Source organism: Pelobates fuscus, chromosome 5, assembly GCF_036172605.1.
Source record: "Pelobates fuscus isolate aPelFus1 chromosome 5, aPelFus1.pri, whole genome shotgun sequence".
Classification (NCBI taxonomy): Eukaryota; Metazoa; Chordata; class Amphibia; order Anura; family Pelobatidae; genus Pelobates; species Pelobates fuscus.
The window spans coordinates 181286409-181338217 of NC_086321.1; the positions used below are offsets into that span (position 1 = coordinate 181286409).

The 51809-nt window shown below is 39.5% G+C and overlaps 2 protein-coding genes across 2 annotated transcripts; one reads left to right on the plus strand and one right to left on the minus strand.

Annotated features, from left to right (window-relative positions):
• Positions 1–8341: 8341 nt before the first annotated feature.
• Positions 8342–38794, plus strand: LOC134612081 (olfactory receptor 6M1-like). Its single transcript, XM_063456460.1, has 2 exons — positions 8342–8560; positions 37649–38794. Exons 1-2 carry the CDS (start codon positions 8342–8344, stop codon positions 38585–38587), a joined length of 1158 nt encoding a protein of 385 aa, XP_063312530.1. The 3' UTR covers positions 38588–38794.
• A 3990-nt stretch (positions 38795–42784) lies between these two features.
• Positions 42785–44601, minus strand: LOC134612082 (olfactory receptor 6N1-like). Its single transcript, XM_063456461.1, has 2 exons — positions 44583–44601; positions 42785–43750 (listed from the first exon to the last, which is right to left on the minus strand). The coding sequence occupies exon 2, from the start codon at positions 43748–43750 to the stop codon at positions 42785–42787; it is 966 nt and encodes a 321-aa protein (XP_063312531.1). The 5' UTR covers positions 44583–44601.
• Positions 44602–51809: the final 7208 nt, after the last annotated feature.

Below are 51809 nucleotides of genomic sequence, written 5' to 3' on the forward strand. Positions count from 1 at the left end.
CCACTGGACCAATTTGTATGATTTTGACGTATGTTTGTATTTGGAGTATGCTGATTCTGAAAATGTAAGTTTGTATACTTTTAAAGTTATGAATAAGGTGGAAAAACTGTATTTCTCTGCTTGTGATAATTACATTACCCATTGTGTAAGGTAATTGTATCACAGGCAAATGGGCGGATTTTGTGTAGGAGTGTCTGAGTGTATTGTACGTGTTTATTGGTTGTTTTCCAAAACCCTGTGGGTGGTACAATTGTGTATATAAGAACAATAATCCCACAGCTCTGTCTGTTCCTGCTTGACCCTCAAAATGGAGCCTTGTCTCGTTCTTGGGGGGATGTATTGTATGCTGTTCCAGTTTGACTGCTAGGAGTGTAAACCTATTTGTATGGTTTTTCCTATTCTGCTGTTTATAGCATTTGTATGGTTCCAGTTAAGCTGTTTATGGCATTCAAATGCTTCTCTGGTTTGGTGGATTGGTGTCTACAGTAGCTGTGCCTGTGTCTTTGGAAGGGAAGATCTACTAAACGGCTGTTAACCCCTTTTATGCCTGGTGGTGGAGTTACATATGTATTTGCACCTTTCTGTAAATATGAAACAAACATTGGAAAAGTATCGAAACAGTATGAAAACCCAATAAAAACTAAATTGAAAAAATACATATTATTTTATTTATCTTGCTATTGAATTGTATTGAAAAAAATATAGTAAATAATGTTATGAATAAAAAAGAATCAGTGTTTTTACCTACATTGGACCTTCCTGATTTTATGCTGAAGATTGCTTCACCATTTTCTTTGGTGTGTAACATTCCATCAATGCCATGCAGATTAACACCTTAAGAGCCGATTGTACACATTTTGATTACAACAAAATCAAAACAAAACTTGGAATTTGCGCTTTACAGGTGATACTCGAAAAATTTGAATATCGTGCAAAAGTTAATTTATTTCAGTAATGTAACGTAAAAGGGGAAACTAATATATGAGATAGATGCATTACATGCAAAGCAAGATAGTTCAAGCCGTGATTTGTCATAAGTGCGATAAATATGGCTTACAGCTCATGAAAACCCCAAATCCACAATCTCAGTAAATTAGAATATTGTGAAAAGGTGCAATATTCTAGGCTCACAGTGTCCCACTCTAATCAGCTATGTAAGCCATAACACCTGCAAAGGATTTCTGAGCCTTTAAATGTGCAGAAAACCATCATTAACACCCTCCATATGGAGGCAAAGCCTCAAAATATAATTGCGAAGGAAGTTGGATGTTCTCAAAGAGCTGAATCAAAGCACATTAGTAGAAAGTTATGTGGAAGGGAAAAGTGTGTAAGAAAAAGGTGCACAAGCAGCAGGGATGACCGCAGCCTGGAGAGAATTGTCAGGAAAAGGCCATTCAAAAGTGTTGGGGAGTGGACTGAGGTTGGAGTCAGTGCATCAAGAGCCACCACACACAGATGGATCCTGGAAATAGGCTTCAGATGTCGTATTCCTCTTGTCAAGCCACTCCTGAACAACAAACAACATCAGAAGCGTCTTACCTGGGCTAAAGAAAAATAGACCTGGTCTGTTGCTCAGTGGTCCAAATTCCTCTTTTCTGATGAGAGCAACTTTTTTTTGCTACCAGGAGATTTTGGAGCACTTTTTGCTTCTTTCCGCAGACGAGCTTTAAGGAAATGCTGACTTCATTTTCCAGCAGGACCTGCCCACACTGCCAAAAGCACCAAAGCCTGGTTCAATGACCGTGGGATTACTGTGCTTGATTGGCCAGACAACTCACCTGACCTGAACCCCATAGAAAATCTATGGGGCATTGCCAAGAGAAAGATGAGAGACATGAGACCGAACAATGCAGAAGAGCTGAAGGTCACTATTGAAGCATCCTGGTCTTCCATAACACCTCAGCAGTGCCACAGGCTGATAGCTTCCATGCCACGCCACATTGAGGCAGTAATTGCTGCAAAAGGGGCCCAAACCAAGTACTGAGTCCATATGCATGCTTATACTTTTCAGAGGTCCGATATTGTTCTATGTACACTCCTTGTTTTATTGATTGCATGTAATATTCTAATTTACTGAGATTATGGATTTGGGGTTTTCATGAGCTTTAAGCCATAATCATAGCACTTATGACAAATCACAGCTCAAACTATTTTGCTTTGCATGTAACCCGTCTATCTCATATATTAGTTTTCCCCTTTATGTTGCATTACTGAAATAAATGAACTTTTGCACAATATTCTAATTTTTCGAGTATCACCTGTATGTCTGTTCAACCACAATTGGGTGCATTATTAAGTGCACTCACACTTATTGTATATAATGTTGTTTAGAAGAAACACGGCTTTCATTTCATATAAAATATTACACATAACATTTTTTATATAAATAGAATGTAAACAAAATTGAGAAATTAATAAATGTTATTTTCTTAGTTCTGAGTGGCATTTTAACTGTGAATGTCATTGAAACGGATCACTTTGCACCCCGACTGGGTACCTCCGTTGACAGACACTCCCTAGCTGACGCCGAGGACTATAAGCACCGCAACGGACACCACAACCACTGCATACTCCACAACCACCCTAGCTTAACTGGAGTCTCACTGTCTTCCTTCCACCCTGGATCAACCTCTGACATCCAGGACCGTGTGGGGGGAGACCTCTCCTCCAGGAGAGCGTAACAGGGACAGCTCTTAAAAGAGCTAAGTGATTAAAACCCAGGGGAGTATACAAAGTATAGCAATCCCCAGTGTGATTATAGCAGTTCCCTACAATAACGAGACAAGGCTGCGTATTGAGGGTTAAGCAGATCTCCAGGTTTAATGGTACAGCTGCTTTTTTTATACAGTATTTCCCCACAAGGTTACCGCCCTTGTGGACCTTGCTTTTACATTTGAACACTCCCAGTTACTGTACAATTAACGAAAACAATGCCTGTGATACAATTAACGAAAACAATGCCTGTGATACAATTAACGAAAACAATAGACTAACTCAATGAACTCTAAGCAGAAAAAAACATAAATTTTTACAAACCCCAAAAAGTACCCCAAAATACAACATATCCCCCAAAAAAGTCACATCCCTTGATAGCCCAGATCTGGGTGAACCAAAAATCACCCAGATCGGTTCAGGGGTTAAGGAATTTCCTGGAAGTCTTATTTTTGCCTCCCCGTGCACATGGTCCCATGCCCAAAACAGTTCCATACATTTGACAACAAAACACTGCTGGACAATTTAGGATGGCCGCCGCCACATATTTGAATCTGTTCCAGTTAAAAGTCCAAGGGGAAGAAACAGGGCTCCAAAATCCAATAGGCACAAATAGAGTTTTTAAACGGCAATACACCACAGGGGCCATAGTCACAGGGCAAGCAGGCCTCTCGAAAAGCCAGTGGTGAAGTTGCTTTAATTAGTCAGAGCAGCCTTAGGCATTTAGACGCCCTGTGCAAAAAATCTTCACAGCGCGCTCTCCCCCGTCATTCATGTATGGTCTAATGTTTGTGTTGTCTGTGTATGTGATAGTTGTGATGACTGTGTGTGATATGTATGCTATGTGTTGGATGTGTGTGATACTTGTAATGGGTGTATTAACAGTGTGTGATATGCGTGTATTAGTTGTATATGATATATGTGCTGGGTTTATTGCCAGTGTGTGATGGTTATTTAATTGAGATAAAAAATGCATTTAGGCCTATGTGTGAATGCAGGTGTATATTTTTGCAGAGTTATGTGCCCACAGTCCCACAGTCAGATGCACACAGCTATACATATTCGCTGTCAAATCCACCACATGCACATAGTCGAAGGCAGATAGTCACATACACAGGATTAGCAGAAACACACAGGTACGGGCAGTAACACACATACACAGTTACAGGTAGATAAACACACACAATTACAGGCAAACAGCCACACACACACACAGACACACACACACACAGGCAGACAGCCACACACAGCAACACATACAGTTTTACACACACACACAACCACACATACTTACATGCAGACAGTCATGCACACACACACACACACACACACACACAGGCAGAGAGTCACACACACACAAACACAGGCAGACAGTCACACACACACACACACACACGCACACACAGACAGAGACAGACACACACACACACACAGACAGTCATACACACAGACACACACACACACACACACACACATACAGGCAGACAGTCATACACACACAGGCAGACAGTCATATACACACACAGACACACAGGCAGACAGACATATACACACACAGACACACACACACACAGGCAGACAGTCATACACACACAGACACACACACAGGCAGACAGTCACACACACAGTCATACACACACAGGCAGACAGTCACGCACACAGTCATACACACACAGGCAGACAGTCATACATACAGGCAGACAATCACACACAGGCAGACAGACATATACACACACACACACAGTCACACTCATACTGACAATCACACATAGATACCTCTGTTCATTGTGGAGGCAGTCAGGCAATGCAGCTCCTGGAGACTGTTTGTTGGGGGTGCAGGGACTCCTTCCTGCTTCCCCTGCAGCAGTCATCCGGCACCTTTAGCTCCGCCCGACACATGGAAGCCCCGCCTCTACTGCAAGGGAAGCTCCACCCCCGCTGCAACAGGACACTCTGCCCCCTGCTGCACATTTTATTTTCTATTTTTAAATTCCTGCCGGCCATGTGTGAGCTGTGTCGGCCACACGGCCATGGATGTATTTACCACAAGGCAAACAAGGCATTTGCCTAGGGCGGCACTTTCAGGGGGGGTACCAAAAATGCCATACCAAGCTCCCAGACAAATGCCTTGTTTGCCTCATGTTCTGGGGCTGTCCATCTTACTGTGAGTGAGTGAGTGTAGCTGTCAGTGTGTGTCTGTGAGTGAGTGAAAGTGTGTGTTTTTAGTGAGAATGGGTGTGCCTGTGAGTGTGTGTCAGTGTGTGTATGTCATTTTATGTGTATCTCAGAGTGTGTGCCTGTCAGTGAAAGTGTGTGTTGGTTAAACAGTGTGTGCCAATGACTGTGTATCTGTCAATGAGTGTATATCAGTGCATGTATCAATGAGGGCATGTTTCTGTCAGTCAAAAAAGTGGCTTTGACACGAATTGGGGGGGGGGGGCAAATTTAGATTTTAGGGGTGCCCGAATTTAGTCATGCCTAGGGCAGCACAAATCCAAAATACATCACTGCACACGGCGCTCCCTGCTCCATGGCGCCCTGTGTGGCCGCACAGCTCGCACACCCCTAAGGCCAGCCCTGGTCACAGTCATCATACTGGTAGCTTTTTCTGCAATAAGACACACATATTTGTGTTCAGCAATATCTCCCGCTCTGTACTATTTTGAAAGGTCCCTACTCTGCCTACTAGGAAATTTGTTCCTGCCCTGATTTATTCAAGGAACGTGCACCTTTATAATACTAGTCCTGTTTTAATGAACTTCTAGTAGGGGTGTAAAAACTAAAACTATATGAGGGCTTTTATGTATTATATAGAGACAGAGAATGAGAATAAGGCAGACAGATATAGAGCATTTTGAATCATGTTAATTGCCAAGTATAATGATTGTAAATAAGCATGTTTTGTCTGAAAACAAATCTCATTACAGAGTATAACTTGAATTTTCCTGTAGTTTGCAAAGTAAAAGTTTGTAGAATGTAAACAAACATAGCTATAAAAATATATCTTACATCAGTTTTGGTAATGCTTGGATCCCAAGAGTGTGCCTTGCAAGTTCTATATAGACCATCAATTATAGTGTACATTGTTATTTACTGGCTAGCTTCTTTTAAAGCCAGTCTTGTGACATCAACATCCACTTTAAAATTACATCTTGTGAAGTCAAAAGATTGAATACTCGTGCTTGGACAAACCTTAGCCATGTAACTTTTATAGATTTGTTTTTTATTTGGTGATTCTTACTTTAAATAAATCAGAGCTACACACAGAACATGTAAGTATCCATATTACATCATAATTGTAAATGTTTAGATAGGTTTCAATGTTCTATAACAGTCATTATTTAAACAAACTCTGCTGCTAATTAATTTAATGGTTTCAGTTTAACTAAAATGTCTCAGTTTTGAATATTGATATACCTACAGTTGTGAGTCGATGCGTTTATAGATAGAAACAATAGAACAGAGGCAACAACATTAAAAGTAACTTTAAAATACCAATATAACAGGAAATGTGGACTCCACTGGTATTTAAGGGACTTGTATATTAAATTAAACTCCTAACAGGCATCTTGTTTTAGTTAACCCCTTAAGGACCAAACTTCTGGAATAAAAGGGAATCATGACGTGTCAGACATGTCATGTGTCCTTAAGGGGTTAAAGAAGTTCAGTCAATTGTTAATATGCTGTTATTTAACATAAAGGATGTATGTTCAAAGACTGTCTCTTTACACTTACTAAACATGCTGAATATCAGGACTTTATGTGAGGTACAATAAAGGCACCTCCGAATAAAAAGCTAAAAAAAAGTCCAGCGTTTACAATAATTGAGATATAGGAGGCTGCATTACAACCAGTAGCAAAGTATATTTTAATAAATTGTGACTAATGAAATATATATATAAAATATAATAAATGTTTGTTTTAGTATGATTAGTGTAACTGTGAAATGTTTAAGGTGTTGCTTTTGCCACATGTTGTCTCTTGGAAAAAATGAATGTATATTTTGTTTAACCACTTAAGGACAGAGGCAATTATCCAAGTTTTGAACCAAAACCTAGAACTTGAGCTATATGTCAGTTCAACCGCAATTTACCTCTTTCACATGAAATGTACCCACTCGAGTTATATATTTTGTTCAGAAGAAATAGGACGCTCATTTTACATCAAATATTTATATATAAAACATAATTTTAATGTGACTAAAGTCTAAAAATTTCTGAGCGAAATTAAGAATTGCTGTTATTTTTAGATTCTGCATAACATTATAACTGTGAATTTCATTTTCAATACTGTTAACTTTTACTGCAATAAAACACACATATTTGTGCAGGTTTCATGGTCTTTTGGAAAGCTATATGGTTGAATGTATATGTCTTGCCCATTTCATTTTTTACAAATTGAAATTTGCCAGATTGGTTTGATGGGCCTATGTTACCTTTGAGACCAGTTGGCACACCGGAAATTAATATGACCCCTATCATTTGCAAACCTAGACAACTTAAGGTACTCAGAATGGGGCATAACTGGCCTTTTATAGTAGCCACTTAGTTACAAATCCTGGACCAATTTAGTGTTCATATTTATTTATTGCATTTTTCACAATGAATTTTCACTGATGCATCGTTATATGTTTTACTGCTATAAAACACCCATATTTGTGTTTAGCGATGGGTAAAACAGTATCCCAACACATACAGGTTTTATTGGGTTTTGGAAAATAACAGGGTCAATTATAGGGCTTGCAAATTTAAGCAGTTCCCCCACTGTTTAATTAATTAATACATTAATAAAATAATATCATTGGATATTTATAGATAATATAGAAATACATTTAGAATTACATTATATATATATATATATATATATATATATATATATTATTTAAAACAAGGAAAATATAATATAGCAAGGATATTAGAACTGATAACAGCTTAACAGTACTAGTTAGCTGGTCCATTTAAAACTCAGATAAAGGTTCCATAACATAACTTCTAACTTTTATTTTTCCCATGACTATATATATATATATATGTATATATATATATATATATATATATATATATATATATATATATATATATATATATAGTCATGGGAAAAATAAAAGTTTATCATCATCATTATAACAAAAAGTTAGAAGTTATGTTATGGAACCTTTATCTGAGTTTTAAATGGACCAGCTAACTAGTACTGTTTTTATCTGTTAAGCTGTTATCAGTTCTAATATCCTTGCTATATTATATTTTCCTTGTTTTAAATAGCTGCCTAAAGGTGACTGGACTTGAGGGGTGAAGGAGAGGTTGGTGAGAACACCTAGACAGTGAGCATGCATGGTAGTGCTGGTGGCAGTGCCATTGACTTGAAGGGAGACAGATATGGGAGTAGCAACACTTGAGGGAGAAAAGATAAGAATATCTGTTTTGGACAGGTTATGTTTAAGAAAATGAGCAGTCATCCAGTTAAAAATAGTGGAGAGGCAGTCAGAGACATGAGTCAAGCATGCACATAGAAATAATATTGGAAGCCAAAGAGCTGATGAGTTTAACAAGAGAGGCAGTGGTCGAGGGCCTCCAACTACTGTATAACAGTTCTCCAAAACAGGACATGGACCAAAGGAATAGACTTAGCGATGGTGCAAGAGACACATTGGAAACGTGAAGATAGGACTAGATGGAATTATGAAGGATATGAGATAATCTCACAAGCAGCCTTGAATAAGAAAAAGAAAAGAGGAGTGGCCATAATCCTTTCAAAAAGAATAAATAGAGAAATCATATATGAAGATATAGACATAGAAGGACGGTACCAGATATTAATATGCAAGTTGGAGGAGAAAGTTTACACTTTGGTAAATGTATACCTCCCAAATGTACTACCCACTAAATGTTTCAAAGAGATTATGGAAAAGGTAGAAAGGGTTAAGACAGGATTATTAGTTATTGCAGGAGACTTTAACTGTGTGGTGGATACAGTCTTGGATAAAAAAACAAAAAATAATAAACCCATAACTAAACATTTGATAAATCAAGCTAGGATTCTGAGAAACTCACTTCTAGAAAATAACTTATTGGATATATGGAGAGTATATAACACAGAGGGAAGAGAATATACGCATTTTTCAAGGGTTCACTCTTCACTTTCCAGAATTGATCTTGTGTTGGGGGAAGCTAATTTAGTGGAACAAATAAAAAGCATATATATAGAAGAGAATGTCTGGTCAGACCATAGTTATACTATTTTCTTTATAACCGATGATAAAAAGTACAGATCTAAAACGACCTGGCGGTTAGACGACAGCATTTTGAAGAATAGTAAAGATCAGTTACAAATTAGAGAACTGATTCAACTGTACTTTAGAGAGAATATCTCAGAAGAACTCCCGATAACCACCATTTGGTGCGCATTCAAAGCAGTGGTACGGGGGTATCTGATTAAACTTAAGAAAAGGATCCAAAGAGATAGAGGTCTGACCAGAGAAAAACTATACATAGAGTACTATACGTTGGCCAGAAGAAATAAAAGATCTTTAAGTAATGAATCTTTTAAGCAACTCTCTGAGATTAAAATGAAAATAGAAAAAATGGAGAAAGAACGAATAGAGAAAAATCTGGAGAGGATGAAATCCAATTTTTATTATGATAATAATAAGATTAATAAGTGGTTAACAAAAAAACTTAAAAATACAAAAAATGGTAAAAATAGGATTAGTAGTATTAGAACCGAATCAGGAATCTGTAGAAAACCAGAAACAATAGCAAAGGCGTTTCAAAAATACTATGAAAAGTTGTATAATTTACCAAATCAATCAAAAGAAGCGGCTATAAATGATTATCTGAGGGAGATTAAGTTCCCTAGGATTTCGGAAGAACAGAAAATAATGCTCAATGCCCCTCTACAAATTGTGGAATTTACAGGTGCAATTAAAAAACTTGTGAACTATAAGACTCCCGGCCCAGATGGTCTGACTAATAGATTTTATAAGGTCTATGGAGATATATTGTCAGAGTATTTGACTAGAACATATAATGAAATCTCTCTGAAAGGTACAGGCCCTAGAGAACTATTACAAGCAAATATAATCCCTATCCATAAAAAAGATAAGGATCCGCAAGATCTAAAGAATTATCACCCGATATCACTTATCAACGTCGATTCAAAGTTATTTTCATCTATATTGGCAGATAGGTTGAAAAGGATAATTATGGAATTGGTAGATAGAGATCAGATAGGGTTTGTCCCAACCAGACAGGCTAGCACAAATATAAGAAGAATGATTAATGTTCTGGATTGGAGTGAAAGAATGCGAATTCCCCTCCTGACCCTGTCACTGGATGCAGAAAAGGCCTTTGACAGGGTCGGGTGGGGATATATGATGGGAGTATTGAGGGCAATGGGCATAGATGGATGGATGCTGTCGGCAATAGGCTCTATTTATCAAAACCCTATGGCGAGGGTAGTGGGCATAGATTTATGCTCAGACTGGTTTCCATTGAAAAATGGCACACGGCAAGGGTGCCCACTTTCACCTATTTTATACAGTCTCTCAATGGAACCCTTTGCAATCAGAATAAGAGATAACCCGGATATCCGGGGAGTACCAACTACGGATAGAGAATTAAAAATAAGTATGTATGCTGACGATACCATTTTGACTCTAATAGACCCTATTAAATCAATTGATAATTTGATAAAAGAAATAGAAATGTTTAGTATTATCTCAAATTATAAAATAAACTCAGATAAAACGATTGTTTTATTTACAAACTGTAGCAAAGAGTGGAAAAGTGAATTTTTAAAGACTTATAGCTTTGTGGATGCGAAGGGGAGTTTTGAATATCTTGGGGTAATAATAACGGAGAATTTGGACAAAATGGTGGAGATTAACTTTACTAGGCTTTTGAAATCCACTGGGATATCGTTAAAAAAATGGAACCCCTTGTTTCTGAGTTGGTTAGGAAGGATAAAAGTAATCAATGCGTACATAGTGCCTAGATGGACATACTTTTTTAGAATGGTTCCGCTAAAAATCCCTTTGCCATGGTTGGAGATAACACAGAGGCTTATTAAAAACTTTATCTGGAAGGGGAAAAAAACACGGATAGGATTAGATCAATTAACAAATAATACAGAGCAGGGAGGGGTAAACTTCCCGAACATAACAAGCCACTATGAGGCCTCTATTATATTCCACACTCAGTTATTAATTAAAAAAGATTCTGAAAAAACTGGCTGGTTTGGCTTAGAGACCCGAGCCCTAAATGGTAAAGAACTGACTAGGTACATCTGGCAACCCAAGAAAATTGAAAAAGAAGTCAGTAGTGTAATTCTAGAATATCTGTTGAATGAATGGAATAAGATTAGAAAAAAACTAAAAATCATGGGAAACATTTTTGGGTTTATGAGGATAGAAATATTAGAAGCCTTATTGCCAGATTTAAAAATAGACTCTTGGAAGGATAGGAAAATTGAAACTTTGGATGATATAATAATAGGAGATAGAATCAAAGATTTTGTAACTCTGTCTAGGGAATTTGGTCTCCTTCAGGATGAGGCTTTTCGATATTTAAGAATAAAATCCTTTATGGATAAATCACTTGCTAAGAGTAACATAAGTAGCAGTATCCTTATAAAACAGATCTTTGGAAAAAATAGTACTCGAAAAAATATGGCAAATTGCTATGCCCTTATAAGAGCGACCCCCAAAAATATAAGGTCTAAACAAATAAAAAGTTGGGAAAAAGAATGTAATTTAAAAATAGACCCAACAAAGTGGGGGAATATGTTGATACAGTTAAAAAGAAATGTTCACAACGATATATTGTTTGAGACTCAGTATAAAGTTTGCTATCGTTGGTATTTAGTGCCAATGAGACTAAACAGAATTGATCACAATGAATCTAAAATATGTTGGAGATGTGGAAGTAATTTGGGAAGTTTTGTCCATATTTGGTGGAGTTGTGGATTAATTAAGAGATTATGGGATGAGGTTTTTAGAAAATTGTATGTTTGGGACAAAATTCTTATAGAACAATCTTCAGTAAGGGCCCTCTTACATCTTCAATGGCCTGAGTTATTAAAATACCAACAATTTCTGGTCTGTCATTCTTTTATGGCAGTAAAGATTTTGATAGCACGGGGGTGGAAGAGCTCCGTGACAATTGAGTTCAAACATTGGGAGAAACAATTAAAACTTCAGATTAAAAACGAGATAGGGCTTTTTAAGAGGAAGGATAGTGTACAGAAATATGAAATGGGGAAAAAATGCTTAAAACTCTTAGAAACTAATGAGCAATAACAGTAATTTTTTTTTTTGTGATGTATACACAGAAATGTTAATAGATAAAATTGACTTTGTATGTTTAAATCCTATTGCAACTTGCTGCCTACTCCCACAAATGTAAAAATGTATGAGGTATGATGTATGAATGAACTGCGAAAGATGTTTTATGATTTAGTTTGGAGGGCTGGATGTCTACTAATACTGTGGAAATTGTCTATGTGTTTATATTTTATAGGATATAAATGTTTTGATATGATGGAAAATTTTTTTAAAACCAAATAAAGATATATTGTAAAAAAAAAAAACAGGACATGGACCCAGGTCAGTACTATTGATGTGTGCATACTTCTAAAGTGGGTGCTGTTTAGAGGAAACATTACCCTGCATACTATGGTAGATGTGACCAGCATTATTACTTCTTGGGTAGTATGGATATATGAGGCGTTTTTCACTGTCTTGCTATCAGTACTGTTGCTGAAGTGAGAATTAGCTATATAATTGTTAGCATTGGTTTGGGGATCTCTACTGACATTATATTCAGTAGATACATCTCTATCCAAGGATGATTAAAAAACCCTGTGGTGTCTTATATCGGCTGAGTCTTCTCCTCCCAGAATTTCGCTATATATTGTCATGTCCACCAAATGTGGAGCATTGTCCTGACCTCAGATTGGAATCTCCAGCACGTGTTGCTAGTAGTAGCAAAGATGCTTGCTGAGAACTGTTGGGTACTAAGTGCCACCTATACAGCATTTTACAAATGATTTCCAGATAGGATGCATAAGAGGAAATGCATCTTTAAGCAGTTTGTTTCCATTTCTCCAAAGTCAGTCATGAACCTCTAGGGTGGCTCCAGTGATTAATGTCTGTGTAACATGCTGAGTGTAGTTTTCGTGTTGGAACTAAGTGCAGGCACATTTTTTTCAAAGGTCTTTAAAGTGATGTTGGTATTCAAGGGTTAAGATGTGGGATTGTTTACTGCTAACATGACTTCCATTGTAGATAAGAGAATATAATATTTGGAGACAGCAGGTGCATGTTTTTTACGTCTGGAAGGGAGCGTAAGCCTTGTTATTTAGTGCATAATTGGTAGAGATGTGTAATTCCACATTGTCTCCATTTGTGGTCATTAAACACCTTTTTTTTTGTGGAAAGAGTGTAATGGTGTGGTCAGTGACCAGGGTCTGTGATTGTTTAGTTTGTGTCTCTGTGAGTCCAAAATGTTTAACAATAATTGAGTGGTGATGAGGATTGTCTGCAATTTGTTTAATCTCATTTGGGTATCCATTACATTGCGGGTAAGTTAGGGGAATTTGACCAGTACACCTATATTTCAACCTTTGTGTAGCATAGTCTGATGAATGTGCTGTGATAATGTTGGTAAGGTGAGCTGCTTGATAATTGCCCCCTTCTCTGACCAGTCATGTCAATAATTTGCTTGGAACTCTAGGTTTTTTACCGCTTCATTTGAATTTTAAGAGGACAGATTGGAGTTGGTTAAGATTACATGAAAACAATGGGATTTGCAGGAATTGGAATAGGTACAATATTTTGGCAAACTTATCATTTTTATTGCTTCTATATGTCCCAGTCACGATAAGTATTTACATTTACATTTTTCTAAAGTGTGTTCGGTGTCTATCTTTATATGTATGAGAGAGGCTACATTTACTTGAACATGCATACATTACAGGGGGGTGCTGCTGGGGCCAATTCATACAACTTGGTTTTATATATATATATATATATATATATATATATATATATATATATATATATATTTGGGAGTCAAAGTCAACTCCCTGGCTCTGCACCCCTCCCTGTCAGAGGTGCCTCATTCTAGGGCCATATTTAACCTTGACCTACAGTGAGTCCAAGGAAGACGTATTTCCCAAGTAAGTGGATTAATCTCATAAGAGCAGGCATTAGGTACTATAGTAGGACCTGCCAAGAATGGGGTATATTGACGTTGTGGCAGGGCAGGCTTATGCAATGTATTATCATATACTGTAACTGTCTGTATATACCCCTTGCACATCTACTGCCCCAATCCCCAGGCAACCCCTAGAGCCCCTAGAGACCCTATACCCCCTCATCCCGTACCCCCTGCACTCACTACAGTCCCTGCAACCACTACAGCCCCTATCCCAATGCAACCACTACAGCCCCTACCTCCAGGAACCCACTAGAGCCCCGATACCTCCTGCACCAACTATGCCTCTACCCCCAGACACCCTATAGAGCCCCTAGAGCCCCTGCACACACTACAGCTCCTACTCCCATGCACAAAGTACAGCCCGTACCCCCTGCACCCAACACAGGCCCTGCCCCACTGCAGCCCCTCCAACCTCTTGCCACCTTTACCCTAACCCTCTCCTACACTATCCCCCTGCGATTACGGTGATTTGGTGGTGGCAATGATTAGTGCATTCATTCACACCTATTCCCCTGCATTCAAGCATATTTATTCTCTGTACATATACACTCCTGCATTTACACATTGTGCACACCCACACATCACCCTGCATTCAGACACTTAAGGCCCAGTGTTCATGCACTCTGACCCTGCACACATGGAAACCTGTACTCATACACACATATTACGTGCAAATATGGCCACACATACAGACCCTCAATACAAATATATCCCTGTATACACACTCTGATGTCATGGACATACTTGAATGAATTTAAAAAAACACGCACAAGCATTTAAAGGGTCATTATAGTCACCAGAAAACAACAGCTTAATGTAGGTGTTCTGGTATCTACTGCCTGTCCCTGCAGGTTTTTTAATGTAAACACAGAGCAGTAATTACATTCCTGCCTAGGAACACCTCCAGTGGCAGTCACTCAGACAGCCAATAAAGGTGCTTCCTGGTTCCAGCACTAATGTTCAGCATCTCCATGCTCTGCATGGAGACACTGAACTATCCTCATAGAGATGCAGTAATTCAGTGTATCTCTGTGAGGAGATGCTGAATGGCGCAGTACAGCGTTTTGCCGTGCATGTGCAATAGCCTTCCAATGCTTTCCAATGGAAAAGCTTTGGATTGGCTGAGATCATCTAGTTTGATAATCTTATCAAAGAGGTGGAGTGAGGGACGCGGGCACAAGGAGTCCCAGGTGGCGCTGGAAAAAGGTGAGTAAATTACCTTTGTAACAGGGTGGGGCCTATTGTTAACAAATAGTGTCAGGAATACACATTTGTATTTCTGACACTATAATGTTCCTTTAGAGTGGCTTGTAACATTTAACACGTTGTTTGTAATCCAAGAAGCAAAATTTAGAGGCCTGCATACCTCATACAAACACACTGCCATAATTCACAAATACCCTCTTGCACAAACACACATAAAAATACTACCCGAAAAAAAAAAAGGAATTTAAATATACTCTGAATCCACATATCTAGACACTACACACAAAGAAATACATATTCATTTTTATTTTTTATAAACTATGTTACCAGGAAGGATACATTGAGATTTCTCTCATTTTCAAGTATGTCCTAGGTCCACAAAACATTGCATTGATATAATAGGGTACAATAAAATACAAAAAGAATATTAATATACAATACATACAACATTTAACATAGAACAGGTAAGAAATATATAATCAACCATGACAGGTGCATTCTGTTTTGAGATATGTAGAGAGGGATCTCTTAAAGGAATTTAGGCCTGGGGAAGATTTGAAAGTATGCAGGAGGTCGTTCCATAATTGTGGTGCTCTGTGGGAAAAGGAGGATTGAGCCGCTTTCTTTTTATATTGAGGTAGACTAAATAAAGTTCTGGTACTGGATTGGAGGTTATAGGAGGTGGGAACAGCCTAGGAGAGCATTCTGCTCATGTAGGGTGGAAGCTTCCCAGAAAAGCTCTTAAACACAAGGCTGGAAAGATGAAGGGTGCATCTGGATTCCAGCGACAACCAGTTTAGTTCTTTTAGCATGTCACAATGGTGGGTCATGTAATTACATTGTAGCACAAAGCAGCAGAACGAGTTATATCATGTATTAAGTTAATTGAGGTGGGTTTGCAGTGCAGGTGCATATACTACATTCCCATAATCAATGATTGTCATCAGCATTTGCTGTACAATCTTTTGATTTACTGTAGAGCTCAGGCAGGATTTGTTTCTGTACAGGACACGTAGTTTTGGATAAAGTTTAGATGCAAGTTTTTCTATGTGTAGGCCAAAAGATAGATTGGGATCTAACAACATACCCATGTATTTGAAAGAGTGGACTGAGGTGAGTGTGCTATTTGATTTTGTTTTGATGCATAGATGGGAATTTTGTAATTTGTGTAATTTAGGTACTGTTCCAAAGATCATTGTGACAGTTTTGTCAGTGTTTAGGAAGAATTTGTTTTTTTGCGATCCACTTTTCTACCTCTGCGAACTAGTCTTGGAGCACAGCCTCAAGCTGCGGTAGATCGGATTTGCTTGAATAAATTACTGTTTCGTCTGCTTACATGTGTACATTTGAGCATTTGGCGGAAAATGTATAAATAATGTGAATAGGTGGGGGCCGAGAATGGAACCTTGGGGAACACCACACGTGACTTGGAGAGGTAGGGAGTCACTGTCAGAAATGGACACATATTGCGATCGATTCGATACATATGATCGAAACCAGGTTAGCGGACGATCACCAATACCTGAGTTTTTGAGTTTGTGCAGTAGAATGTCGTGGTTTACTGTGTAAAAGGCTTTTGCAAAATCAAGGAAAATAGCTCCAGTTAGGTCTCCTTGTTCCATGCCAGTTTGAAATGTCATTGCAAACTTTTAAGAGGGCAGTTGTAGTGGAGTGATTCAGGCAAAAAACTTATCTATCAGGGGTCAGATATTTATATTGTTGGTAATACTCACATAGATGCATATGGACGCATTTTTCTAAGATTTTTTACAATACTGGGAGCAATGATATTGAGGAATAGTTAGAAACCAAAGTAGTGTGATGACTTTTATGGATAGGAACTACTCTCACAGTCTTCCAAAGTTTTGGTATATATCCAGACACTAGGGATTTGTTAATAAGGGTTGTGACAGGTTTAGCATTGCCAGTGCACTGAACTTCAACAACATTGCTGGGATTTGATCAGGTCCAGACTGGTTTTTCATTTTTAAATTATTAAGGTGTTTCTTAATGACACTAATAGGTACATGTCTAAAATTGAACTTGTCTATATTGGGTCTTTGCAAATTTAGTGGGGCCTGATCCACATTTGTAGTTTCAGGATGAGTGTCATTTATTAGCTTGGCAATCAGGGTGGTGGAGCATCCGACAAAATTATTGCTAAATGCATGTGCTACATCTAAGTGAAGTTGCAAGGTTTGGTTGTCCACTATGACAGTGGAGGGTTGGGAGTGGATTGGGGGAGCTTGTAAGTTAGTTATGAGCTTCCAAAAGTTTCTAGGGTTTGAAATGTTATTCAGATTTTCACAGAAATATTGGGCCTTGGCCAATTTTGTTTGTTTTGTGCATATATTTCGCCATTATGCACAGTGAGCCAGTATGTTTGAACTTTGACCACAATGATTCCCGAAACTGGTAAATTTCAAGGAGGTCAGCTGTGATCCAATTCATATGTGCCCCTTTTACTCTCACCTTATGCAGCGGGGCATGCAAATTACAAACTTGCAGGAGTTCGGACTGAAATAATTAAACTGCACAGTCTAGATCTAGAATTATGTTTAATCTGTGCCATGGGAGGTTCTTAATGTAATTTAGAAAGGATTCAAGATTACATTTTTTGAAGGACCTGGTGATTTTAACATTGGTGAAATTGGTGGCCACCCATATTTAGGATCTTCTCAACCATAATCACATATCTATAGTCACCAAGGATACCAATAAATGGGAAGTATAGATACATCTGTAATATACATATACATATAAGGGATAGATTCCAAAGCACGAGTAACTAAATAAGCAAAAGATTAACTAAAGTAAGCAGGTATTTAAAAGAGATTACCTGCACCCCTGCTCGTTGTATCAGTCAAAACTCGATTTCCGGGGGCGGAGCTTACCTGCCGAGCGAGCCAGACGTCTTTGGCGAGAGCTCCCGCATCTGAAGCCCTGATTCGGGGCATTGCGCCCGACCACCGGATCGTACCGGCTGCGGACAACTATCCTCAAGCTCAGGAGGGGATGCGGAACCTGGGGATACCCGACTCGAGGCACCCCGCCGCTCAAATACCCAAATCGCAATCCGCGGCCTGCACGGGTGGGAGCCGTGGAGAGACGGCCGCTCTCCCGGTTCTCAGGCTGAAGAGGGGACAATCGCTTATCGCTTCCCCCCCCCCCCGTGGACCGGAGGGGGTTATCCCGGTGCCCGCCAGCAAGGGAGATCATGAGCTCAGACGACACAGCTACTGGGGAACCCTCCCGCGGCATAGACACGACGAGGTCCAAAATGGCGGATGTGCCTGGTATCACTACACGTGGCCTAAATCGACCGCAACCCAGCATTGAGGACACCCCCGCAAAGCTACAAAACCGAGAGACAAAAACTACGGTGAGACAAAAATGCCAGGGCTCAGGCAAGATGGCGCCAACGACGCAACACATCCGTTTAAGGCCCCCCAAACATACCTTGGACTTCTTCGACCACCTCTGTGCAAGCCTCTGGACGAAGCTCAGTGCCAAATGTCATGCCTTCAGGCTAGCGAGAAGACTGGCGGCGGCATGGATTCGCCCAGCAACCCGGCGACTCCTGTGTGGACTCCGGCCAAGCACCGCTAGGGCGGCCTCCAGACGGCGCCGAAAAACAAGATGGCGGGAAAAGGCGACATGTCCAGCGGCGACAGCGCTCACTCCCACTCACACCAGGGTGAGACCAGCCAGTACACCTAAGATGTCTACCACACTAACCTCACCAGCCACCCGAACCCCGACTAGCGACACCAAGACTCGCCAGAACGGTGAGCGCCACACAGGTACCTCGGGAAGAGCCCGGCGAGAGGAACAGATGAAAGCCTTAACCCCTGGTGCGCTGGTGATCGAGGGAGACAGACACCTGTTCACCTGCAGCTTCACAATCCAGGGCATTGGTTGAACAGACCATATGGATGCACACAGCACGCACAGGACACAGGTCCTTTTGTGTCTGAACTGCTCGATACTAACAAACATATCCCTTGTAAGCAGCATGCTCCTTATTAATAAGTCTGTTTTACATGAGTACACCAGCTGACTTAACCTTCTCATTACTGTTATATGCATCTCATAACTTGCCTAGCCTGTACTTAACGATCTGTTTAAGTTTGAATATGCAAACATGATTCAATTAAGTCTAGAGTAGAATGTCTCACCTGTTCGCTATTGCACAAAAGCCTGTAATTTTGTAATTTTATAATCTTACAATTAACCATTCAGCCTGTTTAACCCTTAACGAGCACCCGTCTGATATTTGTTCATACCTAAGCATGTACTTACCTAAACCAAGCATGCAACCGTATGCTTCTACCACTAAGCTACCGTCCTATATGTTTCCTTGTTGTCTCGTAGAATCTCATTCAAACCAACACCTACTCAGCATGATCTAAGCATGACCATACATATGTATTGCTAACTCAGTATATAGCTAGTTTAACCTATCTCATCACACGTATGTTTTATTCTGAACACGCATAGTTACCCTAGCATACTACGTAGATAATCTATACTATGCCTAACTATCTTGATTTAAACCTGTTCATATATATAAAAAATAGTGCATTGTCCTAACATACCCTAATGCTTCCCATGTTACCACTTATTGTTTTGCACAAAGTACGCGGATTGCCCTTGGGGTACTGTGTGCCTGAATGTTATCACCATATGCACTGCAAAAATAAAGAATTAAAAAAAAAAAAACTCGATTTACGTATGGAATGCATATTCATCCCAACAATACTCGGAACTGGATGTCCCCAGCCAATGTCCCCACCCCAGTTTCCAGTAGCGGAGACAGTGCCAAAACTAGGGCTAGCCGCGCAGGTGCATTCATTGTGCCGCGCAAGCGCAACCAACGTGGGGAACGCATGATGCTTTTAACAATCGATGACTATAATGAAGGTGCGTACAACATATCTCGCATGCGCGAGCAACACTTGAAATGCATGATGCATTCCACAATAAATAGCTATAATCGAGCATAATAATGGCTCCACACAGCGGCTGGAGGATCTAACAACTCCCCTAAGTCTGGAATAAAGAAAAAAAATTAGAAACGAAAAAGCTAATGTTGAATAAACACAAAATAAAATAAATGCAAAAGAGATTGCATAAGAGGAACCCAATGAAGAGAAAAAAAAGAACAAACAACACAATAAGTAAATACAATGAAACATATTTAACTCATATTGAAATAATTTTATTGCATATACCATATAGTCACAAGGCAAGATCCTTCAACAAATAGCAAAACATCTATCTTGTAGCGGGCCACAGCCACTACGTATCATGTCCACTGAGTAGTTGTATATTTTGTGTTCCCACTGCTTATTCTTCAGGTTTCCCCTTTGCATTCTGTGTTTTCCCATGTATTTGTATGCATTTAATGTATTTTTCCCTATTGACCGTTCGGGAGCACTCTTGCGAATGGAGCCCGTTTGCCTCCCGAATGCACCTACAATATAAGTGTGAAACCACAAGGGAAGCAATTACTGAGTGCTCCCCTTGGTTACTACCATTTCGTATAGGTGAACACCACTCTGGGGGAGCATTGGTATTCTGAAAGGATATGCTTCCCTTGCGGGGTCTTCACACCGGGACTCCACAAATCCCTGAGGTTGGTGGGGACACTGTTGGGGAACTGGTGGTTCTGATTATCCTACCTGCTCCAAACAGAGCTATAATTACTGCTTTCCACTCCCGGGAGCTACGAGGCTAGGCTCGTAGCTGCCAAAGAGAACGCTCTCTCCGTTGGTACCTGCGTGGAGGTATCCACTGGAGAGAGACACGTTAGCCAGCAGGGAATTCCTGGAGCTGTGAGTCCCCACTGGCCGCCTGGAAATCCATGACGACCATGGGAGAAGGCTCTCCCATTCATACTGGGTTTGCACCATTCTCCGGGGCGCAGGTGACAAATCAGAGAAAAAGCACCATTTAAAACGAGGTTTCGCACCTTTTCGTTTGATTGGGCAGCGAAACCCCTCTCATTCTCGAGCACCTATTGGTGCAACCGAGTTTCACGCCCTTTCTTTAGATTGGGTGGTGAAACTCCTCTCCTCCTCGAGCGCTGATTGGCGGACTAAACTAAGCAACTCCATGAAACTAATTTCCAAATAAAGATTGTTAGAGTTTCTACCTCCAGAACTGTGTCTCGTCTAGTTACTGGAGAGAAGGAAGATTTAACCTCTGTGTCTGCTGTTCTAGTGTGCAGGGGATGCAGCGGGGGGAAGTCCTTGTAAGGACTAAGAGCTCCCAGGACTGAGTGCCCTCCAGCCCCTGGGAGCGCATAGAGCTAAGTCCCCTAACCATGTAAGAGTTCCTGATTGACTGAAGGAAGGGAACTAGCGGAGATAACCAGTCAGGTTACCAGGTGGTCCGCTACATATACCATGTCCAGACGAAATTCTACTAAACCACAAGACCATGCAAATCATGTCAATAGTCACAGTTGTGCAAGAATATAGAAAACATTACATGTATAGAGTGCCAAAAAAGGCTTAAAGGATCACTATAGTGTCAGGAAAACAAAGCGGTTTTCCTGAAACTATAGTGCACTGAGGGTGTCCCACCCTCAGGGTCCCCCTCCCGCTGGGCTGAATGGGTTTTCTTTCGTCTAAATTAACTGCCGACCACACATACTTACTTACGTTCGCCTGTTCTTTTGTACGTTCGTACAGCCGAACACGGCTTTAGTGCAGTCTTTTGTATGTTCCACTTATGCCATTTACTGTAACAAAAGCACTCCCCTTTTTCATTTATTTATCTTATCAATTTATGTGTAGTAAATGGTTTCCAATACCTAAATAACTAAGTCTGTGTGGCACTATTGCCCCGTCCATGGTCTCATTAAATTATGGACACAATTTATTCAGGGGAATCTTTTTAAAGACAAAGTTCGGCCTCAAATCACTTTCATATCGGTAGGCTAATACACTATCAAGCACCTATATTTTTTTATTCTTTATTTTTGTTGTGCACGGAATAACAAAAGTATGCTTGCAATGCCACGACAGCAGTTACAGTCGATTTAAAAACAGGTATATGTTAAAATTTGCATGGCATTTGGAAAAAGGCACAATTTTTATAATGTGTAAATAAGCTTAATACACGCTAACTTTGTATGTCTGTTGTGGCGGTTCACGTTATGATCATCAGGCATAAGACAGTAAACATACAGAGAGTATATACTAATAATAATTGTTAAACATTGCTTAGCTAGCTAGAGTACCCTGTTTAAATGGCTTAACCTACGTTTTATCAAGAGTGTCAGACAGGGTGTCAGGGGAATAGTTAAAGGCTTATCAAGCTTAAGTATCTCCTGCTGCCTTAGGTCAGGGAGTTCTGCAGTGCTAAAAATTAAAAATTAAAAACAAACAAAGATAAACATTAAAGGCATGGCTCGGTCATGTCAGGATGGCTGCCCTGTTCCACCTGGAGGATAGTCATCCAAAACCCTGGCTGGGTTCAGAGCGTCCGCTTGTATATAATGCATGAGGGTGAGTATCCCCATAGGACCGTCTGGGTTCAGAGTGTCCGCTTAGGTGAAGGACATAAGGGTGGGTGGCCTTAGAGGGCAGGCGTGAGGTGACTCTCTTGCCGCCGGCCGGAGATGGGACCAGCGGCACGCTTTTACCAGCTCGGTTTGTGCAGGAGATTGCGGTCCGTCCCACTGGTTTGTTGCTTAAGGTTCTGCTTCTGTGCCCAGGGATCGGCCCTCGTTTGCCCCGAGGTGTGAGAGTGGTCAGCTTAGGGGAAGCACCTAATTTTAACCCCGCTGTTACTTAGTCCATTATAGTACCTTTCCATTCTCCTTTCCCTAGTATACAAACTAGTCATCTTCGTGACTAAGGTCACCCCACCCACTACATTCAGATCATTAGCTCAAATTTCAATTCTCTGTTTCCTTAAATAAAGACCTTATACTCTGGTTCCTTATACTTAGAATGCATATGTTTTAGGCTCTACTACTCTTCTTCAAACAAATCTTGAGGAAGTTGTATCCAGTATCCCGTTTCACGGTATCAGGTAGGAAGATTTACCATTTTTTACGTTTCCCTTGAGGCCTCATTCAGCCTCCACGGCCTTATACATCCTCCCCACCTCCCAAAGTGGGTCCTAAACTTCATAACACACCAAGATTCCTCACTAAGATGTCAACAACAATCTCATAAATCTACAACACCGTGTTACTATTATATTAACATGTCATTTCTTGTTTATCATTTCTACATATCATTACTTATACCTGCGTCATTATCGCAGTTTCGCTACGCCATCAACAACCGACAGGCTACCTGGTCCCCTGCATTTCAGTATCAGGTATCGTTAATCTTAGTCACTACGATTACGTTCTCTTTAAGGCCTCACTTCGTCTTCGCATCATTCAAATAAATTTGCATCTGTGGGATCCCAGGGGCTTGTCTCTAATTTACGGACCAACGTTCAGGTCCCTCAGCTTACACAGGTTCTTATGTTACAGTATCTCTGATATACACCTATCCATACGTTCGACACTTTTACACTTGGCATACCAGTGGCATGCCTCAGGTCCACTAGCATTTATCTTACCCTTAGGTTCCCGCACTGGACCCATTCCCTGCAGAAGTATATATTTATATATTAAAGTCTTCCTGCACATTGTCCAAACAAACAGGCCAAACACTCAAGGTTAGTATCTACATACGTTCAAATACATCATTTCATGAGACAAGCCCCCCTCAGGGTAGAGAACTGGCTTTTAGGGTTAGGTGCTGGCCCTAGCTATCCCAAGTAAATACTACTGTCCCGCGAGGTCTACATCCCACCTCATAAATGGAGGTTCGGCCCCACGACCAAATCATTGCTAACCACCCCGCTCGCCCTCCTTTTGGGCTACAGCTAGGGTATCCCAAGTCACGGCCACACGTCTTGAATCTTTTTACGGTCGCAGAGAGGCCAACACCCTGCCACCATGCTCAGGTGGCCACAAATGTCCTCGGCCCAAATCATAGGTAGAGCCTCTCTCCGCCACTTTGCACTAGCAGGGCCTCACCTGTCACCTGGTTCTAGGTAAACTCTTCGCCTCAGCACTAGCTAGCAGGCCAGTTCTCCGGAGGTCCCATCCCCACCTCCTCTGCACCCTACTTATCCAAATCATTATTCCTTTTTTCAGAATGTCACAAGAACCGAGCATCGATCTGCTGTCGGACGAAATACCCAGCAGGCCAGTCAGGCTTGGGTCTCCGGAGGAATCCCTCACCCCTTCTACCCCCAGATCTCTGAGATATTGGACTATACCTAAAATATAGGCAGAGCTCAGGCTCAGGGGGATCCCCTATCCAGCCACCGCTAGGAAGGCCGAACTATACAGGCTCCTGATGGCACAGGCCAACGACCCTAGACCTGGCACTAGTTCTCAAGGGCCTCCCGCTAGCTACACAGATTCCACTCAGGAGACCCTGGCTGCGATTTTGGTCAATCTCCAAATGATAAACAGCTGGTTGCTGAAAGTGGAATCGGCCATAGCCACACCAGGTGATTTATCACACCCAGCATGCCCTAACTGGTAATCTCAGCTGCACACCACCCCCACGAGCCACCACCACTCCCACTACCCTATACGTCTCACCAGCCTACTCTGTCCCTGCTTCCATCAAGAAGGATATTCTTGATGGAAAGGACGTTAATCTGATGTCTCATCTCATAGCCTCCAAAGATATCCTAGAAAACAGAGCGTATAACTACGGGGACATTTCAGTAGTATTAAGATCCAGAGATTCACGACTTAATAAAAAAACTTACCATTCCCCAGTTTGTTATCGCATTGGGCATTTATCACGACGTTATCTGCACGGTGTACCCACACTCTGCCTATCCTACTATCATTCCTCTCTTCCCTACCGAGAATCTTTGGTGCCCAGTTACTATTCTGGATTTGCTCCTGTTGTCTCACCACACGCACGCATCAGACACTCCACTACTACTACTCCAAGGGCACCCACTCACTACAGCTAAATTCATTTCTCACGTCAGAACCCTACTATCAGGGTTGGGCTACAACCCAGCTTCCTTCTCTGGTCACTCATTCCGCATAGGCGCAGCATCATCGGCTTCAAGCACTAACACCCCGGTACACATCATTAAGAGACTGGGACGCTGGAAATCCTCAATATACAACACTTATATTCCTCGACCAGAGAGGGAGCTCAGACAAGCCTTCAGAAATCTTGCTGTTTAAACTTGCAATAAAGTGTGTTTACTTCGAATCCTTTTTGCCCTCTTTTTACAGGCCTACTCATACGTTGGTTTTGGCACACCTCAACCAACTTTGCTTCTCCTTCTACATTCTATTTACGCATTAGAAATTCTGAGCACAAGTTGGAAGGCCATTTGGCCTGAATTTGTGGGAGGAGTTATGACCCTAGTTAAACCCCTACTCCCCTACTTACCTTCGTCATTCAAGCTGTTTGTCCCCACCCACCTACACCCTTCTTTATACCTTTCACCTTTGTAGGCCCTCTTTTTACAGGCCTACTCGTACGTAGGTTTCGGCACACCTCAACCAACTTTGCTTCTCCTTCTACATTCTATTTACGTATTAGAAATTCCGAGCACAAATATATATATATATATATATATATATATATATGTGTAATTTTATTCTATCTGTATTTTGATTGTATATATATATATATATATATATATATATATATATATATATATGAAATTATGAATGAAATTATATATATTTATATATAAAAAAATAAAGACATAAAAATAATACAAACTATACATATGTCCATATACATAATTACATAAATAATTGTGGTTGTGGTGTGCCGGAACGGACGATGAGGTAGGCCTGAGAAAGAACAGCGCCCCAGTGTTTTGATAACATGAGTTGGGATGTTTACACTGGAGGCTGTGGACCCGGCTCCTATACGAAAGGAGTGCCCTGAGTAGTTGGCTGCGTTGAGGCCCAGTTGTGTGAGCAAAGACCTGATGTAGGTCATGAAGGTTGTAGTGGTGCGTACTGAACCTTGCAGCTGTAGTAATGGTTGTGAGGGTAGTAAGTTATGATGCTGTATGTAGGCATCAAGAACCCTGACTGGACACCATCTGCTGTGCGTTGGATAGTACGGAATGTTTACGGGTATGTGCTGACTGGTTTTGGAGTGAGGTAAAGTCAGGATGTAATGATCCATATGTTTTGTCAAGCGGGAATAGATGGGGAAAGGAGTAGTTTGGGTCGTGGAGGTTGTAGTGAATTCTCTCGGACTTAGAAATCCATAGAAAGCTATGTATATTGCTGTTTTGATGATGGAGTTTGTATTGGTGTTAAACGGTTTTAAGTCAAGCAGGTTAGATAATGCTTTAAAGATATGGTTATCTATGGGTAGCCTCTGGGCTGTATGTGTGGGTTCTGATTTCTGAATACCTCTGAGTATGGTCTTAATTTGGTGAGAGGCCATGAAACTGTTGTTATTTGGGTGTAAGATTAGCATGTGGTGTTGCATGCCAGTGAGATAGAGTTTGATGGTGTTATATGACATTTTAACTTTAAGGTGGCAAAAGGAAGCAAACCCCAAAAAAGATGTCATAACAAATGGTTGCATGATGTTATGTTCCACAAGGAATCTTTTGAAAAGTGTGAAAGCTCTGTTGTATGTTTTGTGTGTATTGTTTGAAAGTGCCAATTGGGACAATGTCCTGCTATGCTGCATGATGGTTTCTAGTCCAGTATGAGTTGTTGAAAAGTTGGAGTGATGGTGGCTGTGGGCGCCGCTAATGGGAATGCTTGATGAAACGCCTGAAATTTAAAGCGAGACAAATTGTCAGCAGCTGTGTTACATACACCTGGAACATGAAAACAACATAGGAAAAAATGATGATAAGCTGACAACCAAGTGAGTTTCCTCAGAAATCTCATGATCGTAAGGGATTTGGAACGACCTTTGTTGATGATGTGACAGGTTGCCTGGTTATCTGAGTAGCAACGAACTGGCATGTTTGCCCATAAATTACCCCATGCTACGGCAGCCGCCACGATGGGATAGATCTCAAAAAGAGCTGAGGTAGTGGAAAAACCTTCAAAATTCTGAACTGCTGAAGGCCAGCTGCCCCAAAGCCATTCGTTCCCAAAAATTGCTGCAAAACCAGTGGTAGATGCCGCATCTGACCAAATGGTGGGAGATGAGTCAGTCAATTGAGGGAGGAAACATACTTTTACCATTCCAAGTGGATAAAAATCTCTTCCACATGTTTAGATCTGCCGTAGCTTGGGTATCTAAGGACAACCTGTGCGTGTCATGTAGGAAAAGTGGAAAAAGATGCAATAGTCGTGATATAAAGGAGCGGCCTTGAGGTATGATGCGCATAGCAAAATTTAGTGATCCCAGCAGAGACTGTAGCTCTTTGCGGTTGCAAGTACCGAGCTGAAGGTAGCTGTTTATGTAAGTGAGAATATTCACTATCTTATCGTGTGGTAGGCTCGCTTGCATTGTGGCGGAGTCTAATTGGATACCCAGAAAAGTGATAACCGTTTCTGGCCCCTCTGTTTTCTTAGGGGAGATAGGTACACCTAGTTGCTCAAATAGCTTAGTGGTAGCTTTGAGACTAGTAGGAGGGGAAGTGTTCTCCTCGACCAGTAGGAAATCGTCCAGGTAATGTAATACCGTAGGGCATCTGGCTATGTTCAATAGTAACCAGCATAATGCTTCGGCAAATGTGTCAAAAATAGCTGGGCTACTTTTGGACCCAAAGGTTAACCTGGAGAAAAAATAGTAGTTCCCGGACCACTTGATGCCATGCAGGTGCCACAGTGTGGGGTGGATTGGTAGTAATTTAAAGGCGTTGGTAATGTCGGTCTTACTGATCCAGGCTCCAACCCCTGCTTGTATGATAGCGGTAATGGCGTGATCTATGGTGGTGTATTGCAGGGAGAATTCCTCAGAGGGGATGAGGGAATTAAGACTGGGGTTGGCCGATGAGTGGGGTGCCGATAAGTCAATGATGAGTCTCTGTTTTTGGGAAGATTTCCCTGTGACAATACCAATGGGGTTAGTGCGCCATTCTGTGAATGGGGGAGTTTTGAAAGGCCCCAATATGAAGCCTTCAGCCACTTCTTGAGCTAAGAGGGTGTCAACCGCTGTGGGGTTGTGTTGGGCGGATTGTAGATTAGGGCATTCCAGAGTTCCGACTGGTAAGTGTAGGATACCTGTATGGGAGCCTTCTGTTAAACAGAGATAAGAAAGTCTATTAGGTGTCTAGATGGGTGCTGAGACATAAATGCAGTGAATACTGGCATATTAATGGACGTTAGGTAAGGCTTGGAATACATTTTATTTGGACACATGGTCTTTGCATGTGCCCTAAAACATTTTGAACAGACATGCAATAGTCTACATCCACTGTAATTACAAGACCCAACATTAAAATTATTACATATCTGGGAATTGCCCAGAAACTTGATAGGGCGTCCCAGTTTGTCTCGTGACAACTTCTCTGGAACCCCAGAGGAACTAGCTCCTTGCGTGGAGGCATGTTCGTCCGCCGTGTTGGGACAAAAGTTTGTAGTATGGGCTGTGGAGGAGCAGTATGCACAAGCTGGTGTTCTTAGACCTGTGTCTGCAAAGTGTCTGCAAAAAATGACGGTATCAATCCTTCCCCAGTTGGATCGTGTTCCGTACTGGGAGAAGGCTGCAGACACTTTTGCAGAAAAAGACCTATGGTAGTCATAGAAGGCTGAACCACCATATTTGTTGCCCAGGTCTACCAGCTTGTGCATATAGAGATCAAACTCCTCTCTTCTGTTGGGATAGACCGCACAGATGACATCCCTGTAAATACCAAAAGCTAGTACAAATTCAGTACAAATTCAGGGCATCCCTAGACCTGACAACAACAGATACATCATCATAAGCATACGTTTTATTTTCAACAATATCCTGGCAGGCAATCAACAGGGAAGCCAGGTTGACATCTTTACCTTCCAGGATATCCCTTTTTATATGCTCAGGTATCATATGAGCCGGGCTAACTTCCTGGTCATCCAGGGTGATGGCTGGAGCAACTAATGGCAAGTCAGCTGGTGCTTGTGAAGCAGCAGCGGGTGGCCCTGCTAGAGTAAGGGCCGTGGTGACCGACTCAAGTTTCTCCAGCCTGGAGTTGACCTTGCTCATGGACGCCATGAGTGAGGATAACATGGCATGTATATCTCCTGGGTTGGACTGGCTAGGTCCTTCCCCGGCATCCATGTTATTTGTAGATGTGCGTAGCAGTTTGAAAAGTTCTGCTTTCCTTGCTGTAGCGGGGTAGGGGATTTGTCGTCTCCTCAATTCCGTGGTTGTACGTGGGATCGTCCAGGATCTGATCGATGCTGGACTGGCTAGCTCTCCTCCTTGTGTGGGAGTGAAAGCTCTAGCCGGGGTGCTAGGCAGGGATAAATCCTCTACCCCTTCCTGAGACATACTATAAACAAAACAATTAATTAGTATAGGAAACCACCAAATTGTACTGGCAGGCTAGCTAGGCCGGATGGCGAAAACATTATACTTGTTTGGTGACAGATGAGGCCCTGCTAATTGCCAAGTGGCTTGAGAGGCTCTATCTATGCGTTGGCGCAAGGGGTTATTGAGGCCACTCGTCGTAGTGGCAGGAGTTTTAGGCCTCTCGGTGACTGTAAGACAGAAAACAGGGGAAGGGAGTGACAGGTGAGGCCCTCTCTATGCAACACGCGAGGCCCGATGGGTGTTTGCCTCTGAAACGTTTGAGGCGGGGTGTTGACCTCGCGGGACCACTAACTGATGGCGATTGCCAAGAAGGGGTAAATACCTATTGGGATGCCTGTGACCCTATTGCCAGCACTCTAACCTAGGGGGATGAAATTAAATGTATGGTAGAAATACCATATGATATGACAAATTCACAGTAAAAACCTGTGTGGAGCAAATATATATAAGCTTGACAGCCTGAAATGGGTAAAAGAAAGTAGTATGATGAGTGTGGATTGTTGGAAAGAAAACAGACTTATAGCCTGTAGCAGCAATGTTTTAAGGTTTGCTTGCGTATGATTGCAAATAAAATGTTGATACTATGCAATAGATATGTGTTACTCAGAAATGTTGGCATGGCTTTAATAAGATATCTGAGGGAGGCCGTGGCCTATGTACCAACAACATATGTGTTATATAATAATGGTGTGTAAGGGGAACATAAAATGTAAGTTATATATATATGTATATTACTGTGCAGGAAACGTATGATTGGTTGGATCAGTGCGTGTGATTCAACCCGAGTATGCATGAAAAGGAATTAAATCCTTATGTGTCATGGTTAACAACAAAGAAATGAGGCCTGTAACGTAGGCTGATTTAATTGTAATGAAATGGATAATTAAAAAAAAAAAAAAAAACTCCAGTAAGCGTGGGAGTCCAATGGTCTATACAGAAATGTTAGCTGGTTTCATACCCTTGATGTTATAAGTGATACCTTAAAAATAGCATGAAAATGGTCTGTCTATTTAACCAAGCAACTTTTTGACCAAATGTAAATACATGAAATGATGAAATGTAACTCACTAAAAAAAGATCTATGTGAATACATAGCAGAATAACCGAATCTTAGTATGAAGGGAAACAGAAGTTAGCATGAATAGCTTAACCGTATGCATTTTAATGCGAACAGCAATCGTGCATAGAATATACTATGAATAAGTGGCGACCAGAAAACACAAACCGAAATGACAATCGTTTAAATGAAGCAAGGGAAAAACAGTTTGTACGAATTGATCGCTTCTCTAATACGCATAATTTAGCCGAACAATTTGTAAGAAATGAAGCCGCGAAAAAGGCTTTGAAATGCGACTGTGCAGAGAAAACCGTAAAGCGAGGACCCGTGCTTTACCATGCGCCGTGGGAACCGATCCTGGCGTGACAGGTAGGTCTGACTTACGGTTTAGGAGTCCCTGGGACGCGATCTACGACGAAGACCCGGGTAAGAAGCTGGACGGATGGAAAAGGCCTGCAAGAGGATTCCTGGACACAGCTTGCTGCAGAAAAACTTGTGGGTAAGAAAACCAAGATGGCGTCTGAGAGAACCCGGAATTGGATCCTCATTCAACTCTGACCTCGAATGGTAAGGAGCAAGGTAAGGGGAGTGCCTTAAGTAGGCTAGAGGTAGCAAACCAGCCCCTCCCACAAATCCAGGCAAATTGCCTTAATACTTATATATAATAAGGTGAAAGCTTGTCACTCTCCTTACAAAAGAAATAGAGATCTCTTGCCTGGGTGCTGAATCTCTGGCGTCAAATATATAAGGAAATTAGAAAAACGAGATGCACTCACAGGTCTTCATATAAGTGAAAAAATGGTGCTTTATTAATCCATTAGGTGTATGCAAAAATCGACCAACGTTTCGACCCTGCTGGGTCTTTTTCAACATAATTGAATACAAGTCTAACATATGCTTATATACAAAATATGAAAATAAACACTTACAAAACAGTAAAGTGGAGTGGAGTGTCTCTGCCCGTTAGAACCCAGAAGTGAATGGAAGTCGCTAGTGACGTCACGTGATCTAGACGCCCGGTGGAATGATGTGGTTACCATAGTGACGGTGTACACAAAGTATAAACAAAGTACCGAGCGGGTATAAGAAGACCGCTATGGAGGAGAGCTGGCTATATACTATACAAAAGAGAAATAGTGGCAGATAATGCCTTAGTAAAGTGCTAAGTAAGACAGAGTAGACAGAAAACCCGTGAATATAAATAAGTGCAATATAAGCAAAATAACGATGATACAACCGTGACACTCATGTATAGTAATAGAGTGAAAGAATGTGAAGTCTACTCAAGGATAAAAAATATTACAAAAGAATAATACTAAAAACAAAGCAAGGATATTAGAATAATAATGACACAAAATATTAGATAAAATAACAATCCTAAGTTAACAAAAGAAATCAATTATTAACAGACTATACTAATATTCTGAATTGCTGAAAGCGGAACACGACAATTAAATGGTAAAGAATATACTGAATATAAGGCAAAAACATTGTGTGATAACAAACCTATATGGCCACGGAAAAAAGGCATTTATTCAACTGTAGCATATGATTGCTACACACATCCGATGTATGTAAAAAAGCTAAGGTGTAAAAAAATAAATACTCCAAGAAAAAAAGGAAAATAAAGCTCAGACAAAATCAGTATGTGACAACAGACCTATATTGCCACAAAAAAGACAATTCTTCAACCATAACATATGATTTCTACATACATATTATGTGTGTTGAATGCTGTGGTGCAAAAAAAATCCTTTTATATATATATATATAAATTGTACATGCATATTTATGTAATATTTTACATAATTAAGTAATTGATTGCAATTTGGAGGAACTGCCTGACAACCCAGACCGAAAGTCCAGAGAATTAAATTTGTAGCACTATGTTTAACCCTGTAACTTTCAAAAACACTATAAAACCTGTACATGGGGGGCACTGTTTTACTCGTAAGACTTAGCTGAACACAAATATTAGTGTTTCAACATATCACAGCGATGATATTGTCAGTGAAAGTGACATTTTTTGCATTTTTCACACACAAACTGCACTTTCACTGATGATATCATTGTTGTGATACGTTTTACTGTTTTAAAACACTAACATTTGTGTTCAGCGAAGTCTCCCAAGTATAACAGTACCTCCCATGTACAGGTTTTATAGTGTTTTTGAAAGTTACAGGGCCAATCATGTATTCCTGACCCTATAGTGTTAAAACCACCATCTAGCCCCCCTAAGCCCCTCATGCCTTTTGGCAGTTGTAGATGTGTAGAAGATTTTGGGGGTCAAAGTTAGAAAAAAAATTTCTTTTCATATTTTCATTATATTTTATAATTGTTTTTAAAGTAAATTATATGATATGATGAAAATAATGGTATCTTTAGAAAGACCATTTAATGACGAGAAAAATTGTATATAATATGTGTGGGTACAGTAAATGAGTAAGAGGAAAATTACAGCTAAACACAAACACAGCAGAAATGTAAAAACAGCACTGGTCCTTAACAGTAAGAAAAGTGAAAAACGTTCTGGTCACTAAGGTGCTTACTTTCCTTTTTTTTTTTTTTTTTTTTTTTGCTTTTTTAGTTACTCATGCTTTGAAATCAATCTATCCTTGATATGTATTTGTATTTTACCAATGTATCCATACTTGTTGTTTATAGGTATCATTGGTGACCATAGCTATGTGATTATGGTTGGGAAGATCCTAATTAATATGGGTGGCCACCCATTTCACCCAGGTGTTTTTTTATTGATATTTTTTGCTTTTAGGTATATAAAGGGGTTTATTTACTTTTCAAAAGATGCTCCCTTGATAAAGGCAATTTTGCCAAAATGTTGGGGGCTATTCTGACTATCTCCCTATTTCTACTATTTTCTTTTCTTCTTTTTTTTTTGGTATGTATTTTTGTGTTGTGTAGTTTTCCTTGAATGTATCAATGTGAACTTATACCATGAATAGCATTGTTGTATTATTTTTGCTGTCTGTATAAATACATGTGATCTTTGTATACCTTGTATTTTTTTACATTGAGAGCTGTTTTGATATTAATGTTAACGTTTTTGGTATGATTTTTGGGATACCTGGCATAATGGGCCCAATCAATAAAGTGATTTTTTTATTTCTATGGTTGTGCTCCACATTCAGTATTATTTGCAAAATATGGTATCTGTCCTGGTGGTCCTCAGTTTGGGATATTTTTTTCCAATGTTAGAAGCTTACTAAGCAAAATCGACACTCATTTGCTTTTTGTAGGTGTGTGGCATGGAATTCATGTGGAAAGTAAGCAAGAGCTATGACAGGGCTAGTCCATGCATTTCCTGGAGGCAGACTACGTCTACTTGTGATTGTTTAAGATCTTTCAAAAATGTATATCTTTTGTATGGGGTGTTTAGACCCCTTACATTATGGATGTATATATTCATATGTTATGTATGTGTGTGTGTTGACGCTTTACAGTAGAGTTTATAATATCGACAAAACATGAGAGTGTTGCGTGATTCTGTAGTAGTTGAAATCTATGAAATTGTCTCTAGTATGATTAGGTTTGTGGACTTCAAGTGAAAGCATAGAAAATTATAATGGGAGCGGTCCGACATCTCTTCTGGACCAGGGTAGTGGACTTGTTTGTGAGGGATGGTTGTTAAGAGAAGATCTAATATCCTGTTAATATGTTAATATAAGAAGAATTTGGACTGTCCCTGCTGCAAAAAAATAATAATAAAACTATAATTAAAAACCCTGTATCAATATAAACAAGGTGTAGTACAAAATCATGGTAGTTTTGTAACCAAAGTATCACTTGTGACACCTCTACAGTGGGGATGAAAGTGGATAGGTCGGGATCAGGTGGAGAAAAGTGCTATTGGCTACAAAATCTCAGGATGTCAAATGGAAATGCATATTGAGTTGGCAATAAGGGAGGGCTGACAGAGCTGTTTGCTGCTCTTTAAATCAGAGACAATTATAGTTACTCTAATTACGCTTCTGCCATTATTGAGTACAGAACACTCATCACAACTTTGTCATGCACCATGAAACATATAAAGTGGTTGGCTTTATATGGGATCAGAAATGTATTAACCCTAAACCGGATTTATGATGGGTATCTCTTGTGCTATAGTGGTTGTCTACCACCCATTATAAAGTCTTACTATAGTGCTTATAGTGGCTTGCATCAACATAGATGCTTAGTTAGGGCCAGAATAATGTAGTCCTAAATGGGTAACACTGAGACCTCTCTCATATGTTGTTGGTGAGCGTAATAAATGACTAGTTCCCCAATTGCCAACAAGATTATAACATCAACAAACAGTTAGTATATAGTGCCCATCAAACTTATAAAATCACACTAAGAATATATATAAACTATATAAACTATGCATGTTGTAAAACACTATATGACTAAATAGCTATTTATGTGCCCAATATATATTAATTAATTTCTTGGCGGTGTCTTCCTGGTCTGGAGGGCTTTCCTCTCGGGCTGCAGTTTTGGGATGCTTCTCGGGCTTGCCGCAGCTGGTGTCTGAAGAAGGCCCCATCTGTATGCCCTCTGCAGCTTGTGCAATGGTGATGATCTTGCCACCTTTAGAGATAAGAAGTTTTGCTTCTGTAAGGTCATGTAAATTCCATCTCCTCTGAAGAGCTTCAGCCGACAGATCTGCAAACACTTGAATGTCCTTACATTTGTTAGGTACATTTTTCCTGTTGCAGTTTGCGTGGATAAGCTGTTATGGAATTAGTGAAGTCTTATCAGGATGTCTATAAGTGTTGAGTCTGGCAGGTTTTTGGGCCTAGTGACTCTGTGTGGCCAAACAAGCAACATTGAATCAGTGTGGATGTCAGGTATCAGTTTGAGGAAAAAGCTGAGCATTTTTGTATCATACTGCCCTTGCTGGGCTTCCAGACTTTCTACCTTATCAGCCAGGCTGTTGTGGGCATTTGCAAAGTACTCCTTCCAATTGAGAAGTGTGGGACGCTAGTTCTTGGAGGTCCTTGCAAATTTCACTCATGGCTGAGTGTATGTGTTTTGCTGTTTGGTCTTCATGTCATCTAGCAGTGGCTGTAGGATTGCTTGTGCTAGTGGTGGCAGATCTCTTGTGATCTCTCCATCCATCTCTTCTTCTGGACCATATTGGAGAGACTGAGTGCTCACTATGTTTTGTGGCATGTGGCCTGCAGAAAAACACAATTCTTTCTTTGGTGTCCATGACCTTCTTATGTTGGGGTTAGGTCAACAGTGGGTCAGTTTTTGAAGAAAATCAAGTAATGTAACTGGTTGAAAAAAACTTTTGTTAAGCCTTTCATGACTTAGCTCCTTTACCAGTTGACCATCCATGTCGAGTTCCCATTTGATCTCTTTAGACATAAAAATAAAAAGTTTTATTTTGCACATATTTCATGTTTAAAAACAAACAAATATTATTGTATGGATAGACTATGTCAATAACGCAGCAGCATTGTACAGAAAACACAATTTATAATAGATGGAAAAAAAAAAACTCCAGAATATCATGTTTATCAAGAATGGAATGCATATCTTAATATTCATAATATGAATAAAATTCAATGTTAACTACCAAGCACATTTTATTTGAAACAATATTAGCATGACATTTATTGGAAACATTACATGCACGACTTGTACATAAATATATAACTAAACAGCATTTTTCTCTAGAAAAAAAATTATATGCCAGCTATGCTCTCAGTTTGGCTACTCTGGGCAAATCTTAAATTCTCTTTGAATTCATTTTGCATTTTCACTATAGTAAATAACCCTGGTAAAGGCAATTACTTTAGTCTGACATGTACCGTATATACTCGAGTATAAGCCGAGTTTTTCAGCACATTTTTTGTGCTGAAAAACCCCAACTCGGCTTATACTCGAGTCATAGTCTGTATTATGGCAATTTGCATTGCCATAATACAGACTGGGGCTGTGGGGGCTGCAGAGATCTTACTTACCTCTCCTGCAGCTCCTGTCAGCTCTCACCTCCTCCGCGCCGTCCGTTCAGCACCTCGGTCAGCTCCCAGTGTAAGTCTCGCGAGAGCCGCGGCTCTCGCGAGACTTACACTGGAGCTGACAGAGGGAGCTGCACAGACCGCGCGGAGGAGGAGGGAGCTGACAGGAGCTGCAGGAAAGGTAAGTACAGCTCTGCCAGCACCCCTCTCCCCCCCACTGAACTACCAATGACACTGGACCACCAGGGAAGGAGCCCCCCTCCCTGCTATGTATCAATCAGGGAGGGGGGACAAAAAAAAACATAATAATAAAAAAAAATAATAATAATTAAATAATAAATAATAATACAAAAAAAATAATAATGTAAAAAAATAAAAAAAAATAATATTTAATAATATATTAAATGCCCACCCCCACCAACACATACACACACTGCACTCATACACACACTGCACTCATACACACACACACACTGCACTCATACACACACACACTGCACTCATACACACACACACACACACACACACACTGCACTCATACACACACTCACTGCACTCATACACACACTCACTGCACTCATTATATACACACACTGGAAATAAATATTCAATTAATATATACGCACACACACTGCACTCATATGCACACTGCACTCATACGCACACTGCACTCATATGCACACACTGCATTCATTATATACACACACTGTAAATAAATATTCAATTAATATAATTTTTTTAGGATCTAATTGTATTTAGAAATTTACCAGTAGCTGCTGCATTTCCCACCCTAGTCTTATACTCGAGTCAATAAGTTTTCCCAGTTTTTTGGGGTAAAATTAGGGGCCTCGGCTTATATTCGTGTCGGCTTATACTCGAGTATATACGGTAATACTGAAAAACTGTAATTTTAGCTTTAATTGCAAAATATTTCTTGATGTTTCAAAATGTTAACTTTTTATGTTGTTTTGCTTTCAGAATTACATTTTAAAGTTGAATATGTCAAATCAAACTCATGTAATTGAATTTATAATTACTGGCTTTGCAAGCACTAGGGAAATCCAACTGATTTTGTTTGCGGTCTTCTTGCTGATGTACATACTAACATTTACCCAGCATGCAGTGATCATTGTGGTTATACAATTGGACTATCATCTCCACACACCTATGTATTTTTTCATTCTCAACCTCTCATTTCTAGAGATAAGTTATATCACTGTAACTGTTCCCAGGATGTTATTCAGCTTCATATCAGGCATAAAGACCATCTCTGTAAATGGATGTTTCTCCCAGTTGTATATCTTCTTCTTCCTAGGTACCACAGAATGTTTCCTACTTACTGTGATGGCTTATGATAGATATTTGGCTATCTGTGATCCTCTCCATTACAATGGAATTATGGATAGAAGAACCTGTATTAAGTTTGCAGGAGGATGCTGGTCTTTTGGTTTACTGGCTCCATTTTTGCCAACCACATTTATATTTCGATTGTCCTTTTGTGGCTTTGTCATTAATCATTTTTTCTGTGATTCTCCACCACTATTAAAGCTCTCGTGTCAAAACATACACACTATTGAAGTAATTAATTTCATTTTGGGATCATTAATACTTCTAACTTCATTTTTGTTGACAATGATATCATATGTTCATATAATTACTACAATACTTAAGATTCCTACTGCTGATGGACGTCAGAAAGCCTTCTCCACTTGTGCATCCCATCTCACCATTGTAACTATATTTTATGGCACTACTATTTTCACATATGTTCGTCCCAGAACAATCAGTGCATTTAATTTTAACAAGACAGTATCTCTAATCTACTCTGTTATCACACCAATGATCAATCCAATGATCTACAGTTTAAGAAACAATGATATCAAACAAGCATTAAAAAAAGTAATTGTTCAAATATAGCAGTAATGATTATCGTATCATTTAATGCATTTGTATTTACATATCTATAACAAAAACATAAGAAATCGATTAGCAAGCTTTACCAGACTAGGAAATCGTTTAACCTTTTTTTAAGGACTCTTATGGACTAGATTTGATATTGAAACCATCTGGAAATTAGGTTCTGGGGAAGTGCAATTGCATGTTTCATTGTCTTGTAAAGGTGCAAAGCATAGACTTGAAACCATTGTTGTCATGATTCAAAATTATGGTCATAGTTTTGGATTAGTAACCTATTTTTTAATTAAAAAAAAATCACTTAACAGCTCTTTGTTTAGCTGTAATATTATATAATAAAACATGTTCAGCAAAATATCTTCAGTGAATTCTGTGAACTTTCTTTTGGATTTCCAATATAATGGAGACAACATTGCTGCTTTAGTACAGTTTTTTTTTTGGATGGTGGCTGGGGGCTTGATCAATATAAAATTCCTGTTTCAAATACTGATACTTTTTGAAGAATTGCTGGTATTTAAATTAAACAATAATTAACAAAGTTTAGTGTCTGGATCCTCTTAGCAAAATGAAAGTCTACTATACTAGCTGATACTCTACTTACTGATATTACTGATAGCATTTTTCCAACAGATTTCTATAGAGAAACAGCAATTCAGAGGGCTGAGTAACCCCTTCCTCTGCTAAGAGAATGTAGTCCAGTATGTTACATGTGTAATGATTTACACTGAATTGTGAATTAGAAAAGGAATAGGAAAATGTATATAAAAATTGTGAAATTGCTACAGATAGTAGTTTTTTTTTTCTCAATCAGCATAGCTGTTTTTCTCTGTTTCTAGTGGTCTTTGTCAAGTGGTCTTTGTCAGCTCACTGTTTTGTGAATATATTTCAAAATGGTCAAATAATATTGATACATGATTTGTTGTCAATGCCTCATATAAATAAAGTTTAACACATATAAGAAAGCGTATATGAGCAAATGCATAATACATGTGATAATGTAACGTAACTTGAAATGTGTAGTTCTGGCAATTATAATATGGTCAGGCCATCCATGTGGAAGCAGTGAGGCTCTGAATTAAGTAAATATGTATTTACCACTTATACTATATATTTGAGATGTGTATGCATAGGGTACTTTTGTATTTTTCCATGTATGCCTCTTCTTATCATTTTCAATTTTGGGTGGTGCCACATACTACACAATTCCATTGGTGGGTATTATAACACATAAACACATAATTTCATTCTTTCTTTCTCTATGAGCACAGAGAATGTCATATTGTTGCATTTATGAATATTGTAAGCTTGTTCGAGCAGGGCCTTCTTTACCTCTTGTCTCTGTTATATTCTGCTTTTAAATTACTTGTCAAATATCCCCATTTTAAGATTGAAAAGCACTGCTGAATATATTGGAGCTATTTAAAGGCTAATAATAATAATAATAATAATAATAGTAAGATTACTGTTTTGTGTGTTAGTTTTTTTTTTTGTTTGCTTTATTTTTATTTATTTTTTAAGTGGAAGAACATATACAATAATGCCTGCTATTTCCAACAAGAGGAGATTACACCTTAATTAGTCACAATTTCTGTGCACATGTTACCAGTTACTGCAATTAAACGTTTCATTTTCTCTGCCATCACCTCCAAATTCCCCCTCTTGTCCCATCTCAGCATTTTAACATTTAGGTTTTAAGCTCACAGGCTTTCTAGCAAAGCATTTACTTAATATTCAAGGTCTAATTAACTACTACTACTTTAGAACAGCTGTGAGCAGTTAACCCATTAATTATTCTTTGAAAAATACCTATGTTTATAACTGCATTGTAAACATTCCCTCATATTTGGCAACCTAATCGTATTTCTTTAACCTCTACTAGTTTACCATTTATCTTTTATTTTAGAGTATACCTGGACTTGAACTGCCTAAATTGAATAAAAACTGCATAAACCGAAGTGTTCTAAAACGTTTGACTTGCAATGTATATGCGTCAGGAGAGGAGAGAGTAGACATTAATAAGTATCATGTAAAATTAAGTCATATATGTCAGACTGAATAGTAAAGCAGTGATGGCCAATCTTGGTGTCATAAATATAAAACGTTATCTAAAGCAGGGGGTGGGAAAACAGTAGATCCTCAGATGTAATACTACAACTTCCATAATGTTTTACCATTCCAAGGGCTGTCTCTTATTTTCCTAGTACTGGTCCAATGTAATAAAAATTATCCAACATAGGGAGAAGAGGATGTCTTCTAATACAATCACGTTTTTAAATAGTTTAATAGAACATTCCCATATCATGAAACCAAACTTGATTATTGTTTTTTTCACCTCCTTATTCTACACATTCTATTTCACAGTTAATATATATTCAGCCTTACAAAACATTATACTGGCAATTTTTTACCCCTGACCTTAAATAATCTCATATATAACAAGTAGGCATCATGAACTAAATTCTTGAGATTTTCAATAGTAGAACATACAGTTACAAGAAAAAGTATGTGAACCCCTTCAATTTCTGCACAAATTGGTCATAAAATGTGATCTGATCATCATCTAAGTCGCAACAATAGACAATCACAGTCTGCTTAAACTAATAACACACAAAGAATGAAATGTTGCCATGTTTTTATTGAACACACCATGTAAACATTCACAGTGCAGGTGGAAAAAGTATGTGAGCCCCTAGACTAATGACATCTCCAAGAGCTAATTGGAGTGAGATGTCAGCCAACTGGAGTCCAATCAATAAGATGAGATTGGAGGTGTTGATTACAGCTGCCCTGCCCTATAAAAAACACACACCAGTTCTGGGTTTGCTTTTCACAAGAAGCATTGCCTGATGTGAATGATGCCTCACACAAAAGAGCTCTCAGAAGACCTACAATTAAGAATTGTTGACTTGCAAAAAGCTGGAAAGGGTTATAAAAGTATCTCCAAAAGCCTTGCTGTTCATCAGTCCACGGTAAGACAAATTGTCTATAAATGGAGAAAGTTCAGCACTGCTGCTACTCTCCCTAGGAGTGGCTGTCCTGTAAAGATGACTGCAAGAGCACAGTGCAGACTGCTCAAAGAGGTGAAGAAGAATCCTAGAGTGTCAGCTAAAGACTTCCAAAGTCACTGGCAAATGCTAACATCCCTGTTAGCGAATCTACAATACGTAAAACACTAAACAAGAATGGATTTCATGGGAGGATACCACAGAGGAAGCCACTGCTGTCCAAACAAAACATTGCTGCACGTTTACAGTTTGCACAAGAGCACCTGGATGTTCCACAGCAGTACTGGCAAAATATTCTGTGGACAGATGAAACCAAAGTTGAGTTATTTGGAAGAAACACACAACACTAGGTGTGTGGCAAAAAAGAGGCACAGCACACCAACTTCAAAACCTCATCCCAACTGTGAAGTATGGTGGTGGGGGCATCATGGTTTGGGGCTGCTTTGCTGCATCAGGGCCTGGACGGATTGCTATCATCGAATAAAAAATGAATTCCCAAGTTTATCAAGACATTTTGCAGGAGAACTTAAGGCCATCTGTCTACCAGCTGAAGCTCAACAGAAGATGGGTGTTGCAACAGGACAATGACCCAAAGCATAGAAGTAAATCAACAACAGAATGGCTTAAACAGAAGAAAATACGCCTTCTGAAGTGGCCCAGTCAGAGTCCTGACCTCAACCCGATTGAGATGCTGTGGCATGACCTCAAGAAAGCGATTCACACCAGACATCCCAAGAATATTGCTGAACTGAAACAGTTCGGTAAAGAGGAATGGTCAAGAATTACTCCTGACCGTTGTGCACGTCTGATCTGCAACTACAGGAAACGTTTGGTTGAAGTTATTGCTGCCAAAGGAGGTTCAACCAGTTATTAAATCCAAGGGTTCACATACTTTTTTCCACCTGCACTGTGAATGTTTACATGGTGTGTTCAATAAAAACATGGCAACATTTTATTCTTTGTGTGTTTTTAGTTTAAGCAGACTGTGATTGTCTATTGTTGTGACTTAGATGATGATCAGATCTCATTTTATGAGCAATTTGTGCAGAAATCAATATCATTCCAAAGGGTTCACATACTTTTTCTTGCAACTGTATATACACAATTCTGGTGTTTTATCAACTTTCTGGTATTGTCATTGATTGGTGAGATTGATGAGAATTACCTATCTGAATAGATATACATTACTTAAATATCAATGAACAGAATGATTAATAATTTTTTGGCACATTAAACAGTAGTGTATAGCTCTTCGAACGTCTTTGTTTCGTAAAGAATAGATCATGGGATTTAACAGTGGTGTTATCACTGAATAAAATACAGATACCAGTTTGTCATTATTTAGGTCATATTTAGCTTTGGGTCTTACATACATAAATATTACAGTTCCGTAAAACAGAGAAACAACAGTTAAGTGCGCGGCACATGTAGAAAATGCTTTTCTGGGGACTTTGGAAGGGATCCTAGGAATAGTGGTAATGATGCAGACATAGGAAGCCATAGTCAGTATGCAGCATGATAATACAACACTCCAGGACAAAGTGAAAAATATCTGTTCTGTAGTCCTGGTGTCCATACAGGACAGCTTAAGAAGTGGAGGATAATCACAGACGAAGTGATTGATTATGTTTGGTCCACAAAAAGGCAAACTAGAAATAAATGTTACAGTGAGAATGGAAGCTACAAAGCCACTCAGATAACATCCAAATATGAGATAAAGACTAACATTTGTAGTCATCAAGGAAGAATAGCGTAATGGATAACAAATAGCCAGGTAACGGTCCCCAGCCATGACAGCTAAGAGGAAACACTCCGTCGACCCAAGTGAGAAGAAAACATATAACTGTGCCATGCATCCTCTAAACGATATTGTTTTTATGTTAACAAGGAAGAGGGATAATAGATTAGGTGTGGTTACAGTTGTATAGCAGATCTCAAGAACAGAGAGACTAGAAATAAACCTATACATAGGTGTATGTAGTTGTCGGACCTCTATTACTACTATTATTATAAGGGCATTTGATATAAGTGTTAAGACATAAATTATTAAAAATATACAAAACAGAACGATCTGAAGACTAGGTGTACTGGGAAGACCCAAAAATACAAATTCTGTTACTGTAGATTGGTTGAGTTTCACCATCTGTTCGGTGTGGTTCATCTGAAATATAATATAAATTATATATCATAAAGTTATAATATAGAGTTTTTCCATATTTTGTCTGTCTGTCTAGATCAACACACGCACAGGGTTATTCACTTAAGCCCAGATGGCCCCAAATTGAATAGGGAAAAAACATCCGTCTGCATTTTGGGGTAGACTAAACATCCAGACATTGTTGGTTTAAGTAATCTGGCAGCTCAGGGGTATATCTACTAAACATCTGAAACAAGTGACTGGGCAGCCTTATAAAAATCCCCATCCCTGATGCATGAGAAGTAAGAGGAGGACATACCACCCCCCTCCACCACCCCATGCCACCAACCATAAATATTACATGGGGCTACTATAACTTTTAAAGTGGGGAAAGTGTTGGCCCCTCTACTGGCCACAATCTAGGCAGGCTAATTTGAGTCCTAATATTTATAAATAGGGTGGGACATTATGTCCCCTCCCCTGGCCCTAATATTTATAATAAAGGAAAAGATCTATTGTCTCCTCCCCTGGCCATCAATCATGGGGGTGGGGGCCCTAATATTTGAAAAGTGGAACTTTTGTTCCCCACCCAATGCAGGCAGGTGTGGATCCCAATATGTATAAAATAGGGCATGTTGTCTCCTCCACTGGCCCAACCAAGGCCAGTGGGTGGGTGCCCAAATTAATTATAAAATAGGGTGTATGGCTCAAATAATAGTAATTCTCTAGGTGGTTAGGGGTTCCTAATCTCCATCCACCTACACATATAAAGTCCCTACCTACCCCCCTCACCCTAATAAGAATAAGGAGGGTGCCAAAAAAAAACCAAAACATGTAAAAAAAAATATATAATTACCCTCAGAAGTCTTCTTTCTTCTAATTCTGTTCCTCTGCCCCTTTTATAGGATTTCCCATGCCATGACAGCTCTTGCAAAGTGTGAAAAAATGTGAGAACAAAAATATTAACATAGTTTGGCTTGAGAGAAGTGAGATTGGGCTGTCATAATGCTCTGACATGCCCCTTCCTTCTGTTTTTTTTCTGCCAAGTCACTAGTTTTTAATGATTAGTAGATATGCCCCACCTATCAGATGGGGGTACATTACTTAAATGATAGTAATATAAGGATGTATTGACCCCCCCCATAGAAATTTTATGTATTAATTTTTTCTTTTTTTTCATGTGACTGCTGGCTAGCAAACACTGGACAGCCACTGCATAATTATAACTATTTGCTGGCTGGTTGCTTTTTGTGGGAAAATATTATTTAAAATAATCAATTCACTTGCAAAAAGCAAGTGGAAGATAACTTGCAGATGTGCATGCTGCTGGGTGCATTCAGTTTATCATCGACTGACATGCGCTCATTGGTCAAGGTCTTATTCAGGTGCTGTAAATTGGTTTAGATGCAGATATTAGTGACTTTCCAAACTCATCCGAACCAATGTTACAGAATCAATCAGACCAACTGGTAGGAATTCAGTAATTTCTCCATATTTTGTCCATTCACGCAAAATCCAGTCTTTAGTGAATAACAATGATGAATGTGAGCCATATATTATAGGAAAATAATGCTGTCATGTGGATCATGTGGATCTTATGTGTATGGATACCCCTAAAAACCAGGAAAACCAAAGAAGGCAATATTTTCCCATATCATGTTTTTCAGTTTAGCTATTTTTTTAAAAATTATTATTATTTATTTATTTTTCTTTTGGTAATTACTGTGACTTTGACTTCTTTATTTTTTTGTGCAGTGCATTTGGAAAAATACAAGTGTACATGGACATTTAAACAGAAATCTGTGCGATAATTCTGGAAAACACCATGCTGAGAGGACGCAGCAAGCTTGAACTCCTGAAAAGTCTTACAACTTAAGAGAAATAGGGGATTTACCTAGCAAAACCACCAATTGCCAGCTGTCAGTATAAGTTGCAGGGAAAAAAGGTGGTTTTGCTAGGTAAATCCCATATTTCTCTTAAGTCATAAGATTTTTCAGGAGTTCAAGCTTGCTGAGTCCTCACAGCATGGTGGTCAAGCCCCGTCCCTCAAACAATGCTATGTGTACCTTAAATTTACTTTGAATTCACAATGGGTTCCCAACAATTATCACTTTAGTAAATGACCCTGATAAGTTTAAGTCAGAGGGAGTGGAACAGGCCAAGACATCTGTGCTGTTAAGTGCTGTTAAGTGCTGTTAAGTGCTGTTAAGTTTGTGCGGACAATGCTGGCTGAATGTCACTATGTCCTATTATAAGATTTGCAGATGTATATGAATGATTCTTTCCTTCAACTTAAACAAACAGAAAGAATGGTGTGGTGTTTTGGCAATTGACACTCAATAAAAATTGTGAGAAAAAAATATGTGCAAATACTTATACTTACATATTTTCCATGGTATGGTGTCTTAAAATCCACATGAATTTCATATACATGGGTATTCAGTGCTTTCAATCTTTAACCACTTTAAAAATACATAATACACACACCATAGCGTAAAAACATAAAAATGAAATCTAATAAAATGTTAAAGGGAATCTCCAGTGCCAGGAAAACGATACGTTTTCCTGGCACTGGAGGGTCCCTCTCCCTCCCACCCCCCCAATCCCCGGTTACTGAAGGGGTGAAAACCCCTTCAGTCACTTACCTGAGGCAGCGGCGATGTCCCTCGCCGCTGTCTCCTCCTCCGCGACGCTCCTCCTCTTCATTGCGTCGGCCGGTGGGCGAGACTGATCCCGCCCACCGGCCGAGGAGACCTAATGCGCATGTGCGGCAATGCCGCGCATGCGCATTACGTCTCCCCATAGGAAAGCATTGAAAAATAATTTCAATACTTTCCTATGGGGAAATGAGCGACGCTGGAGGTCCTCACACAGCATGAGGAGTCCAGTGACGCTGTAGCACAGAAAACCTGTGCTATGAAGGAGGAAGTGACCTCTAGTGGCTGTCTAGTAGACAGCCACTAGAGGTGGAGTTAACCCTGCAAGGTAATTATTGCAGTTTATAAAAAACTGCAATAATTACACTTGCAGGGTTAAGAGTAGTGGGAGTTGGCACCCAGACCACTCCAATGGGCAGAAGTGGTCTGGGTGCCGGGAGTGTCCCTTTATGTATTGCACTCACAAAAGCAAAGGCATGTAGGAAGGTCTGTAAGACCTGTACTGTAGAGCTGGTAGTGATGTCCTAATCATAAAATCAATCTGCAGTCTGTCACCTGTAATATGTTCAAATCTCTTCTTATAAAGTGGTTGCTGCAGAAATCCAGGCTGGAGAAAAAAAGGCTTAAACTGCTCCTGTAAGCCGACCAGTTTTGTCTATGTTGACTTCCTCAAGGCAGAGCTGATTCCAGTACTGCAAGTCACTCTAATCAGAGTTACTAGCTCTTAATACATCCTTAATGGGGATTTCCTGTGTCCAGTTCCCTGCTCAACCAAAAACATGACCGTCCGGATCGCAAAGGGCAACGTATTATACCATGTTGCTCTCTGACGTCATTCTTAATCTCTGAACTAATACTCATATCCAGGGTGAAATATGTATTGAAGTGCCACCGGTCTCCCCAATGAAAATGTCCCTGTCTAATGCAATCCGAATGCAGGAACCATAAAAATGGCCGTTGAGGTTTACATTAAAATACCATACAAGTTGGAGCAGGGCTCGACTCCCAATATGGCTGGACAAACAATTCTACACTAAAATTGTGGGTGGAATGCCCCCAATCTTGCTAGCAACAACCAGAGCATACAGCAGGCCGACCCTTTAATGTAGCGGAAACGAATGGTACTGAAAATTGCTTAGACAACTGATTCCTATGCCATACCAGGCACCCAACCACCCCCATCTGCCTTTCTAAGTGAACAAGCATCATTCATCATACAGTAAGGAGACACCCCACATTACATCATATTGGCCACATGAACTGCCCATAATGAGGCTCCATTAGACACCCCCACCTATAGTTACAAGCCACATTATGGTAGGGGTATGGCTATGCAACAAAATCCAAAATGGAGATAAGTCCTGCTCGTCCCGCAATCAATATGTAATCTATGACATGAAAGATTAAAGGCAAGTCAGTGGGGACAGTGTTATGTTCTAGGAAATGTTATGCTCTAGGCAATGTTCTGCTTGGAAAGCTTTTCTCCTGGCATTCATGTGGACATTACTTTAACACATATCACCTATTTAGAGATTGTTGCAGGCCATGTACACCCATTCATGACAGTGGTGTTCCCTGATGGCAGAGGTCTCTTTCAGCAGGATAATGCATCCTGTCACACTACAAGAATTGTTCATGAATAGTCTGAGGAATGTGACAACAAGCTCAAGGTGTTGGTTTGGCCTCCAAATTCCCTAGATCTTAATATTATTGAACATCAGTGTGATGTGCTGGAATAGCAAATCTAATACATGGATGCCCCGCCATGCTACTTACAGGACTTAAAGGATCTCCTACTAATGTGGTGCCAGATACCACAGGACACTTTTACAGGTCTTGTGAAGGCTTTGCCTTGACACCCTGAGAGCTTTTTTGTCAGCACAAAGGGGAGCTACATGATATTAGGCTGGTAGTTGTAATGCTGTGGCTCATCAGTGTATGGAGTATACCATTTTTATGGCAAGTTTTAAAAGTGCTCTCTTTCCTCCTCCTAGGTGTTAACTTTCCAGGCCCTCTTTGTCCCTGGCCATGTGCATGTGTACAGGAATGCAGACACTCATGGCTTAGATTCATAGGCTTTTGCAACCTTTTTTATCTATACCCCAATGGCTACATGCATAAAAAAAATGTATGCATATATTCATTGACTCTATATCTACTAAATATTGATTTTATATTTTTTTAAATTCATTTGCAATGTAGTGTGTGCCGATAAACTGTGTTCTCTGCAAGTGCAGATGTGAAGTGCACTGCAATGCAGTGTATAGTGTGCAATGTAGTCAAACACAATAATGTTACAGTAGTAGTAGATTTACCAAACAGCACCCAATCTAACAACACAAACATAAGGCAGGGTGAAACCACTACAAAGTCAAGAATTTTAAAAGGGGGAGCAATAGCAGCAGCAGGCCTTCCTCCATTAGCACCACTTTTAAGTAGAACAGGGGTGAAGTCAAAGATAGTGCTAGTGAAGAGTCCACCAGCACACTCTTGAACATTTTGTTGGATTTGATTTCATTCCAGGTCCATGTCAAACATCAGGCTAACAAAACCACACACCTGATTGAAGATTTATTTAGTGCTCCTACTGGTCAGCATGCATTTATTTCCTTGACATCCTATTGGCAGTCAATTGTTTCTGGGTATGGTTGTGGTAGTGGAGGAATCCCAACATTACTGCAAACTATACTTGGCAGTTGCAGGAAGTTTGCTGGGCATTTCTACTTTACTTTCCATGGCAGTATGCCTGCCCATGTTGGAACTTCAATTTAGACTTGGTGGAAATAATTTTGAAACAGCAATCCATAGGATATCTACCTACCACTCTACTGGGTTGTGAGGATTGAACAATAATATGGCAGTAAGTATCAGTTCCTTTTAGAGATGTTAAAGAAACTTTGAGCCACACCAATGACATTGTTTGACAGGTCTTTCCCTTGTGCAAACATCTCATTAAAAAAAAAAAAAAAAATGGTTTGACCTAACTGAATTTTCTCACTATGCACAAGTTTAATACATACTAATTCAGGCGTCCATATAAAAATAATTAACAAGCAAATGCTCAAATTACACATCCTGTCAAAATGTCATGTACAAAGCACTGGACATTCGAGTGATCATTCAAATAACAACATTGAGTCAAAATGTCACTGAATCATAAAATAAATGAAACTCACAATGTGTTTTACAATGACCAAGCATGTTTGTTTCGATTTGGGATTCTGAATTCGACCCATGGTGCCAAAAAAAATAATAATTGACTGGAAAAAAGATAATTAATGGCTAGGGAACAGTCCATAAACTTAATTTTTATTAACAAATCAAGTGAAAAGATCAATATAAATTTAGATTATTTTTTTTACTGCTGCTCCTGCTCTTCCCTCTATGCGTTACTATTTCTCTCTTGATATGTGATCTAAATGGTTGTATAATGCTCCTATAATATAGTGCAAAATATATACATACATACTAGTGCATATTATAGGGGTGTCAAGGAAGGCAGTAATAACTTACAATTACTGTATGGTACAACAGTGCTATGTGGTAGAACATCTCTGAACATACAGCAATATAAAAGTTGAAATGAGGTTACAATGGGCAAACTCACCCCAAAATTGAGGAATAGAGGTTTGAAAAACATTTGTCATGGCTGACAAATCTTAATTTATTTTGTCACATGCAGATAGGTGAAACATTTTCCCAAAAACAAAATGAAACGACGCATTTCATTGGTTCATCCAGGTGATGGTATGATAGTACTTTCTTAAAGGAACCCTATAGTCACCTAAATTACTTTAGCTAAATAAAGCAGTTTTAGTGTATAGATCATTCCCCTGCAATTTCACTGCTCAATTCACTGTCATTTAAGAGTTAAATCACTTTGTTTCTGTCTATGTATCCCTAGCCACACCTCCCCTGGCTATGATTGACAGAGCCTGCATGAAAAAAAAAACTGGTTTCACTTTCAAACAGATGTAATTTACCTTAAATTTCAATAAGATAAGGGAAGCTTTACAATATATTGACTGGCATAAACTCTTTAGTGAAAAGAACACTGAGGATAAATGGATCATCTTCCAACAAATATTAGAAAGGTACATTTCTCAGTATGTACCATTGGGAAATAAGTATAAAAGAAACAAATTAAAACCAATGTGGCTTAGTAGAGAAGTAAAACAAGAGATTAAAAATAAGAAAAGGCCATTTAAAGCATTTAAATCAGACAAATCAGATGCATCTTATAAAAGATATAAGAAAGCAAATAATGCGTGCAAAAAGGCAATTAAACTTGCTAAACTTCAAAATGAAAAAATGATAGCTAAAGAGAGCAAAACCAACCCCAAAGCATTTTTTAAGTACATAAATTCCAAAAAACCCAAAAATGAAAGTATAGGTACACTTAAAACTGAAACGGGGGTGTAAGTTAATGAAGACCAAGAAAAGGCAGGAATTCTAAATAACTATTTCTCCTCCGTATATATTAAAGAAGAACCCATGGCAATAGATGTGCAAATGATTGCTACTAAAAACTTGCAGAATAATTGTAATTGGTTAACTCAAGACAATGTGCTGCAGCAACTAAAGAAAGTTAATATAAACAAAGCTCCAGGGCCTGACGGTATCCATCCACGTGTACTTAAGGAACTAAGTGTAGAAATAAGTGAACCTCTGTTTTTAATCTTTCAAGATTATTTTCTTTCAGGAAGTGTTCCGGAGGATTGGAGGAAGGCAGATGTGGTTCCTATATTCAAAAAGGGTTCAAAATCCTTGCCTGGAAATTATAGACCTGTGAGCTTAACTTCTGTGGCTGGTAAAATATTTGAAAGGTTATTAAGGGATAATATTCAAGAATTCCTTGAGAAGAATATGGTTATCAGCAAAAATCAGCACGGTTTTATGAAGCACAGGTCATGTCAAACTAACTTGATTGCGTTCTACGAAGAAGTAAGTAGAAGTATAGATCAGGGTGTTGCAGTGGATGTGATCTATTTGGATTTTGCCAAGGCATTTGATACAGTTCCACACAAAAGATTAGTGTTCAAACTCAAGGAAATCGGTCTCGATGAAAATGCTTGTTCTTGGGTAGAACATTGGCTTAAAAACAGAATACAAAGAGTTGTCGTTAATGGTAAATTTTCAAGCTGGACAGAGGTGGCAAGTGGTGTCCCTCAGGGGTCTGTTCTGGGACCCCTTCTATTTAATATTTTTATAAATGATCTTGAAGACAGCATTGAAAGTCATGTTTCAGTGTTTGCAGATGACACAAAACTTTGTAAAATAATACAATGTGAGCAAGATATTACTTTGCTGCAGAAGGATTTAGATAGACTGGAGGACTGGGCACTCAAATGGCAGATGAAATTTAATGTTGAAAAATGCAAAGTTATGCACTTCGGCGTAAAGAATACACAAGCAACGTATACCCT

Coding starts and splice junctions, on each gene's coding strand:
- LOC134612082 (XM_063456461.1), bottom strand. CDS start 43,750: ATGAACCACACCGAACAGATGGTGAAACTCAACCAATCTACAGTAACA.
- LOC134612081 (XM_063456460.1), top strand. CDS start 8,342: ATGGTGCAAGAGACACATTGGAAACGTGAAGATAGGACTAGATGGAAT. Junction 8,561..37,648: donor AGGAGAAAGTTTACACTTTG/GTAAATGTATAC, acceptor TTTTGCTTTCAG/AATTACATTTTAAAGTTGAA.